The sequence below is a fragment of the Triticum aestivum genome, chromosome 3B, assembly GCF_018294505.1.
Source record: "Triticum aestivum cultivar Chinese Spring chromosome 3B, IWGSC CS RefSeq v2.1, whole genome shotgun sequence".
NCBI lineage: Eukaryota > Viridiplantae > Streptophyta > Magnoliopsida > Poales > Poaceae > Triticum > Triticum aestivum.
This window is the reverse complement of record NC_057801.1, coordinates 322,384,219-322,456,307: the sequence shown is the minus strand read 5'-3', so window position 1 is coordinate 322,456,307 and position 72,089 is coordinate 322,384,219.

Below are 72,089 nucleotides of genomic sequence, written 5' to 3'. Positions count from 1 at the left end.
GAATTAAGAGCAAACCTACTCTATACAATGAAGAAATTATGACATACTAACTTAGAATAAACATTACACTATACAATAAAGGATTTATGGTATATTACATACACTGGGCATCAAAGTTCGCCACCAGTGATCATAAAGCACAACGATGAAGTAGATTATAAAAACTGGGCACCATTGCAGCGTAACAAAATAATACTGAACCAAGACCACTTCCAAGACAGTTCAAGAAAGTTTAGCCTTGCGTGGGAGATGTTGTGCAACCAGCTGAGCAAGGCTGTGAGACCGGCCTAGCATGTCAGTCATAGCTTCTATCTGTAGCTGTTTAGCAATATGGTTCTTATTGGAGTTCGCCGCGATCTTCCTTAGATATTTGGAATTCAAGTCAAAGTTGAGTTGCAGGATGTCTTTCTACTTGAAGTTGAGATTGAAGAAGTCGAACTGATTCAGGCAGCGAATTCTTTGAGCTTGTGTTACTGCTAGTCTCGAGTAACTTGAACATTACATCAAGACATGACTTTGGGGTTGTCACACTATCTTAAAGATGTTTTGCCTTCTTTGCTGCAATATATGTTGGGTTTGTCTCACAGGCTTCAGCAGACTTGTGCATGCCATCAGGCGTATCACCCTAAAACAAGCAGAGAGATGACAAGTTTTGCACGTATATGAGCAAAGATGGTAACTGTGCTGTCAATTCCGTCCAATTTCAAATTAGAAAATAAAGAGACAGTTCAAAATGTCAAGAACATAATTTGGCACTGTTCATAATGTAGGGAGCTTCACCACACTACTGGATTACCATATCAACAAAACAAGCATAGATGAAGGGCAATGGACAACCATTGTATCTATTTTGGCTAATGTGCATGGTATTTTGTTCATATCATCAGCCGCATCAGTAAGATAAAGCAGGAAATGACAAGGTGCAAATGTGGGCCGCTTCACGATGCAATGGATTATAGATCAACAAAAAAAGCATACATGTAGGGCTAAAGAAAATCATTGTATCTATGTTGAGTAATGTGCATGGTATGAATAAGGAATTTAGATTTACAACTAAAACTTGGAACTTACAGTTGTCGCGAACATGCATTTTGATTGAAACAACAAACTAAATAGTAGTTGACGATAGGGAGTATGAGCAACTTAAACAGCAGTTGAGGATAAAGGATTTAGAAGGACTGACTTATGTTAACAGTTAACACTGGCTCTATAATGCCCGTCTCCATGTCAAGGGAAGGATAACTCAATAATTTTAGCAGAAAAACTTCTTCATAAGCATTGCCTATACTCTAAATTTTGTAGAGAGTAATTATAAATATGATAATACTAGAAGGGATAGAGGACAATGAATATAAGATGCAGATTGATGCTACAATATCAACTACCTATCTGTAACATCCCAATTTTTAAATTGGATGTTATACATAGATCATCATATGCATATCATATTTTATTTGCATTCTGCTTGTGATCCTATAAATTCTAAGCAACTCATGGACCCAAGGAGAGAGTTGGAGGTTTCAGAAAATTTTCATATTTGAATTTAGTTCAAATTTGAAAAGAGGATCAATTTGGTTTTAATAATTTCTCTCCAATTATTTCCCACAATAAAAATAAATGGGAGGGGATAAAATAACTTCCTCAAAACCTAAGACAAATATTGGAGAGGAGGTTTTAAAATCAAATTATTATTTTTATTTGTATTTTATTTGAATTAGAGAAAACTTGCATTTTTGAAAATTGCATTTTAGTCCAGAAAAATGTTCATATTGTCCTAAATATTAGGTTTGGACGGTGAAAATTGTTTCTGGAATTGTCTAGTTTTTTTATATTTTATTATGATTTTTCCATCGCGGCGAAATTATATAAAAAACGTTCCGGATTGAACTGGGTCGAAGGCCCAGCCGGCCCGCTAGCGCCGCCGCCTTCCCCGCGCCGGAGCTGTGCCTAAGCCGGACTCACCGGAGTCCGGGGCCGCCCCGCCTCGCCGACCCCTCTCCCAAGTCGGAGATCCCCCTCGGGACCCCCTTATAAGCCGCTGCCGCCCCTCGATTCCTCTCCTCGTCAAACGCGCCGCTGCCGCTCGCGTCCCGCACCGCCGCCGCACGCTGCTGCTGACGCCACCGCCGCCCCGTGTCGTCGCCCGTGACGCCGCCACCTCGTTTTGCCGCCGGAGCCGAGCCGCCTCGCCGGATCTCGCCGCCGCCGGTCTTTTCCGTTTAGCCGGTAAAAACCGCTAGTTCGTCGATTTTTATTACTTTTTTAGTTTCGGTTATTAGCTATTGGATCGGTTTTTTTAGTTAATCCGTTAGATTATGAACGTTCACCTGTTCGTTCGTTTTAATGAACGAATTCGTTCACTTAGTTCTGTTAACAAACGTTCGTTCCGTAGATTTTTCTTTTTAGTTTTATTTTCGGTCAGGGACCTATCCGCGAATAGTTTTCTCATAATTTAGCCCTTAATATTAAAACTAGCGTAATTTTTTGCTCGTTTGTCCAAATTTAATGAAACTAGCGCCTAAATCTTCGTAACAATCTCTTCTTTCCAGTAAACCAACTTGAACATGATTTTGACAATTTAAAAATTTGAGTTTAGTACAGATTAGTAAATGATCTTGTTTCGTTCGTTTCTTGAGTTTCGTAACTCCGTTTGAGTTGTTTCTTTTTGCAAATCATAGATAATCACATGTACCTACTGTTAAGATCTAATCCACATGAAAATAATGCTGTCAGGTTTTGTTTCTGTTTAGTTTATATGTTTGCTTGTTTCTAGTTTTACTTGTATCTTTTCTCCATTTCTATTTGTTTCGTTTGAGTGACTGCTTATGTTTGCTACTGTTTGTCTACGCTAGATTATCCGGAGTGCAAAGCTTGTTACTACGAATCTCTAGAGTTTGCAAATCATCAACAAGGCAAGTTTCACTTTGATCATACTTTTCAATACCCAATTTTTACTATGCATTAGTATTGCCCTCAAATATTTGCATGAGTAGGATTGGGAACATGTGGTTTGGTTGTAGTACTTCAGGTAGGAACCTAATACCTTTCGATCACCCCGGGAATATATGTTATGTTCAATTATTGCTTAGCCATGCTTGTAGACGGGGATTGGATCGTGATTCACATGGAAGTTATGAGAGTTATTAATCTTGGATAACATTAAGGTGGAAACTTTAATACACATCTGGGTGGATTGTTTGGGGCACCTGGAGAATCCATTGTTTGTCCATTTGGGAAATCCCGGAGTACCTGTGTGATTTTTCCTCTGTTCGCCGCCCAGGCTCAAAGGGATCATATGATATGCCAAGACTAGAAACTTTCGTGTGCAGCCACAAGCCATTATGGGTGCTGGCGTAGTTGAGCAAGTTGTATGAACTCTTGAAGAGGTGGACTAGCTGATGTAGGGGAAAGTAGGTGTACCGGTCTGCCCGGAGTAGAGAGTTAATGCTTCAGAAAGACTATGTCTCGATCTTCCGATCATGGATGCGGTCGAGTCTTGTGGGGAAAAGTGCGCAACCTCTGCAGAGTGTATAAACTAATCATGGTTAGCCATGTCCCCGGTTATGGACATCTTGAGTATCTGGAAATTGGATATTATAGTTGATACTCTTTAATTAATTGAATTGGGTTTAATGATGATACATGTTTAATTGGGATTTGAGTTGGAGGAACCTTCACAAATATTGATACAACGTGGGAGTAGTTTAAATAAAATTTATTCCTTTGTTGTAGGGAAAAACTAGCTTTCTGCAAAATCATAAACTTAGTGCCTCCACCAGCCAAATATTGCATGTAGATATAGCTCTTGCATTCATTGCTTTATGGTGTAACTCTGCCAACATATTCAATGTGCTGACTACATGGCTGCAACGTCTCATGTTGCAGACTACTCAGACGACGCATAAGGTGCGATAGGTCATTGTCTTGCACTCAGCTACGCCATTGGAGTTGATGGACTCATTTACCTTCGAAGCTTCCGCGGATATTTAGTTTAGATGGCCTTCAGCCATATTAGTTTTGTGTAATCATACTATTTTTAAGGACTTGATGTAATAAGTGTGTGATTGAACTCTGCTATAATTCCTCGAGTATTATGTGTGTCAGCATTACCGATCCAGGGATGACACTTAAGCACAGGGACTTTGGTCCATTGGGGTCGTGGTCGCTACAAGATGGTATCAGAGCACACGCTGACTGTAAGACGCGACTACTGGAATAAGCCACATGAATTCTCTTCTCTGCTCATTTCTAATTCTCCTCTATTTCTACTCTATTGATGGCGGACCCCAGGAACAAGTTCACCCAGCCGGATGAAGACACCCCTTTCGCACGACACTTGAAGGAAGTCACTAAGTACTTGAACATCGGACTACCAAGCTTCACTGGGACTTTCTCTGCAACCTTACCGGAAGAGGAGCGCTAGAAGATCAAAGTCTGGGTACCTGGGAGGACGTTTGCTCCAACAACAGATCCTACTGATTTCTACCTGGACGGACCAAGTTGGAGTTTGGGAAAGAGCATGGCAGCCCATATCACTTTTGGACGCATATGTGAGGTGTATCACAAGGAGCTTGAAAACACCATTTATCAAATATGTGGCCACCGAGACGATGAATGGGAGATGATTTGAACCAGGAAGGATGGATCAATTGCATCTTACATTCAGGAGATGGGGGATCACATTCACCGACAAGAGAATCAACTATGCTTCAACATGAAGAAGATCAAGAAGCTGATGAAGAAGAATGTCAAGCTAGAAGAGGAACTCAAGTTTACACACGATGGATATGAGGAAGAAATTGCCATACTACTGGAGAAGCATGAAGATTTGAAGAGGAAGCTAGGACTACCCATGGAGAACCATAAGCGAGAACCAACAAAGGAGATCTGTTCGGAGGACTACATCATCTTGGATGACACCGACACAGACAATGATTCAAATGATGACAGTGATGACGACTACATTGACGAAGCTGGAGCAGATATTATGGAGTCTTCCTCTGATCAAAATTTCTAGACGACCACCATGTTACTAGTAGTATTCTTCCAAGTAGTTAGCATCGATCGAGTTTGTAATCGTAGTTAGATCCTTTGTGTGAACCTTGTTTGAAATTGAATGAAATGAATTGATTGTGTTTGTCTCATGTGCATATGGGTAGTGAATCTCTCTTAGACCTTATAATATTCTGTTTTCTCACCCCTTCTAACCCATCAGATGCCTCCGAAACGTGAAAATGGATTCGTGTTCCCATCAGAGCTCACTCAATTGATCCAGCAGCAGAATGCCTTGATGCAGATGCTAGTTCAGAACTAGAACCAAGGCAACAACAAAACCACCCCGTGTTGACAACCTAGCCCGTTTTTTGAGGTTGAATCCGCCGGTGTTCTCTAGCAGCACTGAGACGATTTTTGCAGATGATGGCTCCGCAAGATTGGAAGGGAGATGACTACTATAGGATGCACAAATGCGGAGTGAGTGTGTTTCGCCGCACATCAGCTTGATGGACCAGCAGCATCTTGGTGGGAGAACTTCACCACCACTTACTTTATTGATACGGTTACATGGGATCATTTTCAGCAGGCTTTCCGTACAGCCCATGTTTCATCAGGAGCAATGAGCATAAAGAAGCATGAGTTTCGTAACTTGCGCCAAGGAGGTTTTACAGTGGGACAGTACGTGGATGAGTTCAGCAAATTAGCTCGTTATGCCCCAGATGATGTGGCCACAGATGCCGCGAAGCAGGAGATGTTTCTTGAGGGACTCAATGATGAGCTAAGCATGCAATTGATGGTGGCAACCTTCAACAACTACCAGGGGTTGGTAGACAGGGCCCTCATGATAGAAGGCAAGCAACTTCAGATTGACAATCACAAGAGGAAGTATGGACAGGGGAGGTACACTTCTGGAGCTCAGTAGAAGCCCCGCTATTCCCCGTACTCGAGAGGACATACTCACAACCATGGAGGCTATAACCATGGAGGACATACGCACAATGGATGAAGTTCGCACAACCACAGTGGCCCCAATAATGGCATTGGGAAGGGAGGAAGCTATAGTCAGAACCGTTCCAACCTCGCAACACCAGCCAAGAGGGATCTGAGCCACATTACTTGTTTCAAGTGCGGGAAGACCGGTCATTATGCCACTGAATGTCCTGAAGCCAAGAATGGAAATGGCAATGGAGGTTCTGCAAAGAAGCCCAACCCCTTCACCAAAGGTGTTGGAGTAATGGGCCACGGGTAGGCTCACCCGAGTCCCTGAATTTATCAAGACTTTGGGCCAGCCCCGCCTAGCTGGACCCCAAGCTGAAGCTCCGCCCTCTAGGCGCCGGCTGGCTCAACGGCCGGCTACCAGAGGGCGGCCAACCCAAGCCTACGGCACTACGAGTGGCCGACCCTAGCCGGCCGGCCTCCAGGGAGGGCGGCATCAGGCAGGCGGCCACCTCGCGGTCCCGGTGCAGCCGAGCCCCCATCGAGAGTTCAAGCTAGAGCATGGCAACAGTGAAGTACGTCGCCCTTGACATACCTGTCAGGCATGGCTACAGTGCACCGTACGGGCGGAGATCTCCACACGGCGGAGCACTGTGCCATGTCTCCCCTGACGTCGCTCCAAGCAGGCGAAACCCTGTTCCCCACGACGGCCTGTCGGTACGGCCTGCCAGCCGCAGGCCCTACCGGGCAGTGACACCACCGAAGACAGCAGACGCCCAATCAGTCGGACTTGGGATGGGCCGGCCTCCAACAGGCAGCCGTCCCATGCCCCGAGGCAAGCACGCCATTAACCTGATGAGACCAGGTGTGGCTACAGTAACCTCCCGCCAGCCGGCGGGACTGTAGCCACGATAAGAAGACCAAGCTCTCATCATAGACAGCACGGCTACAGTAAGAAGCCACCAACCAGCCGGCAGGGCCCACCAGGCGGCGGGCCCCAGTAGTCAGCGGAGAAGCCGGAATTTGGAGGCGCTGACAGACAGGCCCCAGTAGTCGGCCCGATTACCATTGTACCCCTGGGGGGCAGGCCTATATAAGCCCCCCAGGCCACCCATGCAAAGGGTTCCAACTCTGATAGAACTAGCCAGTTACCTAGGACAGGGAAGAGCTAGCCTGGCCTTCTCCTACCTCTAGACACAGCTCAAGGAGCACCTTGTATCACTAGTTCCTTAGTGATCATGCGGAGACCCCGCATCGCAGGAGTAGGGGTATTATCTCCACTGAGAGCCCCGAACCTGGGTAAAGTTCGTCGACGTACGTGTCTACGCCTTATCCCGCTTCCACGCACCAGCGATGTTCTACTCGCTCCCACCATGATAAGCTATCCTTTGGCATATCTTGCACCCAACCCCCGACATTTGGCGCCCACCGTGGGGCGAGGTGCACCATCTCCCGGAGACCTGCTCTGGACAGGAACCTTGTTCCTTCCTGGCGAGCGAAGCCAGCCCAGCACGCTCGACGGCGTCAGCCTTGACGCCCTGCACGATGCCAAGATCGCCTGCGCGGCAAGCTGCCTTGCCGACCTCATTGGCAAGATTCACCTCTCCGACGAGCCGGCCTCCGACGCAGGCACCAGCTGCCCCATGAGCCGCCTCGTCGGCCTCCTCGACCAGCTTCATGTCACCAGTGAGCCTGCTGTGGACCTGGAGTCTGTTGGCTCCACCGACCCGATGATCGTCGACTCCGATACAACATCGCTTGACGCATTCCCCACTAACGTGGTGATCTACGACGAGCCGCCTCCTCGCGAGCACAGCAGCGGGAGCACCGTCATGGAGGTGCTCGTCAGTAACAGTGGCGAATGCTCGAACGGAGAAGCTCGAGACCCACTCAAAGCGGCGCTGCGGGACTTGACATCACCCATCCCAGAAGACGCAGATGCCGAGATGCTGGAGGCACGCCGCATCCAGCTTCTCAAGAGTGCTGGCCGGCTTGCCAGCATGCGGCGCCTCTCGGACGCCTATCGGCGTGAGATGGACACAGCGGTCGGCGGTACGCCGGCTCCTGGGGGGCCTAGCCGCATTGGCCCTGTCCGGCAGCATGGCGGGACCGTCGCCAGCATGTTCGGGGCGGAGTGCCCCGTCTACGTCATGCCTGCAGAGAACATCCGGGCCGCCCAGGCGGTGACGGACGAGCTGGATAAATGCGAGGGCGACGAGCGTCACCACATGACGGAGCGAGTCCAGCAGCTCCTAGACGCGGCCGCTGCGTTGCACGAAGCCGGCTGCCGCGTCGAAGAGCCCGCCCTGCGGAATGAAGAGACGCCCCTTCGCCGAGAGAACGACGCGATATCCCGGACGCCGACTGGCGGCGCCAGTCGTAAACGGGGCAACGAGCCGGCGGCCAGCCGGAGCCGGACTCGCCTTTCCATCGAGCATGACGAAGATGGCCGCCCTCGAGCGGTGGAGCGCCGAGGCGATCATCCGCCTCCTCTGCCTCGCGGAGCAAGATATCCCACTCCGCCGCCTGTCACACATCCGACACTCGGTGACCGCCTTGGCCGCCGAGAGGGAGTCGGAGAGAATGACGCCCGCCATTGGATCGACCGCCTCAACCGATCCCTGGCACTAGAAGAAGAAGATGCGCTGGGTCCGCCTTGCTTCGGCCCACGAATTCGGGATGAGCCCTTTCCCAAAGGGTTCACTCTCCCTCGAGATACGCCCAAGTACACTGGATCCGTGAAGCCGGAGGACTGGCTGGTCGACTACTCGACAACCGTTAGCATAGCAAACGGCAACAAGCGTGTTGCCGTGAAGTACGTCCCACTCATGCTTCAAGGCACTGCCCGAACATGGCTCAACAGCCTGAAGCCCCGCAGCATCAACAGCTAGGTCTATTTCACCGAGGCCTTCATCCACAACTTCACCAGCACCTACAAGTGGGCTCCCAAGCCCCGACAACTCTCCTTGTGCGTCCAAGGGCCCACAGAGTCGACTCGCGACTACCTCACGCGCTGGACCGAGCTGCGCAATTCCTGCGAAGGCGTGCACGAGGTGCATGCAATCGAGTACACCGCTGGGTGCCGAGAGGGCACCCTCCTCAAGAATCGACTCCTCTGCGACGAGCCCGAGACGCTTGATGAGCTGCTGGTCATCGCCGACAAGCAAGCACGCCATGGCCGACTCCTCCATGAAGGCAGAAATCCTGGTTGATGCATCCGGCACGGTGGCACCCCAGGCCCCTCGGACTTTGGCTGGTGACACCAATCGGCGATAGCAACCAGGCGACAACAAACGGAAGGCCAGCCAGCCGGCTTCCACCAACCGACAGGTGGCAACGGTCGAGGATCATCAGCCAGAAGGGCAGTCGGCACCCAAGCGGCAGAAGGGCGGCAAGTCCAATTGGTTGCCCGCCTTCTCTTACGAGCAAACCTTAGATGCACCCTGCAAGTTCTATAGTGGCGCGAAGCCATCCCACCACATCACTCGGAAGTCTCACTGGCTCACCAGAATCGCCAAGGGAGATGCACTCCTGCCTCCTCCGCCTGTCGGACCGCCGCCTCCTCAGCCCCAACAGCTGGCGGTCCGACCAGTCGGCGCCATACAAGACGAGTACCCATAGGAACACGGAGCCTATGTTGTGTTCACCAGCGTGGCCTATGACAGACGCAGCAGACAGCAACAACAACAAGAGGTGCAAGCACTGGCCTCCAGCACTCCAGAATTCATGCATTGGTTCGAGAAGCCTATCAGTTGGAGCAGGGCCAACCACCCGGAAGTGATGCCTTCCCCTGGTTCATACGCCCTGGTCCTAGAAGCTACCCTTGCAACGGAGAGGTAGGCAGCACGTTTCTCCAGAATCTTGATAGATGGCGACAGCAGCATCAATATCATGTATCGTGACACAATGGAGAAGTTGGGAATCAAGCAGAAGAAGCTCATCCCCAGTCGGACTGTATTCAATGGCATAGTCCCTGGCCTTTCCTGCTCACCAATCGGCAAAACCCAGATTGATGTCCTCTTTGGAGACAAGAATAATTTCCGCCGTGAGCCAGTTTGGTTTGAGGTGGTGGACCTCGAAAGCCCCTACCATGCACTGCTTGGCCGGCCAGCTCTAGCCAAGTTCATGCCAGTCCCCCACTATGCCTACCTCAAGATGAAGATGCCGAGTACCAAGGGGATCCTGACAGTAGTCGGAGACTACAAGAAGTCGGCTGCTTGCACCGTAGATAGCAGCCGACTAGCCGAGTCCCTCGTGATCGCAGCCGAGAAGCGGCTCCTTGACCGGGTGGTGGAGTTGGCAGGCAAGAAGCCGGAAATGTCACCCATCCCCCAGGAGTCGGAGGTTGAGGGCTCGTTCAAGCCGGCCAAGGCAACAAAGAAGATACCCTTGGACCCGGAGCACCCAAAGAGGCATGCTGTCGTAGGTGCAAACCTTGATAGAAAATAGGAAAGCGAGCTCGTCGATTTCCTCCTGAGAATCGGGACATCTTCGCATGGTCTCCCAAAGACATGCTGGGTGTTCCGACGGATTTCGCCGAGCACAAGCTACATGTCTGACCTGACGCCAAGCCAGTCAGGCAGCCCTTGCACCGCCTTTCGGAAGAGAAGAGAAGAGTTGTTGGAGAAGAAATAGCCCGGCTTCTAGCAGCCGGATTCATCATGGAAGTGTTCTTTCCAGAGTGGCTTGCCAACCCAGTCCTAGTGTTGAAGAAAAACAAGCAGTGGCGCATGTGCATTGACTATACCAGCCTCAACAAAGCCTGCCCCACAGATCCCTTTGCTCTGCCAAGGATTGACCAAGTGATAGACTCCACAGCCGGATGCGAGCTGTTGAGTTTTTTGGACGCATACTCGGGGTATCACCAGATAAAGCTGAACTCGACCGACAGGCTGAAGACCGCCTTCATCACGCCATTCGGAGCCTTCTGCTACCTGACCATGACGTTCGGCTTGAGAAATGTCGGCGCCACATTTCAGCGTTGCATGCAGAAGTGTCTCCTCAAGCAACTCGGCAGGAATGCCCATGTCTATGTGGATGATGTGGTGGTGAAGACGGAGAAGCGTGGCACGCTGTTAGAAGACCTCAAGGAGACTTTTGAGAATTTACGCCGACTTCAGATCAATCTCAACCCGGAGAAATGTGTCTTTGGAGTACCAGCCGGCCAGCTTCTTGGCTTTCTGGTCTCAGAGCATGGCATAAAGTGCAACCCGGTGAAGATCAAGGCCATTGAGAAGATGGAGGTGCCCACCCGACTACTGGACGTGCAGAAGTTCACCGGTTGCCTGGCATCAATCAGCCGTTTCATCAGTCGGCTGGGCGAGAAGGCTCTCCCTCTGTACCAACTCATGAATAAGACCACTTTTTTCGAGTGGAACGACAAGGCGGACGAAGCCTTCTCCCAGCTCAAGAAGATGTTGGCAACCCCGCCTGTCCTGGCAGCTCCGACTGAGAAGGAGCCCATGCTCCTCTACATTGCTGCCACCAGTCGGGTCGTTAGCATAGTCATTGTGGTAGAGCGCAAGGAGGAAGGCAGAGCATTGCCGGTCCAGAGACCGGTATATTACTTAAGTGAAGTACTATCCGCCTCCAAGCAAAACTACCCGCATTATCAGAAGATGTGCTATGGCATGCATTTTGCCGCCAAGAAGCTGAAGCCCTACTTTCAAGAGCACCCAATAACCATCGTCTGCATGGCTCCGCTTGCTGAGATCCTGGGAATCCAGGATGCGTCTGGCCGAGTGGCCAAGTGGGCCATTGATCTGGCACCTTACACCATCTACTACCAGCCTCGCACCGCCATCAAGTCGCAAGTATTGGACGACTTCCTCGTCGACTGGGCCGAGACCCAGTACTTACCGCCAGCACCAGACTCCACCCATTGGTGGATGCATTTTGATGGATCGAAGATGCGCACCGGTCTGGGAGCCGGCATTGTCCTCACTTCTCCCAAATGCGACAAGCTCAAATATGTGTTGCAAGTCCATTTTGCCACCTCCAGCAACGTAGCAGAATATGAGGCACTCATACACGGACTCCGGCTTGCCAAGGAACTCGGCATTCGCCGGATCTTGTGCTATGGTGACTCCGACTTGGTGGTCCAGTAGTCGTCAGGCGACTGGGACGCCAAGGATGCAAATATGGCAAGCTACCGCTTCCTCATGCAGCAACTCAGTGGATACTTTGATGGATGCGAGTTTCTCCATGTGCCAAGAAATGACAATGATCAAGCAGATGCCTTGGCACGGATTGGCTCCACCCGACAAGCAATACTAGCCGGCGTCGCCCTACGCCGCCTTCTCAAGCCGTCCGTCAAGCCGTCCACAGAATCAGATTCCATCTTTGTGCCGGCCCCTCCCGAAGCAGTCGGATCCGACTTAAGGGTCCCAGAAGCCGGCACAGGGACTTCGGTAGTCGCCCCGGGGACTGCTGCAGTGGCACCCGGCTCAAAGACTCCAGAGCCCGGCCCGGGGACTTCAGTAGTTGGCCCGGGGACTCCGTCAACTGAGCAGGCGGAAGCAATTGCCAACCCACCACCACCCGGCCCAACCACCCTCATACAAGTTGCAGTTGTGGTAGTAGAAGAAATAGCAGCACCATCCTGGGCTCAGCCAATCCTCAAATTTCTGGTGAACAAAGAACTGCCGACTGATGAGATCTCAGCCAGGCAGGTGCAACGACGAGCAGCAACATACACCATAGTCAACAGAGAGCTGGTTTGGTGTAGTGTCACTAGTGTGTACCAGCGCTGTGTGGAGCCGAACCAGGGCCAAGCAATCCTCAGAGACATTCACCAGGGTGAATGTGGCTACCACGCGGCCTCAAGAGCCCTTGTTGCCAAAGCCTTTCACCATGTTTTTTCTGGCCGACTGCTCTTGAAGAGGCCAAAGAGTTGGTCCAGAAATGCCAAGGGTGCCAAAGATTCCGCTCCAAGCCGCATTTGCCAGCTTCTGCACTCAAGACTCTTCCGATTGCTTGGCCATTTGCTGTTTGGGGTTTGGATATGGTGGGGCCATTCAAGACAGCCTGCGGCGGCATGACTCACCTGCTTGTCGCTGTGGACAAGCTCACCAAGTGGATAGAGGCCACGCCAATCAAGAAACTGAATGGGCCGACTGTCGTGACCTTCATCGCCGACATCACCACTCGGTACGACATACCACATAGCATCATCACCGATAATGGCACAAACTTTGCCAAAGGAGCCTTGGCTCATTTCTGCACGACACAGGGCATCCGACTGGACTTAGCGTCCGTTGCCCACCCACAGTCAAACGGCCAGGTTGAGCGAGAAAACGGCCTTATCTTGTCCGACATCAAGCCCCGACTGGTCGAGCCTCTTGAGTGTTCGGCCGGCTGCTGGCTCGACGAGCTGTCGGCCGTCCTCTAGAGCCTGCGCACAACTCCGAACAAGTCGACCGGCTTCACGCCTTTCTTCCTCGTCTACGATGCTGAAGTCGTCATCCCGACGGACATAGAGTTCGACTCCCTGCGAGTCACCATGTACACCGAGACGGACGCCAAGGAGGCGCGAGAAGACGGCGTCGACCTTCTGGAAGAGGGCCGACTGTTGGCACTCAGCCGGTCCTCCATCTACCAGCAGAGTCTGCGCCGATACTACAACTGCAAGGTGAAGCCAAGATCCTTCCAAGTGGGAGACCTTGTGCTCCGGCTAATCCAGCAAATAGCCGGCCAGCACAAGCTCTCGGCGCCTTGGGAAGGCCCCTTCATCATCAGCAAGGTGCTGGGCAACGACTCCTACTATCTGATCGACGCTCAGAAGCCCAGAGCACACAAGAGAGATGATTCAGGCAAGGAGACGGAGAGGCCATGGAATGCAAACCTCCTCCGGAGATTTTACAGTTGAAAGCAGTATGTACCATGCTACCTTTTTGTATTGTGTACAAAGACTCCGGGTCCCTCGAGACGAACTTGGGGACTACCCTCCTTTATCTATGTGATAAGTATTATGCCATGAGTATGTATAGTTTTTCCGCCTGGCATCGGGTTCGACCAGTCGGCCCGGAGGCTCGCCGCCTTCTGCTATATGCCACCTCCTGCACCCGGACAAGTAGCGTGCTGGCGCCAGACACTTCCTTTGCTAGAAGTCGCAGCTTGTAGAGCGACTGTACGGCGTGCAGGGGTCCCGAACCGGCGCCCACACGAAAAATGACTAAGGATAAAACACATATAGCGAAGTCCGGCATCTCACCTATTTCGTCCGGCTGCCGAGCAGCCGGCCGACCGGCTCCTACTTTCATTGCCAACACCCCGAACGGCTAAGTACTAGCCCTCCTCCAAATGACTAAGTACTCAATCTAGCGGCAGTCCGCAGAGCAGCTACTTCGCTGGCAAGAGGATAGGCAAGGGATGGCGGCATAGGAAAACCAAGGAGTAAAAGGCAAGGAAAGGTAGAAGTCGGCAAAGCAAAGCATAAGCTGTGATAGAATATTTACATGGATAAAGGCCTTCGGGCCGGCATTCAAACAAAGTTTAAGATACACCCCACGGGTGGAATTGTGTGAATTTAACAAAGTGTTCAGATTAGCAAGCAGAAAACAGATAAAATCTTAAGGAGCAGCAGAAGACTCCGGATGGGTGGTGCTGGTTGGCGCAACAGAAGGCTCCGGCTGGGCGGTGCCGGTAGGCACGACAGAAGGCTCCGGCTGGATGCTGGGGTCGGGTGCACCGCCTGACGCGGCAGGTGGCTTCGTCTGGGCAGAAGAATCGCCAGTAGCAGTCGGGGCGGCGGAGGGCTGGAGGATGGAGTTGGTGGCATCCGTCGGAGGAACGGGTGGCTGGTTGATCCCCGCCTGGCTGTCCCCAGTAGAAGTCGGCACCTTGGTGCGCCGCTCATTGCTTGAGGCCCGGTCAGGTTGAGGTTGACCGTCCGCCCCGACCTCCGGCAGGTTGACATTGCTCTCCTTGTCCTCCTCCACCTCCTCCTCTTCCTCCTCTTCATCTTCCCCTTCATCGCTGGAGTCGATGACTTCAGCTGAATCTTCGCTGTCCTCCGGGTTTAGCCCGAGCCACTCTTGCGGAGCTTCGCCGCCTTCCTCGACCACCTCCGGAACGAAGATGCTGGTGGCAGTGAAGTCGGTGATCACCGCCGCCCTGTTGACAAGCTCGGCCTCCACCGCTGCCAGCTCCCCCTGCGCTTCCAGCCGGAACGTGGCCAACTGGGCTAAGTCCAGCCCAGGATACCACGCGTTGGAGAACTCCAAGGCCCAGCGCGCTCCTGCCCGGGCTGCGGAGCCCTTCCATGCTTCCAAGCGGCCGACCGCCACCTCCAGCCAGTCACCAGTCCGACTTGGGGTGCGCGGAGCCGGCAGACCTGGCCATAGGGCGGAAACCGCCTGAGCTCCAATGCGCTGTAGACGGTGCAACATGCGATGAGCAGGCCGAATGCGGGCCTGAATGCTGAGGAGCTATTCGCCAAGAGTCCGGGGAGAGTCAGCGGCGATCTGCACGCCCTCCGCCCTCCGCTCCTCACGCTGGGCCTCGATCATCTGGATTGCAACAACAGAGTGGCCTGGGAAGAAGTCTGTTCGGATGGAAGGAGAAAAAGACCAAGGTTATAAGCAAAGGACCAGCCTGAACAAGGGCCGACAGTTCGAAACAAGAAATCAAGAGAACAAAGCTTAGCATCGACCAAGTCCTTAATGCTGTTGAAGCAGGACGTCATATGGGCCTACTTGTCAGCCCAGGCGGAGCGCTCGACCTCAAACTTGGCGAGATGGTCGGCCTCCTTCGTCTTCACCTTCAGCTTGGCCGCCTTGACGGCCTCCGCCTGTTCGGCAAGATGAGCGACCAGGCGGTCTCGCTCCTCGGCCAGTTAGCCGCACTCCGCCTCCTTGCCGCGCAGAGTGGTGTTGGCTTCCCGCAGCTGCTGCTGCAAGACGGCGTTGGCCTCTAGAAAGAGAGAAAGAAGAAAAGAGCATCAGTCAAGCATACAAGACAAAAAAACTGAGGAGATTCGGCCCGACTGCTCAGCAGTTGGCCTGAACCTCGAGGACTACAGCCCGCGGGTGCGCCTTCGTACCCCCGCAAAGAAGAAGTAGTTAATGAAAAAGGAAATACTGAGGAGATTCGGCCCGACTGCTCAGAAGTCAGCCCGAACCTCGGGGACTACAACCCGCGGGTGCGCCAGCGCGCCCCCGCGAAGAAAGAAAGATAGAGCTTACTCTAGCTCTCGGTCAGATGGGCGGTCTGCGTCTCTAGCTCCTGGACCCTGGAGTTGTAGGCAGTCACGCGGGGATTGTGGTAGTCCTGCAAGGGGAACGCCAGACGAAGTCAGCAGTTGACTTTTGCAAGATAAAGTTCCGACCCGCCTACTCAGCAGCCGGCCCGGAACTTGGGGACTACATCCAGTGGGTGCGCTTGCGTGCCCCCACGAGAGAAGCAAGAAGATCATCCAAAGAAGAAAGCCGAAGATAACTTACTCGGATGGCGGTTCGCGACTCCAAAAAGGCCTCGTTGCAGCGCTTGAGGGCCTCGGCTTCTGCCCGGAGCTAGGCCTGGACGTCAAGGGACGCCTGGTTAAGGGCGCCCATCGCGCCCCCGTGTATCCAACCTACAGGCGCGGCGCTGGTCGCCTCGGTGTCGGGGACCGACGAGCTCGTGGCGCCGACCTCCTGCGGCCGCGGTGCTGAGGCCGCCTTCTTAAGACGGCGGCGTGTGGGTGTGCGAACCGTGGGAATCAGGTCCGTCACCACCGTGTCTTCGACCGGTGGCACCGGCGGTACAGCCGACTGCTCGTCCTGCGTCCCGCTGGCTGGTGGCAGCGGCGGAGGCAGTGGCGGTGGCACAAAGACGTAAAGCATAGCAATGTCGCCGCCCTCCCGCTCCCGGATCGGGTGATCGTCGCCGGCTCCTCCGGCCGTTGCCACGAACTCAGGCGGAGGCGGTGCGGTGTTTAGGGGCGCCACGAGCTGCAACTCTTGGCGATGTGTGGCCTCCGCTAGCCGCTCCCTCTCTGCGGCTTGGGCTTCCGCCTGCGCCAGCGCTCTCTCAGCAGACGCGCGGCCTTGTCCGCCTGCTCCTTGGCTAGACGGTCGGCCTCTTCCTCACACGCCTCCCGCGTGTTCTGCTGTGTCGCCTCCCGGAGGTCGGTGGCCGGGTCTATTCACCGGCTGGTCGAGGAGGTCACCGCCGACCTGAGGACCGAGATGGCGCTCGACTTCTCGAGGGTTAGCGGGGCCCTGAAATAAGAAGACAAGTCAGAAGGCTCTCACGCCAGATTGACAAGAAGACAAGAAACAAGGAAAATATACTTACGCCGACACCATGACGGGCACCTTCGGCTGCCCCTGATACTTGGCCACCTTGGCCGCGGCTTCTTTCTGCCTGGTCACCGCGGCCGGGTTCTTGGGCTTCTTCGGGGCGCTGCCAAACAGGACAGCACCCTGCTTCCGCTTGCGCTTGCTATCGTGGGCGGGCGGTCTAGAAGAGGGGCCGGCGTCGGTATTGGCAGAGCTCCAGGTGGGGCGTTGTTCATCATCGTCGTCGTCGTCGTCAAGCCAAGTCACCATGCCGCCGCCTTCCTCGGAGCCGCCTGCTCCGCCGCCGCCGTTTGCTCTGCCGCCGCCGCCTGTTGCATCCTCCAGGGCGGCCGCCCCCAAGTCGAGGTCGTCCAGGTCGCTCACCGCCCTGTCCGGCTGGAGGTCATTGCCTGGTCCCATGAGGGTGGCCGTCGCCGCGGACATGTAAATCTGCGACCAGAAAGGAGTTGCATCACGAAAAAAATGAGGCAGAAGAAAACGGACCAGAAGGACAAGATGAAGAAACTTACGGCAGGCGGCGGATTGTGGCGAGAGTACGGCCGCTTCCCGTACCGCCAGTCTTCCTCCGACACCTTGAGATCGGAGATCTCATTCACCAACCGCGCAACCTCGGCAGGCGGCATCCCTTTTGTGCACAGACGGCATGGGTCGCGGTGCCCGCCCATCCGGAAGATCGGATAAGGGCGGCTCTGGAGCGGGAGGATCCAGCGCTCAACAAAGGAAACAAGGAGGTTGGAGGCCACGAGGCCCTCCGACTCCTGGAGCACTCGGAGTCGGCCGATGGCTGTCGCCGCGTCCGCCGACACCGGCTTCGGTTTGTACCCCCAGGTGGGCTGAGTTCCGGTATGGGGGGCGGCCTCATAAGGCGGCAGGTTGAGGAAGTCGGCAGCCGGATCTACGTTCTCGACGTAGAAGTAGGACTGCTGCCACATCTTCACGACTGCGCCAGCTTGATGACATGGAAGGCGTTCTGCTTCGCCGGTCGGCGCACGGCGACGAAGCCGCCGCACTCGGCCGCCGTCTCCCTGGCTGAGGTGCCGAGCTTCCCATAGAAGAATGCTCCCCACAACTCGAGTGTGGGGAGGACGCCAATATAGCCCTCGCACACCGTGACGAAGGTAGAGAGTAGAGTCACAGCGTTGGGCGTGAGGTGATGAGGCTGAAGATTGTAGAAGTTGAGGAAAGAGCGGAAGAAGCCGCTCACCGGAAGGCCGAAGCCGCGGAGGAAGTGCGAGCGGAAGATGACCCGCTCGTCTCCCCACGGCGTCGGTGAGATCTCCTCCTCCGACGGCACCCGCACCTTGACGAAGGTCGCGCTGGGCATCCGGCGCGTGTCGCTGAGGAAGGAGATGTGGTCCTCGATCACTGTCGACCCGTCCCAGTTGCCACCCTTCTCGCGCGCCATGGCTTCCGGCTGGCGGCGTGAGGAGGAGAAGTGCGTCGGCGATGAATGACAGCGGCAGCTCCACGGCGGTGCTGAGCAACAGCAACGGCAGTGGAGGAGAGAGCAGAGGAAGAAGAAGAGTGGGAGGGGGTGCACAAGCTTTGCTTCACCCCTCCCATCGCCCTACTTATAGCCCTTGGTCTACGAAGCCGAGGGGGCTGGTCGTGGGTCGTGGGATTAACTGCGCCCACGACCCCACGACCCCCATTTATCGCACACATTCACCACGCCGCAAGTGGTCGTGGGAATGGCAACCGCCCCCTCGGCACAGCAGATCCGCCCGGTTGCCGAGGCGCGGTAGTGGCGGGCCTGGCCCATGGTCACGTCCCATCAGGGGCGTGGGGCGGCAGGCTGGCCGGGCTGGCATGCTCCGCATGGCACGTCTGTGGCGGGCGGTGGCCCGGGAAGCTTAGCAGGCACGCTACCTGTTTCCCGCCTCGAAGTTCAAAATTGACCACATAGCTCCGCCTGGGTGAGGCCGGCCTCAGCAGTCGGCTAGCCACAAGACAGATCGACGTTTTCCGGGAGCCCGGTGAGGGGGGAAGCCGCTGAGACTTCGTGGCCCCTCGACCACAATGCCTCACCGGCTTCGAGGACTACTATCGGAGTAATGGGCCACGGGTAGGCTCACCTGAGTCCCTGAATTTATCAAGACTTTGGGCCAGCCTCGCCTAGCTAGACCCCAAGCTGAAGCTCCGCCCTCTGGAGGCCGGCTGTCTCAACGGCCGGCTACCAAAGGGCGGCCAACCCAAGCCTACGGCACTACGAGTGGCTGGCCCCAGCCGGCCGGCCTCCAGAGAGGGCGGCATCAGGCAGGCAGCCACCTCGCGGCCTCGGTGCAGACGAGCCCCCATCAAGAGTACAAGCTAGAGCATGGCAACAGTGAAGTATGTCGCCCCCGACGTACGGGTCAGGTATGGCTACAGTGCACCATACGAGCGGAGATCTCCACACGGCGGAGCACTGTGCCATGTCTCCCCTGATGTCGCTCCAAGCAGGCGGAACCCTGTTCCCCACGACGGCCTATCAGTACGGCCTGCCAGCCACATGCCCTACCAGGCAGTGACACCGCCAAAGACAGCAGACGCCCAATCAGCCGGACTTGAGATGGGCCGGCCTCCAGCAGGCGGCCGTCCCATGCCCCGAGGAAGCGTGCCATTAACCTCATGAGACCAGGTGTGGCTACAGTAACCTCCCGCCAGCCGGTGGGACTGTAGCCACGATAAGATGACCAAGCCCTCGTCATAGACAGCATGGCTATAGTAAGCAGCCACCAACCAGCTGGCAGGGCCCACCAAGCGGCAGGCCCCAGTAGTCGGCAGAAAAGCCGGAGGCTGGAGACGCTGATAGACAGGCCCCACCAGTCGGCCCGATTACCATTGTACCCCTGGGGGGCAAGCCTATATAAGCCCCCCAGGCCACCCATGCAAAGGGTTCCAACTCTGATAGAACTAGCCAGTTACCTAGGGCAGGGAAGAGCTAGCATGGCCTTCTCCTACCTCTAAACACAGCTCAAGGAGCACCTTGTATCACTAGTGCGTTAGTGATCATGCAGAGACCCCGCAGAGCAGGAGTAGGGGCATTATCTCCACAGAGAGCCCCCAACCTGGGTAAAGTTCGTCGGCATACGTGTCTACGCCTTATCCCGCTTCCAGGCACCGACGACGTTCTACTCGCTCCCACCATGATAAGCCATCCTTTGGCATATGTCGCACCCAACCCCCGACAAAAGGTCAGGTGAATGACGTCGGTGTGGAGGAAATTGAGGATCAACCCGACGTAGTTGTCGGTAAGTTTTTGATTAATGCATTTACATCACTTGTTCTTTTTGATACTAGTGCATCTCATTCATTCATATCAAGGGGATTGGTGGATAAGTATAAGTTGCCAACAGTAGCCCTTAAGTCACCTATGTTAGTAAGTTCCCCACGAGCGGAGTATATGGCTAGTAGGGGATGCTATTAGTTGCCAGTAACCATAGGTAGACATGTTTTCCCCACCGTCCTGATCATCCTGGAGTCACAAGGATTGGATGTGATACTAAGCATGGATTGGCTATCCAAGTTTGTGGGAAACATCGATTGCGCCACTAAATCAATTCTTCTCACCACCCCAAAAGGGAAGAGGATCAAGTATGTATCTAGGCATGCGCCGAGGAGGGCTCATGTGAATTCCTTATCAGGAGTTGTTCAGGAGGAAGTACCATTGGTGAAGGATTATCCCGATGTATTTTCGGAAGAGTTACCAGGCATGCCACCAGATCGAGACATCGAATTTTTGGTTGAGTTATTGCCCGGCATCGGACCAATATCAAAGAGACTGTATCGGATGCCTGCAAAGGATCTGGAGGAAATTAAGAAACAAATAAAGGAGTTACTCGAGAAAGGTTATATTCGAACAAGCTCATCACCTTGGGGAGCCCCAATGCTTCTAGTGGAGAAGAAGGATGGATCTTTGAGGATGGTTGTTGATTAACGTGCGCTGAATGAGGTGACGATCAAGAACAAATGCCCTCTGCCGTTGAAAAATGATTTGTTTGACCAGTTGCAAGGAGCTAAAGTTTTCTCCAAGATCAATCTTCGATCAGGTTATCACCAGTTGAAGATCCGAGAGCAAGATATACCTAAGACAACTTTTACTACGAGGTATGGGCTACATGGGTATACAGTTATGTCATTTGGTTTAACTAATGCCCCTGCCTATTTCATGAGTATGATAAACAAGGTGTCCATTGAGTTTTTGGATAAGTTCATCGTGGTGTTCATTGATGACATTTTGGTCTACTCGAAGAATGAAGAGGAGCATAAGGAACATTTGCATTTGGTTCTCGAAAAGCTCAGGGAACATCAGTTGTATGCTAAGTTCAGCAAATGTGAGTTTTGGTTGAAGGAAGTTGGATTTCTCGGACATGTTATATCTGGAGAAGGAATAGCAGTAGACCCTACCAAGGTTGCTTCTGTCACTAAATAATTGGTACCCACCTCAGTGGGAGAGATCAGAAGTTTTCTTGGACTCGCAGGTTATTACCGGAGATTTATTGAGAATTTTTCCAAGATTGCAAAGCCCATGACGGAGTTATTGAAGAAGGACACCAAGTTTAAATGGACTGGGATTGTGAGGCCAGTTTTCAGGAATTGAAGAAGCGTTTGGTTACAGCCCCAGTACTGATTCTCCCAGACCAACGCAAGGATTTCCAAGTGTATTGCGACACTTCACGTCGAGGACTTGGAGGTGTGCTTATGCAGGATGGAAGAGTTGTTTCATATGCCTCACGATAGCTTCGACCTCATGAGTTGAATTATGCTACGCATGATTTGGAATTAGCAGCTGTAGTGCATGCGCTCAAGACATGGAGATACTTTCTCATCGGAAACCATTGTGATGTTTACACGGATCACAAGAGTTTGAAATAAATCTTCACGCAGAAGGAGTTGAACCTCAGGCAAAGGAGATGGTTGGAGCTCATAAAGGACTATGACATGAGATTGCATTATCATTCAGGAAAGGCCAATGTGATAGCAGATGCGTTGAGCCGCAAGAGTTATGTTAACACGCTCATAACCGGAGGATTGCCTAAGGAGTTAGCAGATGACCTTCAAGAGCTGTGCTTGGAGATAGTTCCGAGAGGTTATGTTGCAACATTGGAAATTCAGTCTACTTTGTTGGGTAATATCAGAGAAGCCCAGAAGACGGACAAGGATATTGCTGAGATAAAAGAAAGGATGAGTAAAGGAAAGCCTAAAGGATTTCGTGAGGATGAGCACGGCACTTTATGGTTTGAGGATCGTATATATGTGCCTAATGACCCTAAGATCAGGAAGTTAATTCTTTAGGAGGTTCATGATTCACCTTACTCGATTCACACAGGTGATAACCCACAAGTGTAGGGGATCACAAAAACTTTCGAGGGTAAAGTATTCAACCCAAATTTATTGATTCGACACAAGGGGAGCCAAAGAATATTATTGAGTACTAGCAGTTGAGTCGTCAATTCAACCACACCTGGATAACTTAGTATCTGCAGCAAAGTATTTAGTAGCAAACTGGTATGATAATAAAGGTAACGGTAGCAAAACTAATGTTTTTGGGTTTTGTAGTGATTGTAACAATAGCAACGGAAAAGTAAATAAGTGAAGAACAATATGTGAAAAGCTCGTAGGCAATGGATCAGTGATGGATAATTATGCCGGATGCGATTCCTCATGTAATAGCTATAACATAGGGTGACACAGAACTAGCTCCAGTTCATCAATGTAATGTAGGCATGTATTCCGTAAATAGTCATACATGCTTATGGAAAAGAACTTGCATGATATCTTTTGTCCTACCCTCCCGTGGCAGCGGGGTCCTAGTGGAAACTAAGGGATATTAGGGCCTCCTTTTAATAGAAAGCCGGAACAAAGCATTATCACATAGTGAATACATGAACTCCTCAAACTACGGTCATCATCGAGAAGTATCCCGATTATTATCACTTTGGCATTGTTGGATCATAACACATAATAGGTGACTATAGACTTGCAAGATAGGATCAAGAACACACATATATTCCTGAAAACATAATAGGTTCAGATCTGAAATCATGGCACTCGGGCCCTAGTGACAAGCATTAAGCATAGCAAAGTCATAGCAACATCAATCTCAGAACATAGTGGATACTAGGGATCAAACCCTAACAAAACTAACTTGATTTCATGGTAAATCTCATCCAACCCATCACCGTCCAGCAAGCCTATGATGGAATTACTTACGCACAATGGTGAGCATCATGAAATTGGTGATGGAGGATGGTTGATGATGACGACGGCGACGAATACCCCTCTCCGGAGCCCCGAGCGGACTCCAGATCAGCCTTCCCGAGAGAGATTAGGGCTTGGCGATGGCTCCGTATCGTAAAACGCGATGAACTTTCTCTCTGAATTTTTTCTCCCCGAACGTGAATATATGGAGTTGGAGTTGAGGCCGGTGGAGGTCCAGGGGCCCATGAGACAGGGGGCGTGCCCAGGGGGAGGGGGCGCCCCCCCCCCCCACCCTCATGGACAGGGTGTGGGCCCCTAGTCTTGATTCTTTTGCCAGTATTTTTTATATTTTCCAAAAAGTGCCTCCGTGGATTTTCAGGACATTCCAAGAACTTTTCTTTTCTACACATAAAACAACATCATGGCTGTTCCGCTGAAAATAGCGTCAGTCCGGGTTAGTTTCATTCAAATCATGCAAGTTAGAGTCCAAAACAAGGGCAAAAGTGTTTGTAAAAGTAACTACGTTGGAGACGTATCAACTCCCCCATGCTTAAACCTTTGCTTGTCCTCAAGCAATTCAGTTGATAAACTGAAAGTGATAAAGAAAAACTTTTACAAACTCTGTTTGATCTTGTTGTCGTAAACATGCAAAGCCATCATTCAGGTTTTAGCAAATATTATGAACTAACCATACTCACAATAACACTTAGGTCTCACAATTACTCATATCAATAGCACAATCAGCTAGAAAGCCATAATAATAAAACTCGGATGACAACACTTTCTCAAAACAATCATAACATGATATAACAAAATGGTATCTCGCTAGCCTTTCTGAGACCGCAAAACATAAATGCAGAGCACCTTTAAAGATCAAGGACTGACTAAACATTGTAATTCAGGGTAAAAGAGATCCAGTCAAGTCATACCCAATATAAATCAATAGTAATGAATGCAAATGACAGTGTGCTCTCCATCGGGTGCTTTTTAATAAGAAGGGTGATGACTCAACATAAAAGTAAATAGATAGGCCCTTCGCAGAGGGAAGCAGGGATTTGTAGAGGTGCTAGAGCTCGATTTTAAAATAGAGATTGAATAATATTTTGAGCGGCATATTTTTGCTGTCAACGCAATGACTATGAGATGGCTGTATCTTCCATACTACATGCATTATAGGCAGTTCCCAAACAGAATGGTAAAGGTTTATACTCCCCCAACCACCAACAAGCATCAATCCATGGCTTGCTCGAAATAACGAGTGCCTCCAACTAACAACAGCCCTGGGGGAGCTTTGTTTAATTATTTTGATTTGCTTTGATCTTTTTGGATCATGGGACTGGGCATCCCGGTTACCGGCCCTTTCTCGTGAATGAGGATCGCAGTCCACTCCTCTTGAGAATAACCCACCTAGCATGGAAGATATAGGCAGCCCTAGTTGAAACATGAGCTGCTCGAGCATACAAAACAGAATTTCATTTGAAGGTTTGGAGTTTGGCACATACAAATTTACTTGGAACGGCAGCTAAATACCGCATATAGGAAGGTGTAGTGGACTCATATGGAACAACTTTGCAGTTTAAGGAGTTTGGATGCACAAGCAATATTCCCGCTTAGTACAAGTGAAGGCTAGCAAAAGACTGGGAAGCGACCAACTAAGAGAGCGACAATAGTCATAAACATGCATTAAAATTAATTTACACCGAGTACAAGCATGAGTAGGCTATAATCTACCATGAACATAAATATCATGACGGTTATGTTGATTTGTTTCAACTACATGCGTGAACATGTGAAAAGTCGAGTCACTCAATTTATTCAAAGGAGGATACCATCCCATCATAATTATTCTAATAGCATGTTGGCACGCAAGGTAAACCATTAGAACTCATAGCTAATCAAGCATGGCACAAGCAACTATAATCTCTAAATGTCATTGCAAATATGTTTACCTCATAATAAGCTGAATCAGAAACGATGAACCCATCATATTTATAAAAACAAGAGAGGTCGAGTTCATACCAGCTTTTCTCATCTCAATAGGTCCATCATATATCGTCATTATTGCCTTTCACTTGCACGACCGAACGATGTGTATAATAATAAGAGTGCATGTGCATTGGACTAAGTTAGAATCTGCAAGCATTCAACTAAAAAGAGAAGACAACGTAATATGGGCTCTAAGTTAAATAAACAATCATGCATATGAGAGCCACTAAGCATTTTCAATATGGTCTTCTCGACCCCCAAAGGAAAGAAAAGAAAATAAAACTATTTACACGGGAAAGCTCCCAACAGGTAAACAGAAGAACAAGAAATCTTTTTGGGTTTTCATTTTAATTTCTACTACAGGCAAAGAAATTAAACTAACTAATTTTTTTGGTTTTTCTTAAGATTTATCAAACACACAAGAAGAAAGCGAAAAAGAAACTTAAACTAACATGGATAATACAATGAAAGAGTATGAGCACCGACGACTAGTGTGTGAACATGAATGTAAACTCGGTGAGAAATACGTACTCCCCCAAGCTTAGGCTTTTGGCCTAAGTTGGTCTAATACCAAGGACCGCTGCTACTCTCCCGGTGTACTGGAGGTGTAATCAGGATACCACTGGTTGGTCATCTCCGGATCCCAATGGAAAGATGATGCACGATAAGTGTCCAGTTCAGGTTCCGGCTCAGGTTCAGGTTCTGGAGTGAAAGCTTGGGCTCGATGAGTGTACACCGCTTCAGGTGTAACAAGAAAATTATCTGCAGTCAAATCAAACAACAGAGGCGCAGGCAAAATAATAGTCTCATTGTGTTTCTTATTAAATCTAAGGTTATACAAGAGCATCCTTTCTTCCTTGTCAATGATAAACTTGTGGGCTACCATGCTCTTGTAATCTAAAATGTGAGGAGGCAATTTTGTCTCCTCTTTCTCATGGTGCCTAATAGGTATCTAAAAATGTTTAGCAAGACGTGAAGCATAGATACCTCCAAATATGGGGCCTTTTGTACGATTTAGGCCTAGCCGTTTAGCAATGACGGCACCCATACTAAAACTATTATCTCCAAGCAAGGCATGTTGATGGATGATAATGTCGGGAACACTAAAGTTTCCACTATTTCCATGATCGATCAAGCATTTACTAGCAAATATGGCAAAGTAGCGTAAAACAGGAAAATGTATGCTAGAGATTTTTGCCTCGGAACCCTTCTTTGGCTCCTCTACACCTATAGTGTTAACAAAGCCATCCACATCTTTACAATGGGGTTCCTCTAATTCCCCCTCGTAGGGTATCCTACATACCAAGCAAAAATTACGTAAAGACATTTCTCTGAATTCATCATATAAGTGAAATGAAACTGAAGGCGGTGACTTCTTAGGATAATAATAAAAGTTTTGCACGAAAGTATTGGTGAGTAAGAGATACTGATCGATCCAGTCGTTGATGAAACCGGTGAGGCCTGCATTCTCGATCAAAGAATAAAAACTTCATGAATTCCAGCTTCTTTCAAGAAATCATCGCATCGCCATTCACACGACCGCACTTCCGCTAAGCGAGGAAGATTATACTTGGCTTTTTCCTTCTCTTTAGCTTGTTTTTCCTGAGAGCCTTGGCTAGAAGAGCCCCTCAAAAGTTTCCTTAACATTTTCTGAAAATTTCTGAAATTTTAGTAACTTCAAATAAAAGTGAATAAAACTAAACAAGATTGATAGCAACTACTCCGACAAGTGCCTAGAACCTATATCATGCATTAGAATTCTTGGGACCTCATAAATTTAACATGCAAGCTCAAGAACATGGTCACCTATGCAGCAAAAATTTGCAATGAATAAAGCACTAGAACAAAAGCTAATTGGACCAATGGAGGAGTCACATACCAAGCAACAATCTCCCATAGCAGTTTTGTGAATGGAGCTTTGAGCAAGGAGATAAAAAATCACAGCAAAATAAGCTAGAACTCGTGCTTGAGCTGGATGGGGATCTTTTTGGGTAGAAGATGAAGTGTGTGGGTGCTGGCATAAGTGGAGGGGTCCACCAGGGGCCCACGAGACAAGGGGCGTGCCGAGGTGGGGTGGGCGTGCCCTCCACTCTCGTGGCCTGGTGCTTGCCCCTCCTGCAGTGATTTCAGTGCCTAAAATCCTCAAATATTCCATAAAAAATCATACTAAATTTGCAGGGCTTGGAGCACTTTTATTTTCAGGACATTTTTTAATGCATGGATAATTCAGAAAACAAACATATAATACTATTTTTTCTTTAATTATTCTACAATAACAGAAAGTAAAAAGAGGGTACAGAAGTTTGTGCCTTCTAGTTTCATCCATCTTGTGATCAACAAAATGAATCCACTAACAAGGTTGATCAAGTCTCGTTAACAAACTCATCCTGAATAACACGGAACCAGAGAAATTTCGAATAACACTAAGTTACCTCAACGGGGATATGAAAATCCCCAACAATAACGATATCATACTTTTTCTTGATAGTAGGGAGAGGAAATTCAAAACCTCCAATAATGATAGTTGGAATTTTTCCAATAGAATTGATGCTATGAACTTGAGATTGTTTCCTCGAAAGTGTACCGTATGCTCATTACCATTAACATGAAAAGTGACATTGCCTTTGTTGCAATCAATAATAGCCCCTGCAGTATTCAAAAAGGGTCTACCAAGGATAATAGACATACTATCGTCCTCGGGAATATCAAGAATGACAAAGTCCTTTAAGATAGTGACATTTGCAACCACAACAAGCACATCCTCACAAATACCGATAGGTATAGCAGTTGATTTATCAGCCATTTGCAAAGATATTTCAGTAGGTGCCAACTTATTCAATTCAAGTCTACGATATAAAGAGAGAGGCATAACACTAACACCGGCTCCAAGATCACATAAAGCAGTTCTAACATAATTTCTTTTAATGGAGCATGGTATAGTTGGTACCCCCGAATCTCCAAGTTTCTTTGGTATTCCACCCTTAAAAGTATAATTAGCAAGCATGGTGGAAATTTTAGCTTCCGGTATCTTTCTTTTGTTTGTGATGATATCCTTCATATACTTAGCATAATGATTTACTTTAAGCATATCAGTTAAGCGCATACGTAAGATAATAGGTCTAATCATTTCAGCAAAGCGCTCAAAATCCTCATCATCCTTTGTCTTGTATGGTTTAGGAGGAAAGGGCATGGGTTTCTGAACCCAAGGTTCTCTTTCTCTACCGTGCTTCCTAGCAACAAAATATCTCTTATCATAACATTGATTCTTTGATTGTGGGTTATCAAGATCAACAGAAGGTTCAATCTCTACATTATTGTTTTTGCTAGGTTGAGCATCAACATGAACATTATTATTAACATTATCACTAGGTTCAGGTTCATCACCTGATTGTGTTTCAGCATCAGAGATAGAATTATCATTGGGATTCTCAGGTGTGTCTATAGTAGGTTCACTAGAAGCATGCAAAGTCCTATCGTTTTTATTTTTCTTCTTTTTAGAAGAACTAGGTGCCTCTAAATTATTTCTCTGAGAATCTTGCTCGATTCTCTTAGGGTGGCCTTCAGGATACAAAGGTTCCTGAGTCATTCTACCAGTTCTAGTAGCCACTCTAACAACAAAGTCATTTTTATTGTTTAATTCATCAAGCAAATCATTTTGAGCTTTAAGTACTTGTTCGGCTTGAGTAGCAACCATAGACGCATATTTGCTAACGAATTTGAGTTCACTTTTAACTCTAGCCATGTTATCGCTCACATGTCCTATCTCGAAAGCATTATTCTTTAACTCTCTACCAACATAAGCATTAAAACTTTCTTCTCTAGCCATAAAGTCATCAAATTCATCTAAGCAAGGGCTATGAAATTTAGTAGAGGGGATTTCAACTTTATCATATCTATAGAGAGAATTTACCTTTACTACATGTGTCGGGTTATCAAGACAATGTGGTTCTTCAACAGGCGGTATATTAAGACCATGTATTTCTTCAATAGGTGGTAAATTGTTAATATCTTCAGCTTTAATACCTTTTTCTTTCATTGATTTCTTTGCTTCTTGCATATCTTTAGGACTGAGAAATAAAACACCTCACTTCCTCGGAGTGGGCTTAGGAATAGGCTGAGGAGTTGGCTCAATTGGTTCAGGAATTGCCTCAGGAATTGGCTCAGGAAGAGTCCAATTATTTTCATTAGCCAACATATTATTAAATAGTAATTCATTTTCATCGACTGTTCTTTCCCTGAAAACACAACCAGCACAACTATCCAAGTAGTCCTTGGAAGCATCAGTTAGTCCATTATAAAAGATATCAAGTATTTCATTTTTCTTAAGAGGATGATCGGGCAAAGCATTAAGTAATCGGAGAAGCCTCCCCCAAGCTTGTGGGAGACTCTCTTCTTTGATTTGCACAAAATTATATATTTCCCGCAAGGCAGCTTATTTCTTATGAGCAGGGAGATATTTAGTAGAGAAGTAATAAATAATATCCTGGGGACTACCCACACAACCAGGAGCAAGAGAATTGTACCGAGTCTTAGCATCACCCTTTAGTGAGAACAGAAATATCTTAAGGATATAAAAATAGCGAGATTTATCATCCTGAGTAAATAGGGTAGCTATATCATTCAACTTGGTAAGATGTGCCACAACAATTTCAGATTCAAGGCAATAAAAATGATCAGATTCAACTAAAGTAATAATCTCAGGATCAACAGAGAATTCACAATCCTTATCTGTCATGGAATTGTCACGTCAGATGTCCTCGTGAAAGGACTTAGTTGTGGAGCCATCGCAACTAGGAAGCTTGAAGGGGTTAAATGGGACAGAGGACATGAGAGGGTTTATACTACTTCGGCCCCTTACGGTGAAGGTAAGGCCTACGTCTAGTTGGGTTGGTATTGATGTTTCGATGACCAGGGAGCGAGATATGCTATGCCCGGCTCTCAAGGAGTTGTTTCTTGCCCTAAGCCGCCAGTAGGTCATCCCCTTATATACACGGGTTGACGCCCTATGGCTTACAGAGTCCCGGTCGGCTTATAACAGTGTCCGGCTCGGTGACTAGTTAAATCTGCTTTATGATACAAGTCATACCATTACGACGGTTTACTACAACGGGCCTTAAGTCGCCTGTGGGCTTAAGCCCTTTATTGAACCGCCATCTTCATGCTTGGTCTTGGGCTTCTTTCTGGTGAATCTTCTTTGCGTAACCCGGCCCCTCCTAGGCGGCTTACACAAATAGTTATATCCCCAACATTAGCCCCCAGATTGATTTGAACCTGTTCATGTCAATCTTAAAATACCTTTAAAGAATAAATCTTCAGTCTTTTGACTGTGCAGAAGGTTTTCTTTAACCCGCCATGATGTCATCTTCTGGATCTATGTTAACCCGGCGTTGTCAGGACCCCGACTCAATGCCACATCGATCTAGCATGTAACACCTCATATCACTTTGCGGCCTCGCGCACGGTATTCCCACAGGTATCGCCTTACCTTTGCCCAGGACCGTTTGCGCCTTTTGGCACACGTATATGATAGTGTCGCTAGCATCCATATGATAAGGAGCCCAGGGTGACATGGCTAGTCGTAAACACAAAGTGGAACAAACTTACAGGGACAGGCATCCATGACCCAGCATCGAACGTGTCGGTCATCAGCGAGTGAATCCAGGCTGTAGCACTGGGCTAGCAGGACTCCAGTAAACCGGGCTGTAGCGGGCTAACAGGACTTCGGTACTCATCGCGTGACATTTCCCCGAAGGGACAGACACAGGAACGAAGAAGGACACATGCCGGCCAGCCTAAGTGTTCCGGAGCAGTAGCAAGCTACCATGGCTCGGTGGAAGCACTAGGAGACATTTCCCGGTAAGAGAGGCTACTAAGGATAAACAACTAGATAGTCAGATCCCACACATACCAAGCATTTCAATAACATACACACAATATGCTCGATATGTGCAAATACAACATGGCATCACAACATGACTCTCCAACTCAAGTATTTATTCGATAGGCTCCGAGGAGCGAGATATTACAAACATGGGTCTCACGACCCAACATTCAGAGCATACAAGTCAAAGCACAAGCGGAAGCTTAACATGTCTGGGTACAGACATCTATAAATGAAAAAGGCTGAGAAGCCTGACTATCTACCAGATCCTGCCGAGGGCACAAGATTGTAGCTGAGGTAACAAGCTAAATGTCGAAGACCACGTGGAACTACTAGTGAGACTGAAGTCTCTCTGCAAAAGCATAAAATAGGCAAGCGTGAGTACAAATGTACCCAGCAAGACTTACATCAGAACTAACTACATATGCATCATTATCAACAAAGGGGATGGTGGGGTTTAACTGCAGCAAGCCAGCTTTGACTCGGTGGCTATCCTGAACTTACGACTGCAAGTAACTCTTTTGAGGTGGCGCACACGGGTCCACATATTCACCAACCAATACACCACTATAGATCCGCTCCCGTCTCCCTACGAGAACGCCATCCATAGCACTCACGCTTATCTTGCGCATTTTAATGTATCCACTTTCACTTGTCTATGAACTGTTGTAGGCAACCCAGAAGTCCTTTACCGCGGACACGGCTATTCGAATAGATGATGTTAACCCTGCAGGGGTGTACTTCTTCATACATGTTTCCACCACTTAGCGTCTGCACACGACATGTGCTCGGCAGACTTCAAGCGAAAGCCGACGTGGGTGTAGACCACGACCTACCTAAACACTCAAGTCTCTAGTCCAGGTTTATCGCCTATTCAGGTTCCATCCGCAGGGAGTCCGTCCGAAGTTTCCACATACGGCCCCGAACGATGTGTGCAGGGTTCCCGAGACACCAAACGGGCGCCCGGTACACCGTGCCACGTGCCTACCGCATCACAGCCCACCCCTCGGGTCAGCGCTGCCCACGGCCTCCAGCATACTACAAACACCAGAAACTACTTGCAACTCCTGGACAGAGGACAAGGGTGATTAAGAAATCGAGCGGGGTCATATTTCAGGGCCCAATGCATGGTAGTAGCTGTTTCATGGATCACAAACACAGAACTCAGTTCCTAAGGACAGCTTCAATGAGACAACCCACCATGTACTCCTACATGGCCTCTCACCGCTACCTTTACCAAATCGTGTTCACACACTTAGCTCACACATAATAGGACATGTTCACACACCTCTGATTCATCCCCGATGAATCAGACCTGACTCAACTCTAAGCAGTAGCAGGCATGACAAACAAGCATGAATGAGTAGGCACAACATGGCTCAAACAACTCCTACTCATGCTAGTGGGTTTCATCTATTTACTATGGCAATGACAGGTCATGCAGAGGATAAAGGGTTCAGCTACCGCAGCAAGTAACAGATGAATCATTGTTGTCCTAATGCAATAAAAGATAGCAGGAGCGAGAGAGTAGGATTGTATCGGAATGAACAAGGGGGTTTTGCTTGCCTGGCACTTCTGAAGATAGCATTGAGTCTTCATCAGTGTCAACGATCACAACGTCGATACAACGTCTACCGAGGGGGAAAAACACCGACAAACAGAGAAGAAACATGATCAATGCAATGCACAATATGATGCATGCTATGACATGGCAATAAGATTGTGTTTTGGCTAATGCAAGCTAGAACAGATTGAGATGAGTCCATTTGAACTAAAGATTCAAATGCAAACCCATTTTAAGAGGTCATAATAGTGCATTAAATTGTTTCACCTAAACAGCAAGGTTAATATGTTCTAACATGCATGAAACTAGTGCAGATGGATAGATTGGATTTTTCTGATCATTTTTCATATATAAATTATTTAATTTGGAGCTACGGTTGATTTTCTATGAATTTTAGAAGTTTTGTGTATTTTCTGGAATTTATAAATCATTTTTGATTTATTTTAATACCAGAAAATGTTTACTGCGTCAGCATTAGGTCATGCCAACCTCAGCAGGTCAACAGCGCCAGCCAGGTCAAACCTGACGGCTGGGACCCACGGGTCAGTGTAACAGGGCTGGATTGGGTGGATGACAGGTGGGACCAGGTCAACCCTGACAGTCGGGGCCCACTTTACTTAATATAATCCTAAACAGAAATAATCTTATACTTAATTATTGTGGTGGGGTCCACTGTCAGTGTCTATGGGTGGTTTAGCTGGTGGTGATTAGCACTAAATACGCGGCCACGTCGGCACGCCGGAGTTTGGCCGGTGGCGACCTCAAGCCGTGGCGGAGGCGCACTGGAGTGGCTCGGGTTTTGCCCACAGTAGACCAAATCGACCGTGGTTTGGTCCTATGTGTAGCTGGGGCTCGCGCGCATCTAGTGGTTGTGGCGGCAGCAGCTGGGATGGCCGGAGTTGACGGCGGCGAGCATTTCCGCGGCGGCTGGAGTTCGGGCACCAACGGTGTGGGCGGTGCGAGGCACGGGAGGAGCCGTGGACGGTCTTGTTCGGCTCGCGGGAGTGCGGTGAGCTCAGTGGTAAGCTCGGACGCGTGCTTGCACGGTCGTAGCCACGGTGGCGACATGGCCGGCGGCGAGGAGCAATCGGCTCCGATGGCCATGGTGGATAGAAGGCGCGGACGAGCATGGGGAGAGAGGGGAAAGAGGCAGGGGCTCACGGTGAATCCGGTAGAGGCAACGGCGACGCCGGGGAGGGACTGGAGCTCACGAATCCCCAAAAGTTCGCCGGCGGCCAGAGGTTGAAGACGATGCCATGGACGACACTGTAGGGCTTCCGGCGGGGCGCGGCTCGGTGGAGAGGAAGGGGGCATCACGGCGGAGCTCGGGGGCGTGTCGGAGGGGCTCGGAGATGGCTATGGCCATGGGGGAGCTCGTCGGTGGCGACGGCTGTGTTCGGGTGAGTGAGAGAGAGACCCAGGGAAGAGGGTGAGGACCGGGGGAGAGTGAGAGGGGTCCGAGGGGGCCGCGTGGCATCTCCCGAAGAAGCCAGGGAGAAGCGGCAAGCAGGAGGCGCCGCGGCGAGCTCGTGGTCGCCGGCGTCACCTCTGTGCCTTCCTGGCAAGACGAAGCAGTTGGCTGGCATGGGCCAGCACAGTGCTGGGCCTGCCAAGTGGGCTGCGGCCAGTTAAGTGGCCCAAGTAAAAATCTCTCTCTCTCTCTCTCTTTTATCTATTGTTTCTGTTTTCTATTATTCTGTAGTCTTTAGGGCTTTATATAAAATACTTAAACAGATCCAAAAATCATGAAACTAATCATGGCTAGTGTTTAGAATATATCCAACAGTAAACATTTTAGTTTATGATTATTTGAGCATTTAAAATATTTTATAGTATTTAAATGCCCAAATGAAAATACCATATTATTTAATTCAGAGCCCAAATATGTCATGGAAAAATGTGCAACACCTCTGGTTACTGTTTCCAGCATTTTCCAGAAATGATGAACATTTGTGAAAGCCATTTGGAATCACTGAGAATATTTTAGTTGAACCTAGTGGATTCCTTAGATGCTAGGGTTTAGGCAATCACCATTTCAAATTTCATAAAATTTAAACATGATGCATGGATGCTAAAGGAAAGATAAGCAAGGCCTGAACTGGGGATGTGACAACTCACCCCCACTAAACAAGAATCTCGTCCCGATATTCAAGACGTGAGGTAAGAGGATAGGGGGTCACAAAACTATCACAATCTTCATGATCCATTTGCCCTTCTCGAAGATGTTGATTCATTGATTCAAATGGATCTTGACGTCTTTGCTTCGAGAACTCCAACCGACATGACAACGAGAGGAGAAAGAAAACTCTAGAAGGATCGATCTTCTCGAAGGTTGAACAACTTAGGATTAACTCACGGAATGAGACATAGCAACATCTCTCGAGCTGAGAGACGAAGCACACCTCTAGAGGAATGGAGTGGAACAGATGACGGAGGTTTACCAGGTAGACTACAATTCCACACTTAAGAAGGTGGTGATCGGTTGTCAACGTAGCGAGGAGTTGAATTGCCATGATATCATAACAAGACATCTTAGAGGAGGTGACTCGTAGAATATATCCCCCTTAAGTGGCAAAAGAATTATCTTTGATTCAGAGATCATTGAAACTCTTTATACCAGCCTAAGGCAAATCACAATTGATCATTTGAAAGAGTCCGAAAGAATGACATTCTCGGGCCAGAATGGATGATGTGGACTACCATGTTGAAGACAACGCAACGTATGATCTTGCTTATCATCGGAGATGGATGGAACCCATGGTAGAATGATGCAATGATGGTGCAAGTTGGGGATAAAATGCAAATGCTGGGAATGATTCTAGTAACTGGGGAGAAAACCCAACAGTAGAGAATGATTCCATTGTTTGAAAGGGTTATAGCATAACCGAGGGAACTGAGAGCAATCCCGGTTAGTGCCGGCGATGAAGCCTAGAGCTTGTGTGTGCTCTCAAGAACTTGAGCATTTCCATATTCATCAAGGTTTTACCAATATCCTTGTCAAGGATCCTGGCAACACAACGTACTACCATGATGAATAGTGATGGACGATGCAGATGCAAATGGAGATAACACTTTCTCAGATTTCACCTTAGCGAAGCCAAGTAAACAAAATCTGGATGATCGACCAAGAGACATTTAGCACTCCGCTTCTAATGTTCTCCTTGATGTGCTAGTGCAACCCATTAATTAAAATGGTTTGGTTCCCAGAACATCAAGTAAAAGGTCGGACTTCGGGAGCACGAGAATCCATAAGGAATAACTATGGAGGTAAATCCTATGAAATCCTCATGGGGAGGTGGCCAACTTCCTCAATCAAGATACTACAATAATGGGTCTTCCGGATGGGTGTGTTGGCCATGACATCCACTTACCGGGTTACAGAGAGACCAATATTATAATTCTTGGGAAACGTTCCAACCATCATATCTGCCTCAGATTCAGATCTGGTTGGTGTCAGAATAATCTAGACTCATCGAGTCTAGAAAGTAAAATGAAAGTTTGCTACACAAATCGACGAGATGATGTTGCGAGATTCTTGGGGAATGAACTACGATAGCAAGCTCCAAAACATGAGCGAGTTTTGCTACAACATGTGAACACGCTGTCCCAGACAAGCATGACCACATAGTAGTCTTATAATAAAAATACTACCGAGTTCTGGTTGGGAACCATCATCGAGGATAACGGAATCTTGTGCATGATCTAGAATTAGCACAACACGCTCCTTTTCCTTGAGCAAATCAATCAGTGGCTTGGTGTGCTAGAGACACATATAGAGTGAAGGTTGCAAGTCTCCAAACCACAGAGTACTTCGCACATGTGCATGACTGATTTGGGATGATTCCAAAGGAAGCAACATTGAATTTCTCGAATCCATGGCGACAACTTGCATCAAATGCACATGAATTAGAGGAAATCACTTCTTTCGTCCGGGCATATGCTCCATGCACGGGACATGAAGATAATGCTTATAAAAGTTTCCAACACTAGCTTAATGTTCAACAAAATTATGGAGAGGACAAGGATGTTGTCGATGAGCTCAGCAACAATTCATCCATGTTACCATAAAAATGGAGTTCCACAATTATGTGAACAAGTGATAGCATTGGTCAGACCCAAGAGATATAATGGTGTATGCTCGAGGGATCGACCACGAGTAAGACAACATTAAGAATATCGTTGGTTATGATTTGATTTGACGATAGCCCATAGGTCCAACAATTGTATAAGACAATAGGTCCAACAATTTACCACGAGGATTAATCAATGAAGATATCATCTTTCTTCAACACACACACACAAAGTTATCCCTTTGGAATGAACTGAGTCGGACAAGCTTTTACCTTCCAACTCTCCAAGTTGTTGTTCAGCTTAACCAACTAGCTTAGGGGTACCCAACACAAATTCTTGGAGAAGGGGTGATTTACAGGAATAAACCAACTTGATCACGAACTCAACATAGTGGTCAAGTGACGACCTGGTGATACTTCTAAGAAGATATTCAGAAAATCACGAACCACCAATATGTTACTAAGCTCGAGAACACTTGCTTTTAAGGGCAAGACGATATGAACAAATGAGCAAGGGGTTGACACAATCCTAACTCATTGATCGGAGAGTGCACCGAAAATAAGGACTAGGTAGCACGATCAACCTTAGGGTGATGATTCAATAACCAACACGCTAAGAATGAGGTTATTGTCCATTTAACTACCAAGCAACAGAGTTGCTAGGAGTATATATTTCACACATCACAATTCACTTGTCGGCGTTCCGTTTGCAACAACATGGGAGCCGAGAAATGAATAATGAGGGTGAGAAATATCACTGTATCAAGAGTTCATAGAATGGTGTGCAATTCCCATGACATTCTTGATATAAAGATGGTAATACTCCAAGGTAGAGCAGAACAAGAGCTAGATTAGCATTTTGATCTGCGGAACACAATGGCTTTGCCCCAATCCTAGAAATGGATGAGGTACTGGAGTTTGTTTCTCCTAGTCATTCTGAACTAGAATGGCTTAACGGCCCACAAGAGTAATAGGCATCGACGAATGAACGCACGCATACTCTTGACTATCAATTGATAGACAAGGGTCAGAAGACAACTAAAGAGAACAACTCAAGGAACATATAACTTTCTGAGTTGTGGATGCATAGGTTAGTATGTCGAATCAAGTTCAGCAGGTTTCTTCCGGATAACCCATGCAGAAAGGTAGAACTGGCAGAATCACAATTATGAATGGAGAACTCATAGAGAGCACTCTTGTTGTGATCTTTTGGTTCAAAGAACTTCTGTCATAAGAAGTTCATGGTATTTGAAAGAAGGAAATACCACAGACCTCGAGGACTATCGCAAGATTACTAATATCTTAAGGGAACTAGCAAATACTAACAACATGAAGTAGGGTGAATCTCGGGTTCAAAAACCCAGGAGTAGAATACCTACTAACTAGATTGCATCATGGGATGCTTTCGAGAATGGTGGCCAGAATCATCACACTGGGAACAAAAGCATGGCTAAATTACTAGGTGATACTCTAGACACCTAGGGTCATAATAATAGCTCCAACATAAATGCTGAGGCAATGAAATACTTCAACACACTAGTTAGTGTGGTTGATCTGGCACAAAGGATCTTCAGAACGGTAGAAAGGAATTTGCAAATGCATCAGACTATTTAGAAACCTGGGATGACTCGGATAGCATAACGGTTTTAAGTGCTCGAAAGATTGGAGACATGCTACATAAATGGTGGCATAGCCACTCAGGAGCACAATATCAAGGTTTCGAGATCAACAGATAACATACGGAAGTAGTAGAAACTGAACCGAGGCTTAAGTCCAACAATTCTATAAGTCTACAAATTAGTAACACGTGATCCTGATAGAAAGAGGAGATAGCCTAGTTCCTTAACCCCGTAGGAAGATAGGATGACTCAGATCAGAAGGTCATAAGGTAAAGGAATAAAAAGATCCTGACGTTCCCATCCCACAATCAATTCCCCTACATATAACTAAAGCATTTCTAGACTCAACTTCGACCAGTTTGGCTTGGTAATAGTACAGGCAGTCAAGCTCTGATACCAAAAATGTCAGGACCCCGACTCAATGCCACATCGATCTAGCATGTAATACCTCATATCACTTTGCGGCCTCACGCACGATATTCCCACTGGTGTCGCCTTACCTTTGCCTGGGACTGTTTGCGCCTTTTGGCACACGTATATGATAGTGTCGCTAGCATCCATATGATAAGGAGCCCGGGCTGACATGGCTAGTCGTAAACCCAAAGTGGAACAAACTTACAGGGACAGGCATCAATGACCCAGCATCGAACGTGTCAGTCATCAGCGAGTGAATCTAGGCTGTAGCACTGGGCTAGCAGGACTCCGGTAAACCGGGCTGTAGCAGGCTAACAGGACTCCGGTACTCATCGTGTGACATTTCCCTGAAGGGACAGACACAGGAACGAAGAAGGACACATGCCGGCCAGCCTAAGTGTTCTGGAGCAGTAGCAAGCTACCATGGCTTGGTGGAAGCACTAGGAGACATTTCCCGATAAGAGAGGCTAGTGAGGATAAACAACTAGATAGTCAGATCCCACACATACCAAGCATTTCAATAACATACACACAATATGCTCGATATGTGCAAATACAACATGGCATCACAACATGACTCTACAACTCAAGTATTTATTCGATAGGCTCCGAGGAGCAAGATATTACAAACATGGGTCTCACGACCCAACATTCAGAGCATACAAGTCAAAGCACAAGCGGAAGCTTAACATGTCTGGGTACAGACATCTATAAATGAAAAAGGCTGAGAAGCCTGACTATCTATCAGATCCTGCCGAGGCACAAGATCTTAGCTGAGGTAACAAGCTAAACGTCGAAGACCACGTGGAACTACTAGTGAGACTGAAGTCTCTCTGCAAAAACATAAAATAGGCAAACGTGAGTACAAATGTACCCAGCAAGACTTACATCAGAACTAACTACATATGCATCATTATCAACAAAGGGGATGGTGGGGTTTAACTGCAGCAAGCCAGCTTTGACTCGGTGGCTATCCTGAACTTACGACTGCAAGTAACTCTTTTGAGGTGGCGCACACGAGTCCACATATTCACCAACAGATACACCACTATGGATCCGCTCCCGTCTCCCTACGAGAACGCCATCCATAGCACTCACGCTTATCTTGCACATTTTAAAGTATCCACTTTCACTTGTCTATGAACTGTTGTAGGCAACCCAGAAGTCCTTTACCGCGGACACGGCTATTCGAATAGATGATGTTAACCCTGCAGGGGTGTACTTCTTCATACATGTTTCCACCACTTAGCGTCTGCACACGACATGTGCTCGGCAGACTTCAAGCGAAAGCCGACGTGGCTGTAGACCACAACCTACCTAAACACTCAAGTCTCTAGTCCAGGTTTATCGCCTATTCAGGTTCCATCCGCAGGGAGTCCGGCCGAAGTTTCCACATAAGGCCCCGAACGATGTGTGCGGGGTTCCCGAGACACCAAACCGGCGCCCGGTACACCGTGCCACGTGCCTACCGCATCACAGCCCACCCCTCAGGTCAGCGCTTCCCACGGCCTCCAGCATACTACAAACACCAGAAACTACTTGCAACTCCTGGACAGAGGACAAGGGTGATTAAGAAGTCGAGCGGGGTCATATTTCAGGGCCCAATGCATGGTAGTAGCTGTTTCATGGATCACAAACACAGAACTCAGTTCCTAAGGACAGCTTCAATGAGACAACCCACCATGTACTCCTACATGGCCTCTCACCGCTACCTTTACCAAATCATGTTCACACACTTAGCTCACACAAAGTAGGACATGTTCACACACCTCTGATTCATCCCCGATGAATCAGACCTGACTCAACTCTAAGAAGTAGCAGGCATGACAAACAAGCATGAATGAGTAGGCACAACATGGCTCAAACAACTCCTACTCATGCTAGTGGGTTTCATCTATTTACTGTGGCAATGACAGGTCATGCAGAGGATAAAGGGTTCAGCTACCGCAGCAAGTAACAGATGAATCGTTGTTGTCCTAATGCAATAAAAGAGAGCAGGAGCGAGAGAGTAGGATTGTATCGGAATGAACAAGGGGTTTTTGCTTGCCTGGCACTTCTAAAGATAGCATTGAGTCTTCATCAGTGTCAACGATCACAACGTCGATACAACGTCTACCGAGGGGGACCAACACCGACAAACAGAGAAGAAACACGATCAATGCAATGCACAATATGATGCATGCTATGACATGGCAATAAGAATGTGTTTTGGCTAATGCAAGCTAGAACAAATTGAGATGAGTCCATTTGAACTAAAGATTCAAATACAAACCCATTTTAAGAGGTCATAATAGTGTATTAACTTGTTTCACCTAAACAGCAAGGTTAATGTGTTCTAACATGCATGAAACTAGTGCAGATGGATAGATTGGATTTTTTTGATCATTTTTCATATATAAATTATTTAATTTGGAGCTACGGTTGATTTTCTATGAATTTTAGAAGTTTTGGGTATTTTCTGGAATTTATAAATCATTTCTGATTTATTTTAATACCAGAAAATGTTTACTGCGTCAGCATTAGGTCATGCTGACCTCAGCAGGTCAACAGCGCCAGCCAGGTCAAACCTGATGGCTGGGACCCACGGGTCAGTGTAACAGGGCTGGATTGGGTGGATGACAGGTGGGACCAGGTCAACGCTGACTGGGTAGGTCAACCCTAACAGTCGGGGCCCATTTTACTTAATCTAATCCTAAACAAAAATAATCTTATACTTAATTATTGTGGTGGGATCCACTGTTAGTTTCTGTGGGTGGTTTAGCTGGTGGTGATTAGCACTAAATACGCGGCCACGTCGGCACGCCGGAGTTTGGCCGGCGGCGACCTCAAGCCGCAGTGGAGGCGCACTGGAGTGGCTCGGTTTTTGCCCATGGTCGACCAAATCGACCGTGGTTTGGTCCTATGCGTAGCTGGGGCTCGCGCGCATCTAGTGGTGGTGGTGGCGGCAGGTGGGATGGCCGGAGTTGACGATGGCGAGCATTTCCGCGGTGGCCGGAGTTTGGGCACCAACGGTGTGGGCGGTGCGAGGCACGGGAGGAGCCATGGACGGTCGTGTTCGGCTCGCGGGAGTGCGGCGAGCTCAGTGGTAAGCTCGGACGCGTGCTTGCACGGTCGTAGCCGCGGTGGCGACATGGCCGGCGGTGAGGAGCAATCGACTCGAATGGCCATGGTGGCTAGAAGGCGCGGACGAGCATGGGGAGAGAGGGGAAAGAGGCAGGGGCTCACGGCGAATCCGGTAGAGGCAACGGCGAGGCCAGGGAGGGACTGGAGCTCGTGAATCCCCAAAAGTTCGCCGGCGGCCAGAGGTTGAAGACGATGCTGTGGACGACGCTGCAGGGCTTCCGGCGGGGCGCGGCTTGATGGAGAGGAAGGGGGCGTCACGGCGGAGCTCGGGGGCGCGTCGGAGGGGCTCGGAGATGGTTGTGGCCGTAGGTGAGCTCGTCGACGGCGACGGCTGCGTTCAGGTGAGTGAGAGAGAGATCCAGGGAAGAGGGTGAGGACGGGGGGAGAGTGAGAGGGGTCCGAGGGGGCCGCGTGGCATCTCCCGAAGAAGCCAGGGAGAAGCGGCAAGCAGGAGGCGCCGTGGCGAGCTCGTGGTCGCCGGCGTCACCTCTGTGCCTGCCTGGCAAGACGAAGCAGCTGACTGGCATGGGCCAGCACAGTGCTGGGCCTGCCAAGTGGGCTGCGGCCAGGTAAGTGGCCCAGGTAAAAATCTCTCTCTCTCTCTCTTTTATTTATTGTTTCTGTTTTCTATTATTCTGTAGTCTTTAGGGCTTTATATAAAATACTTAAACAGATCCAAAAATCATGAAACTAATCATGGCTACTGTTTAGAATATATCCAACAATAAACATTTTAGTTTTTGATTATTTGAGCATTTAAAATATTTTATAGTATTTAAATGCCCAAATGAAAATACCATATGATTTAATTCAGAGCCCAAATATGTCATGGAAAAATGTGCAACACCTCTGGTTACTGTTTCCAGTATTTTCCAGAAATGATGAACATTTTTGAAAGCCATTTGGATTCACTGAGAATATTTTAGTTGAACCTAGTGGATTCCTTAGATGCTAGGGTTTAGGCAATCCCCATTTCAATTTTCATAAAATTTAAAGATGACGCATGGATGCTAAAGCAAAGACAAGCAAGGCCTGAACTGGGGATGTGACAGGCGTGAAGTCATCTTTTCTTAAATTCCTTTTCTATTCCATCGTATCCTTCAATGGATCTCTGCTTTATTGACTGTTCCGAAAATCGAGGCGCCGGGGCCACTGGATAATAATTCTTATCTGCTTGTTTCCCGCGTCGTCTCAGTTAGTCTTCCTTTATAAATAGGGCGAACTAGGTCTTTCATTCTTCCCTCTTTCAGTCGTCTTCTTCCTCTTGCTTCCTCTCGAGCTCCGCCGCCGCCGCCGTCGAACCCCTCATCTTCACCGACTCAGGCCGCTGCATCAACCTGACTCTGACCAGAAATCGACGGCGAACCTTCGTAGGTCGTCCACATCTGTGAGTTCCTCTCCTTCCCATTCTTAGATCCGCATTGGAACTTTGTTGAGTTCGTCGGCGTTCATCACCGCCCGACGCAAACCCTTGCTAGTTTTCACCTCCAATGCCCTGTTTAGATCATAAAAACTACGTAGAACTGCAGCGGTAATTGTTTGTGTTTATCTTGCATAGAAACAGATCTCATTTCCCTTGTTTGGAAACCCTCTTCGAGTGTATGAACTTCTCTGCCCTGTTTTTAGGTCTAGAAAATTTTCTTATCAGAACAGACCTTTGATCTCAAATATTAGCAGAAGATTATGAAACCTGTTTTTATCACCCGAAAAACTTCTTCTGGTAGATGCCCTTAAACACAACTGTCCAGGTATCCGGCTTAAATAAATGACACTGATCTGTGAGCCTTGCTTGCTTCTCATGACCTTAAAAATTTTGAACTGCTCTTGATACTTGTAGCGGCTTAAATTTTGTTGCATAGTCATCCTTATATCATTAGGCCCCTTTTTAAGCCGCCACCTTGAATAATTAAAATATTTCTCCCGGCTTAAAATTGAACCGGATCTTCTTATTTTGTCATAGGCCAACTGCTGTCATGGCTCCTAAGGCAGCCAAGGCCCCTGTGACCTGCAATTGGGTCCCATCCATGGTTACCAATAGTAAACTGGCTGAGTACGTGAAGTCTGGCCAGCTGCCAAAAAAGGAGGTCATGTCTTATCATGCCCCTGGCCCGTCTGAAGAGAGGCCTCAACCCAAAGAAGGGGAAGTGATAGTTTTCACGGATCACATGAACCGGGGATTTGCCCCTCCGGGTTCAAAATTCTTCAGGGAAGTTTTGAATTTCTTTGATCTTAGACCTCAAGACATTGGACCCAATTCCGTGTCAAACCTTTGCAATTTTCAAGTCTTTTGTGAGGTGTATCTGGGAGAGGAGCCAAGTGTGCTTTTGTTCAGAGAACTTTTTTACTTGAACCGGCAGAATGAACGTGCCAACGGGCCTAGTTTTGAGTGGCGGCATCTCGATCCAGCGATGGAGAGACTACCTTTTTCCTTATGCTGAGCTACCGAGTCACCCAAAAGATTGGAACCAGACATGGTTCTACTGTCAGGACACTTCTCCGGCTGATGAGAAGCCTCTGCCCGGCTTTCGCGCCTTGCGCCTTGAGTCCAACCATCCGCTGGCGGATAAATTGACCACTGTTGAACGTTTGCCTCTTAATCCCACCATCAAGAAGATTAAAGCTCTTTTGGGAAATGGTTTGAATGGCATCGATCTGGTCCGAGTCTGGGTCACTTGGCGAATACTCCCATTAAGCCGCCGCTCCGGCTTAATGTGTACTTACATAGGCGAAAAGGACGATCCAATGCGTCATAGTCCTGACGACTTACTAGATGATGTGGTAGATGCTACAACCCAGTCACTGCTGAAGGAGGGCACTGTTACTAGCAATGCCTTCGGCTTACTTCCCTTCTGCAAGAAGAACCCAGCCCCTGCAGTGAGTTATCAATCTTAATAAATACTCTCTGTTACATTATACCTTATGTGTGCTCATAATTCTTTATCCCTTTCCACAGGCCGATGATAACTTTTGGAAGGTCAAATATGACCATGACGCTGCCAAACAAGCCAGGGCAGCCAAGAAAACCGAAAGGAAAGACGCCAAGATGGGAACCTCAAAGAAGAAGAAACCCAGCACCTCCGAGTTATTCAAATTGGATGATACTTCTTCAGATGATGAAGAGGTAATCCTTTAACTTTCTTAACTCCCTTGTCTCTATTTTACTGACATTCTTTCTTTTCAGGAGGATACAGGGAACAATCAAGCAGTTGAAGAAGAGGTAACTATAATCTCCTCCGACTCAGAGCCTTTGCCAAAACAAAAAATCCGAAGGGTGACCCGGAAAGTAAGATTTTCACATCCTCTAGCTTATCAAGATCCTCAATTTCTTTTGAAGCAACAACAGCTTGAGAACCGGAGGCAAACTCGGGCCAATCAAGACGTAGAATTCTCCTCCGGCTTACCGGATCTAACCAGGAAGCGCCGGACCGAGGTTATCACCGATTTACATTCTGTTTTACCTTTGGCGGGTTTGATTCGTCAACCTCTCAATTCATCTGACTCCAATTATCAGGATACCTCTCCTTCTTCCAACGAGTCTATGCAATCAAACATGCCTACTTTCAAAACAGCTCTTGGGTAATGTAACCTTTCTTACTTTAAGTTTTACCGTACTTTATGCTTTAATACTCATCCTTCTTCCTTTATTGACAGCCTGCAAGTGAAGCCCAACAAGAAGGCGTGGAAAAATAAGCCGTCCCAAGATCCGGTTGTCATTAAACCGGCACTTGACTCGTCCGCTCCTGCTAGCTCCACCCATCAGCCACCGCCTGAACCGTCTTCTGATATTCTGGTGCCAACCTCTGACCCACCTGCAGAAGATGTTATCCACAACTATGATAACCCAGAAGTTCCTAGCCCGGCCAAGACGACTGACCCGGAAGTTGTCTATCTGAAAAGTCAATTTGTTGAACCGGGGCGGCCTACTGTTCTTGCCCAATGTACTGCCAAGGAAGAATTTGCCGAGCATCGAAGAGCCAAACAGGACATCACTGACTATACTCACTTAAGCATTGGTGACATAGTCTCGGGCTAACTGAACCAAGTGCATAATAGTCGTGACCTGGAAATTGACATGGTGAAACAAATACCGCAGAAATCTGAGGTATAACTTATGCTATTTTCCTGAATCTTACCTTCTGTACCAGCCCCCAAGTCTATTGCTTATAAAATAATATGATGTAGACTTAGAAATCTGCTTACTGTTTATTTGTCCGGTTCAAAGAGAATATATTTAACCCGGCTATAACATGATAGTTTTAAATTTGCGATACACATTAGCCCCCAAGGGTCAAGTAACTTTACTTGTAAAGTGCTTGAGACTTAATATGTGTGACCCGGTATGGTAGGCTTAAAATTCTTCAGCATGCATTAGCCCCCAAGTGCCAAGTATCTTTACTTGTAAAATGCTTGGGACTTTGAATGCTACCTTACCGTGATCCTTACCATAACCTGGTGTCAATGCAGGACACCATAAGTCAATTTGAATCCGAGCTTGCTATTCTGAAGAGTCTTCTGGAAACTCAAGAACTTGAAACTCAGAAGGCCAATTCCAAATTTGAATTTAGTGTCTCTGAAAATGAGAAGTTGAAGAAAAAATTTGAGTCAGAGAAGAAAGCTTGGGTTGATGAGAAGGCTTCACTGGTGACTCGGGCCGAGACAACAGAAGCATCTCTTGTAGAGGCAACAACCGAACTGTCCGACTTAAAACGACAGATATCTCAAATGGTCTCAGCCATCTTCGGTAAGTTACTGTGCAAAACCTCAAACATTGTAATCTTCCAATGACTATTGTAATAGTTACCTCCGGCTGACTGTTATGTTTGTGCACACACAGGCCCCAGGAGTACCAACCTTAAGCAAAACATGTTGATCAAACTTAAAGCAGTGTACACCTTAGTGGAACAGCTGTACTCCGGGTCACAACGTGCCTTGGCCGTTGTAGCCTTATCAAACACCCCCTCCCTGCCTTTTACAAGACGTGCTGAAGCATCTCGCTGTGCTACCTCAGCGAATTCTGGATTTAAGGCGGGCATCTGCAAGAGCCGGAGCCTTAGTTGCGTTGAACCGGGCAAAGGCATGGATGCCAGAGCTTGACTTAGCTGATCTCTCTCTTGGATATCCGAGCCTTAAGGAGGACGGTACTGCATTTGATGATCAAGATTTCACTGCCTGTGTCAAAGTCGTATGTCCCTTGGCTACCTTATTGGGAATGATACTGATCTTACTAAGTATTTGCCGGGCTATGATAGTGAGAACCGGAGAATTACAAACATTCCATATGACCAAGTCAGCCTGATCCCTCCAACGCGTAAGCACACCTTTGCCGCTGAAGTGGACCCGACCGGTTTAATAGATGCTGAGGCTGAGTTTGAAGCCTTGAGTGGCATTGACTGGGCCTCGTCCACCTTCCAGGACAAAGCAACCGACGGAGAGGCGGAGAAGGATAACCCGGAGTCTTCAAGCCCGCCGAAGGAGTAAGCCGCCCGGTGTTGTGTAAAAAACAATGCTTCATTTGTTCAGACTCGGGGAGTCTTGTAATAGGGTCGGACAAAATTCTCAATGTTTGCCATGCCTTCACGCATGTTCCGAGCGCTTAATACTTTCGTAAGCCGCTATTGCTATAGATTGCGGGTTTACGTTTACCATTTATTCCTTTGGCGTTTAAATTTTACTCGCCTTATCCTGCACATGAAACAAACAAAAGCTCCCTTGGCGGTTTATCGCGCCGGGGGTCACATAACATATTGATAACCCGGAACACGGACCAAAGGCACCATATACAGGCCAGTTTATGACTATATAATAGCACATCTGCAATCCCTTTGATAGTCTTTCCTGCTTACATGATGTTCATCTGGCACTTAACAACCTGGGAGGACCAAAATTTAAACCGGAAGAGACGAAAACCATCTCATAACGCTTTCCAGAAGGTCTCAAGATAAAAAATAGTTATGTTTATGACATATATTAAACAATGTTCAGAGGCTTCTGATTCGAATACGATCAGTAAACCGTTCCAAAGGGGTTAAGCTAAGATTCGGATACGATCATATAGCCCCCAGTGGCTTTGGCGATGCCGATCAAGTGGGTATCGACAGCTATGTTCTCTTTGGTTCGAATACGACCCATGTTTGAACAGGAAGCCCCCAAGTGACCATAAGAGTTGTTTAATGATGCTGATTCGAATATGATCCACGTCAGACCCAAGTGGGTTTGGCAGTATGCCGATCAAACGGGTATCGAAAGCTATGTTCTCTTTGGTTCGAATACGACCTATGTTTGAACAGGAAGCCCCCAAGTGATCATGGCTAGATTCAGATATGATCATAAGCCGGGCCAAAGGGAAAGCCTGATTCAGATATGATCCGCTCCCTGTTGGTAGTTTCCGCCACCTGACAAAGAACACATAAAAACATTCTTTTAGGGAAAAAAGGACAGAGGTCCTACTTTATTGCTTTATGTAATATGTACATCGTCAAAAATATATACATCTTAAGAGCCGGTGGCTCAAGTACAGTAAGGCCGAAGATGGGCAATATTCCACGGCCGGCGGGTCTCCTCCTCCGACTTACGTGAGTCTTTGTGCTCTCGAACATCAATGAGGTAATATGACCCGTTGTTAAGATTCTTGCTGACCACAAAGGGTCCTTCCCAAGGCGGAGATAGCTTGTGCATGTCAGATTGATCTTGGATGAGCCGGAGTACCAGGTCGCCTTCCTGAAAGGTTCTGCTCTTAACCCGGCGGCTATGATAGCGGCGCAGGTCTTGCTGGTAAATCGCTGAGCGGGCTATTGCCAAGTCTCGCTCCTCATCCAACAAGTCAAGTGCATCCTGACGAGCCTTTTCCTTATCCGCCTCAACGTAAGCCACCACGCGGGGTGAGTCGTGTCGGATGTCACTTGGCAGAACTGCCTCTGCTCCATAGACCATGAAGAAAGGTGTGTATCCCATAGATCTGTTAGGCGTAGTGTTGATGCTCCATAGCATAGAGGGTAACTCCTCTACCCAACAACCCGGAGTCCGTTTTAAGGGGACAAAGAGCCGGGGCTTGATACCCTTCAGGATCTCTTGATTAGCTATTTCCGCTTGACCATTGGATTGAGGATGAGCAACAGCTGAAACATCAAGCCGGATATGTTCTCGTTGACAGAACTCTTCCATGGCTCCCTTGGAGAGATTTGTGCCGTTATCAGTTATAATGCTGTGCGGGAAACCAAAACGAAAGATCACCTTCTTCATGAACTGAACCGCTGTGGCTGCATCACACTTACTGACTGGCTCCGCCTCAACCCACTTTGTAAATTTATGCACTACCACGAGGAGATGTGTCTTTTTATCCTTAGACCTTTTGAAAGGTCCAACCATGTCAAGCCCCCAGACTCAAACGGCCAAGTAATTGGGATCATCCTTAACTCTTGAGCCGGCACATGAGCGCGTCGTGAGAATTTCTGACAATCGTCACATTTACTGACCAGATCCCCCGCATCAGCATGAGCCGTGAGCCAATAGAAACCATGACGAAAAGCCTTGGCCACAAGAGATTTTGAGCCGGCATGATGACCACAATCTCCTTCATGAATCTCATGAAGTATATCTTGTCCCTCTGCAGGCGACACACAGTGTTGAAACGCCCCTGTTAAACTACAATGATGCAACTCACCATTGACAATCGTCATGGATTTGGATCGTCTGACAATTTGTCTTGCCAAAGTTTCATCCACTGGTAACTCTCCCCGGGTCATGTAGGCCAAATATGGCACTGTCCAATCCGGGATAACATGAAGAGCTGCCACCAGTTGGGCCTCCGGGTCTGGCACCGCTAGGTCTTCCTCGGTAGGCACCTTGACAGAAGGGTTATGCAAAACATCAAGAAAGGTGTTAGGTGGCACCGGCTTACGTTGAGATCCCAGCCGTCTTAAAGCATCAGCCTCCTCATTCTTCCTGCGATAATTGTGCTCCACTTGATAACCCTTGAAATGTCCAGCCACAACATCTACTTCACGTCGATAAGCCGCCATGAGAGGATCTTTGGAATCCCACTTGCCTGACACCTGTTGAGCCACGAGATCTGAGTCGCCCAGACACCTTACCCGGCTTAAGTTCATCTCCTTGGCCATCCGGAGACCATGGAGTAAGGCCTCATACTCAGCTGCATTGTTAGTACATGGGAACATAAACCGGAGTACATAACGAAATTTGTCACCTCGAGGGGAAGTTAAAACAGTTCCAGCCCCCGAGCCTTCTAGCTGCCTGGACCCGTCAAAGTGAATAGTCCAATATGTGTTATCTGGCTTTTCCTCAGGTGCCTGCAACTCTGTCCAATCATTGATAAAGTCCACCAAGGCCTGAGACTTAATAGCAGTACATGGCATGTACTTCAAACCATGAGGCCCAAGCTCGATAGCCCACTCGGCGACTCGTCCTGTGGCCTCCCTATTCTGGATGATGTCTCCCAATGGGGCAGAACTTACCACAGTTATACGATGACTTTGAAAGTACTGCTTCAACTTCTGGTTGGCCATAAACACTCCGTAAACGAGTTTCTTCCAATGCAGATACCTTTGTTTGGACTCAATGAGCACCTCACTGATATAGTAAACCGGCCGTTGAATCGGATGCTCCTTGCCAGCTTCCTTACGCTCCACCATGATGGCAACACTGACCGCTCGTGAATTAGCGGCCACATATAACAGCAACGGCTCTCTGTCGATGGGAGCCGCAAGAACCGGTGGTTCAAACAATTGCCTCTTCAAGTCTTCAAAGGCAGCATCTGCAACATCACTCCAAACAAAAGTGTCAGTTTTCTTCATCATCTGATACAATGGAAGGGCCTTCTCACCTAACCGGCTTAAAGCCGCAACACGACCCGCCAGTCGCTGAACATCATTGATGCACGCCGGCTTAGCCAGAGAGGTAATCGCCTTAATCTTCTCCGGATTAGCTTCAATGCCTCTGTTTGACACCAGAAAACCTAAGAGCTTGCCCGCAGGTACACCAAACACACACTTGGCCGGGTTAAGCGTCATCTTGTAAACCTGGAGATTATCAAAGGTCTCTTTCAAGTCAGATATCAAGGTTTCCTTTTCTTTGGACTTCACCACAATGTCATCTATGTAAGCATGAACATTACACCCAATTTGATCGTGTAAACAGTTCTGCACACACCGCTGATAAGTCGCCTGGGCACTTTTGAGTCCAAACGGCATAGATACATAATAGAAGGCTCCAAACGGAGTGATGAAAGTTGTCTTCTCTTGGTCCTTAACTGCGATCTTGATCTGATCATAACCAGAGTAAGCATCCAAGAAACTCAAACATTCACAACCCGCCGTAGCATCAATGATTTGATCAATACGGGGGAGAGCAAAGGGATCAGCCGGACAAGCCTTGTTTAAGTCCGTGTAATCCACGCACATCCTCCAAGTGCCGTTCTTCTTGAGCACTAACACCGGGTTAGCCAACCACTCCGGGTGAAAAACTTCAACAATAAACCCGGCCGCTAAGAGCCGGGTGACCTCTTTGCCAATAGCTTTCCGTCTCTCTTCATTGAACCATCGGAGAAACTGCCTGACCGGCTTATACTTTGGATCAATATTGAGAGTGTGCTCAGCGAGTTCCCTCGGTACACCCGGCATGTCAGAAGGTTTCCATGCAAAGATGTCCCGGTTCTCACGGATGAACTCGATGAGCGCGCTTTCCTATTTAGGATCCAAATTGGCACTGATACTAAACTGCTTAGAAGCATCTCCTGGGGTAAAGTCAACAAGCTTTGTCTCAGCGGCCGATTTAAACTTCAACGCTGGGTCATGCTCAGTAGTTGGTTTCTTGAGGGAGGTCATATCCGCCGGGTCAACATTGTCTTGATAAAATTTGAGCTCCTCCATGGCACAGGCAGATTCAGCGTAAGTCACGTCGCCTTCTTCACATTCCAAGGCCACCTTTCGACTCCCACGCACAGTGATGGTGCCCTTGTAACCCGACATCTTGAGCTTTAAGTAAAGGTAACATGGCCGTGCCATGAATTTAGCATAAGCCGGTCGCCCAAATAGAGCGTGATATGGACTCCTGATTTTAACCACTTTAAACGTCAATTTCTCAGCCCTGGAGTCGTACTCATCACCAAGGTCCACCTCCAACTCAATCTTACCAACTGGGTAAGCCAACTTACCTGGGACCACCCCATGGAAAATAGTGTTGGATGTTCTCAAATTCTTCTCAGTCAACCCCATGCGCTGAAAGGTCTCGTAGTAGAGGATATTGATGCTGCTACCACCGTCCATGAGTACCTTAGTGAACTTATATCCACCAACTTGGGGTGCTACCACCAAGGCTAACTGACCCGGATTGTTGACCCGTGGAGGGTGATCCTCTCTGCTCCATATAATGGGCTGTTCTGACCATCTCAAATAACGAGGAATTGCCGGCTCAATAGAATTCACGGCCCTCTTATGAACCTTCTGGTCACGTTTGCATAAACTAGTGGTAAACACGTGATACTGCCCACCACTCAACTGTTTCGGATGTCTTTGGTAACCCGACTGCTGCTGCTGTTGCCCTCCTTGACTAGACTGCTGCTGACTATTACCGCCTGGATGCCCCTGAAAGCCGGAATTTGAACCACCGCCCGGGCCATGAAAACCGCCAGCCCCTGAGCCGGTGCCAGATCCATGACTACCATCAAAGGTGTTGGAATTTTTAAACGCCTTCATGATCGCGCAATCCTTCCATAGGTGTGTGGCGGGGTGCTCCCGGGTGCCGTGTTTCGTGCAGGGCTCATTGAGTAGCTGCTCAAGAGATGGGCCTGACCCGCCGGATCGAGGCGGCTTACCCTTATGTCTATTATTGTTACCTTGCGCATTGGCCACAAACTCCGGGTTACCGTCCTCCTTACGCTTATTGCCGCTTTGGTTCCCCGGGTTATGTTGTTGACCCTTTCCATTGCCGTTCCTTTTTCCCTTCCCTGCCTTCTCATCGTCAGACGCGGGATCCTTGGTACTATCAGAATCGGCATATTTGACTAAAGCCGCCATCAGCGTACCCATATTCTTGCAGTCACTTTTAAGGCGCCCCAGTTTCCGCCTCGACGGCTCAAAGCTGCAATTCTGTCAGGACCCAATGCATGGTAGTAACTGTATCTTAAATCACACATACAGATCTCAGTGCTTAAGGTCGGCTTCAATGAAACAACCCACCATGTACTCCTACATGGCCTCTCATCGATACCTTTACCAAATCGTGTTCACCACACCACTCTCATTACCGACATAATCATTTCACTCTAGCCCATCACCCAGATGAACCAGACCTGACACGACTCTAGTCATAGCAGGCATAGCAAGGTAGGAACAACACATACATATGGCTCAATCAACTCCTACACATGCTAGTGGGTTTCATCTAGTTACTGTGGCAATGACAGGTCATGCAGAGGAAATGGGTTCAACTACCGTAGCACACAGCAGTTTGAAACGCGTTGTCTTAATGCAGTAAAAGAGAGCAGGAGCGAGAACATGGGATTGTATCGATATGATCAACTGGTTGGTTGCTTGCCTGATGGTTCGATGCACTGATACGGTTCTTCGTTAGGGTAATCACGGTACTCCTCGGAGGCAGAACCTGTCGCAAAGGACACCGATACACAACCATCACCAAACAATGTGCAACAATATGATGCATGCATGAAACATGGCAATATGAGTGTGTTGGGCTAATGCAACTAAGACCAGAAGGGTTTGAACAAATTTGAATCAAAGATTCAAATTTCAAACTCAAACATGGCCTTTTAAAGTGCTTTTCCTTGTTCTGCTTAAAACATCAATTTAACTTGTTTGATCATGCATGAAAATAGTACAGATGGATAGATTGGATTTTTCTGATCATTTTTCATATATAATTTGTCTAATTTGGAGTTACAGAATAAAAGTTATGAATTTTTGAAGTTTAAATAATATTCTGGAATTTCCTGATTTAAATTAAATCCAGAAATATATATATTGCGCCAGCATGACATCAGCATGACGTCAGTGGTCAACTGCGGCTGGCTGGGGTCAAACCTGACGTGTGGGGTCCACACGTCAGTGACAGGGGGGGTTTAACAGGGTTAATTTATTCCTAATTAGGGGTTAGTGGCGCTGGGGCCCATTGTCAGTGTCAGGGGGTTAATTAAGCGGTGATTAGCACTAATCCGACCACCTGGCCGACGGGCCCACGCGTCAGTGACCCTGGGGGGTCAAACCCCAGGTCAAACAGGTCAAATCCACCGGCGACATGACGCCGGCGGGGCCCGAGACGGCGGCGCAATGTGGAAACGCGCTACAGGGCACGGGCGAGGCCGTGCTTGGGCTCGTTGGAGAGCCCTTGCTCCCGCGCGTCGAACGATGGTGGTGGCCGTGCCTGAGGTGGCCGGTACCGACGACGACGACGACCGTGGCGGCTGCCGGAGCTCGGTTGAGCTCGGGGTCAAGGCTACAACGGCTGCGGAGATGCGGGGTTGGCACCTACGGCTTCTACACGGTGCGGTGAGGACGTGGGTGTGCTCGGTTGGGCGCTACGGTGACTGTGGCCACGACGGCGACGAGGCACGGCGGCGGCGAGCTTCGGAGCTCAAGGGGGCGGCAGCTACGGGATGCTAGGGACGACGGGGCAAGGGGGAATCGGGTCAGTGGCTCACCGCGGAGCTGCAGGGATGGTTAGCGGGCTCGGGGACGTCCGGTAGCTCCCGATTCGACGGCGACGATCTCCGGTGGCCGAGGAGGGGAACGGCGACGTGGGCGGCGATGCAGGGCTTCCCGAGGGGCTTGGCTTGGTGGGGAGGAAGAGGGGGTCGAGGCGGAGCTCCTGAGCTCAGCGGAGGGGCGAGGGGTGGCCGGTGACGGCTGCTATGGCGAACGGCGGCGATGGTGGTGTTCGGCCGTGAGAGAGGGAGCGAGGGAGAGGAGGGAGGAACCGAGGGAGAGTGAGAGAGAGCAGGGGGGAGGGCGTGGCGTCGTCTGGGGCATCGAGGCGAGGAGGGGAGGGCAGGCAGGCAGGCGAGCAGGTGGCGTGGCGCGGTGGCGCGCGCGCGCGCCGGCCACACTCCCCTCCCTCTGTCGAGGACGAAGACGACAGAGGAGGGAGGCGGGCTGGGCCGCCTGCTGGCTGGGCCGGCCAGCTGGCTGGGCTGCACAGGGAGGAGCCCAGGTAAGCTCCTCCTTTTATTTATTTTTGTTTTTCTAATTTCTGACATTTGTTTTGATTTAAATAAAATATTAAATCATTTATTAACCTTATGCCAATTTTTGCAGGAGCTAGATATATTATTCCAGAGCTCCTTTATAATTGGCATAATATTTGGACATATATTAATATATATAACTAATATATATTTCCAATGCAAATATTTATGCATTAATTCCAAATGCCCAAAATAAATACCTATGAGCTCTTGAAAATATTGGTTTGATTTTTATCTCTGTCCAATATTTTCAGAGAGCAACATGAGCATTTTCTTGGACCTTTTTGGAGAAATTTTTATTTGGATCATTTTAAAAAAATGATTCTGAGGGTTTCACAAATCCCCATTTCAAATTAAATGGAATTTTAAACATGATGCACACACTCTGATGCATGACTAGCTAGGGTGTGACAACTCACCCCCACTCAAAAGAATCTCGTCCCGAGATTTGGGTTCCTCCGGGAAGAAGGCGGGATACTCAAGTCGAAGACGATCCTCCCTTTCCCAGGTTGCTTCATCCTCAGAATGGTGCGACCATTGAACTTTGAGAAACTTGATATTATGACGTCGGGTGGTACATTCGGCCTGATCGAGGATACGAATGGGGTACTCTCGATATGTAAGATTATCTTGGAGATCAAGCGTTTCGTGGTCCACTCCACGGATAGGATCCGAGAAGCAACGCCTGAGTTGAGAAACGTGGAAGATATCGTGGACTCTGGAGAGATGCGGAGGTAGTTCCAACGGGTAGGCAACTTCTCCTCGTTTGGCGAGAATACGAAAAGGTCCAATGTAACGAGGAGCCAATTTGCCTTTGATACCGAAACGATGGGTTCCCTTCAGAGGGGTGACCCGAAGATAAGCCTTCTCGTCAACCTCGAAAGTCATAGCCTTATGTTTTCGGTCATATTGACTCTTTTGACGAGATTGGGCTGTTTTCAACTTTTCACGAACGATACGAACTTGTTCTTCTGCTTCCTGAATCATATCCGGGCCAAAGAATTGTCTTTCCCCGGTCTCTGACCAGTTAAGGGGTGTTCGACACCGTCGTCCATAGAGAACTTCAAAAGGGGCTTTACCCAAGCTAGATTGATAGCTGTTGTTGTAAGCGAATTCGGCAAATGGAAGGCACTTTTCCCAGTCCATTCCGAATGAGATAACAGAGGCTCGAAGCATGTCTTCTAGAATCTGGTTGACGCGTTCCACTTGACCACTCGACTGAGGGTGGAAAGCGGTGCTAAAGGAGAGATGAGTTCCCATAGCATTTTGGAAACTTTCCCAAAATCGAGAGGTGAAAAGACTTCCTCGATCCGAGTTAATTTCCAAAGGAACACCATGGAGAGACACTATACGGGAGATGTATAAGTCTGCCAGCTGACTAGCGGTTATACTCTCACGAACAGGTAAGAAATGGGCTACTTTGGAAAGACGATCGACAACGACGAAAATAGCATTATTCCCTCTCTTGGTCCTGGGAAAACCGGTAATGAAATCCATACCAATTTTATCCCATTTCCATTCAGGAATAGCTAAGGGTTGAAGGGTGCCAGCGGGCCGTTGATGCTCTGCTTTTACATGACGACAGACGTCGCAATTAGCAATATACTGAGCAATTTCTCTCTTCATCCTAGTCCACCAGAACCTCTGGCGTAGGTCCTGATACATCTTAGTACTACCGGGATGAATAGTGAGAGGAGATTCATGAGCCTCCTTAAGGATCAACTGCCGTAGATGCTGGTTCTTGGGAACCACTAGACGGTTCTCAAAGTACACAACACCATGATCATTTGTGGAGAAACAATTCGCAACTCCTTTCTGGATGTTTCTCTTGATGCGGGAAATTCCCGGATCTATCTTCTGTGCTTTGATAATCTGATCCGTAAGGGTAGGTTTTGCTACCAAGGTGGAAAGAAAACCTTGAGGAACAATGTGAAGGTTAAGCTTCCGAAATTCCTCATGGAGAAGCGGTTGACTTTGTTGTAACATCAGGTTGTTACAATAGGATTTACGACTTAGCGCATCAGCCATGACGTTGGCTTTCCCTGGGGTGTAGGTTATCCCTAAGTCGAAGTCTGTGATCAACTCAACCCAACGTCTTTGCCTGAGATTCAGATCCGGTTGGGTGAAAATGTACTTCAGACTTTGGTGATCAGTGAATATTTCGTAACGGTTACCGAGGAGGTAATGCCGCCAGGTCTTAAGTGCATAGACTACGGCTGCAAGCTCTAGATCATGAGTAGGATAATTCTCCTCATGTGGGTGCAATTGCCGTGAAGCGTAGGCAATTACGTGTCGATCTTGCATGAGAATGCAACCTAGTCCTTGTCGCGAGGCGTCGCAGTAGATAACAAAGTCCTTGGAGAAGTCGGGCGGTACCAGTACGGGAGCAGAGGTCAGGCGTCTTTTCAGTTCCTGAAGGCTGTGCTCACATTGTGGAGTCCACTCGAACTTCTTATCTTTCTTGAGGAGTTCGGTTAGAGGTTTGGCAACCTTGGAGAAGTTCTCGACAAAACGACGACAATAGCTCGCTAAGCCCAGAAAACTCCGAACTTGCTTGACCGATTCAGGTGGAGTCCAATTAAGGACGGCTTGAACTCGCTCAGGGTTAACAGCAATACATTTACCAGATATTACATGACCCAGATAGGTCACTTCTGACAACCAGAATTCACATTTAGAAAATTTGGCATAAAGGCGATGCTCTCGAAGTTTCTTCAACACTAGCCTTAGATGTTCGGCATGTTCTTCCTCGTTCTTGGAGTAGATGAGTATATCATCGAGGTAAACCACGACGAATTTATCCAAATACTCCATGAAGATTGAGTTCATTAACCGAGAAAAGGTGGCTGGAGCGTTGGTTAAACCGAAGGACATGACGGTGTACTCGTATTGGCCATAACGAGTAACAAAGGCCGTCTTAGGAATGTCCCCGTTTCTGATTTTGATTTGATGGTAGCCCAACCTCAAATCCATCTTGGAGAAGACTGAGGATCCAGCGAACTGATCGTACAGGTCGTTGATCCTGGGAAGCGGATATTTGTTCTTGATTGTGACCAAATTGACAGGTCGGTAATGTACAACCATCCGGTCCGTACCATCCTTCTTCTTGACGAATAGGACGGGGCAAGCCCACGGGGATGAGCTAGGGCGGATGAAACCCTTTTTCAAGGACTCATCGAGTTGTTTCTTAAGCTCGGCTAGTTCTAGTGGTGCCATCTTATATGGTCTTCTAGCAATCGGAACGGTTCCTGGGATGAGGTCTATTACGAACTCAACATCCCTGTCAGGTGGAACACCTGGCAATTCTTCTGGAAAGACATCCGGGAAGTCACGGACTATCGGAATGTCCTCAAGGTCTGGTAAAGGGCTAGCGTTAAGAGAATATAATTGTCGCTTGGCTATTCGGGTCAAGACATTGACTATCTTCCCCGAAGGATGGGTGAGTTGAACAGTCCTAGAGAAGCAATCAATTTTGGCTTGATGAGCTGACATCCAGTCCATACCCAGAATGATATTAATATCTGAAGATTTAAGGGCTATCAAGGACGCGAGGAAAACAAGTCTGTCGACTTGGATTTCATTTCCATAACTTACCCTAGAGGTCTGCCATCTAGAACCAGGAGTAGAAATTTCCATAGTGGATGGCATGTCACAGAATGCAGCGTTATGCAAACGAGCATAATTTTCGGATATAAAAGAATGAGAGGCTCCTGTATCGAAAAGAACAGATGCCGGGTGGCAATTAACAAGAAGCGTACCGAGAACGACGTTGGGATCCTCTTGAGCTTCTTCGGCAGAGATACAGTTGACATGGCCATGTGAAGCGGTGATCGGCTTGGCGTGGAGTACTTTTCCTGTCGGCTTGCCACGGCCAACAGCTTTAGCAGACTGGTTGGGGTTGGTCTGGGGACACTCACGCATATAGTGGCCAGATTCCCCACACTTGAAACAAGTCATAGAACTGGTACGTGGAGGAGCATTGTTAGTTGGACCCCCATAGGGCTTGGCTGGAGCAGATTGTTGAACAGGGCGAGGCGCCTGGAAAGATGGCCTCGGTGTGAACCTGGGTGGCAGGGCGGTGTTGGGTACCCACACGCGGCGCTTCTGAGGACCAGCACCGGATGAGGAACCCATATCACGGCCATGCTTGCGTGTTGCGTCATAGTCAGTCTGACCAGTTTCAGCACTGATGGCTTTGTTGACAAGTTTCTGAAAAGATGTGCACTCATGCAGACGGAGGTCACGGCGAAGCTCAGGACTAAGGCCCTTATGGAACCTTGCTTGCTTCTTGGCATCAGAGCCGGACTGCCTGTAGGTTCTCCAAGCCAAACTGGTCGATGTCGAGTCTAGAAATTCTTTAGTTATATGTAGGGGAATTGTTTGTGGGTTGGAACGTAAGGCTCTTTTTACTCCTCTATCTTGTGACATTCTGATCTGAGTCAGTCCATTCTTCCACCGGGGGTTAAGGAATTAGGACCTATTCTCTCTATCAGGATCACGTGTTACTAATCAGTAGTACCTATAGGTATGATGGATACAAGCCTAGTTCAGTTCTTTTACCACATTATGTTGCTAGGATGGTCTCAGAACTTTGATATGATGATGTTGAGTGTGTATGAAATCCTTTGTCAAATGTCTCAAAATCCTTCTTGAGCATTTACAGCTGTTATGCTGGGTGTCGCCTTACCTTTGCCCGGGACCGTTTGCGCCTTTTGGCTCACGTATATGATAGTGTCGCTAGCATCCATATGTTTGGAGCCCGGGCTGACATGACTAGTCGTAAACCCAAAGTGGCACAGACTTACAGGGACAGGCATCCATGACCCAGCTTCGAACGTGTCGGTCATCAGCAAGTGGGTCCGGGCTGTAGCACTGGGCTAGCAGGACTCCGGTAAACCGGGCTGTAGCGGGCTAACAGGACTCCGGTACTCAAAGCGTGACATTTCCCCGAAGGGACAGACACAGGAACGAAGAAGGACACATGCCGGCCAGCCTAAGTGTTCCAGAGCAGTAGCAAGCTACCATGGCTCAGCGGTAACACTAGGAGACATTTCCCGGTAAGAGAGGCTACTAAAGATAAACAACTAGATAGTCAGATCCCACACATACCAAGCATTTCAATCATACACACAATATGCTCGATATGTGCAAATACAACGAAGCATCACAACATGACTCTACGACACAAGTACTTTATTTAAGGCTCAGGGAGCCATACATAACATACACAAAGGTACGGGTCTCACGACCCAACATTCAAGTCATACAGTCATACAAACCAGCAGCGGAAGTAACTTGTCTGAGTACAGACAACTAGTAAAATAAAAGAGGCTTGGAAAGCCTAGCTATACTACATGGTCCTTCACAAGCTCAGGGTCACCACCTGGGTCTTTAGCCTACTCGTTGATGTCAACGTCTACATAGAACCCATCAGAAGGGGTTGCAGCGTCTTCTGTAAAAATGTAGATTATAGCAACATGAGTACGAAGGTACTCAGCAAGACTTACATCAGATCCTACATACATGCATATTATCAAGAAGGGTTGGTGGAGTTATTGCAGCAAGCCAGCTTTGACTCTTGGCTAGACTATCCTACGATACTTCAACTTGAAATGGTTTTGCGCACATGAGTCCACTACTCACCACTTCAATACACTACCGAGGATCCACCTTCGTCTTCCTACGGAAAAGCCATCCTCGGCACTCACACTTATCTTGAGGCTTTTAGTAGTTTTCATTTACTTGTCTATGAACTGTATAGGCAACCAAGTAGTCCTTTACCGCGGACGCGGCTATTCGAATAGATTATGATAACCCTGCAGGGGTGTACTTCTTCATACATGTTTCCACCACTTAGCGTCTGCACACGACATGTGCTCGGCAGACTTCAAGCGAAAGCCGACGTGGGTGTAGACCACGACCTACCTAAACACTTAAGCCTCTAGTCCAGGTTTCGCCTATCCAGGTTCCATCCGCAGGGAGTCCGGCCGAGGTTTCCCATACGGCCCCGAACGATGTGAACAGGGTTCCCGAGATACCTAACGGGTATTCGGTACACCCGGCCACGTACCTACCGCATCACAGCCCACCCCTATGGTCAGCGCTGTCCACGGCCTCCAGTAGGCTACAAACACCAGAAACTACTTGCAACTCCTGGACAGAGAGCTAGGGTGAATAAGAAGTAGAGCGGGGTCATATTTCAGGGCCCAATGCATGGTAGTAACTGTATCTTAAATCACACATACAGATCTCAGTGCTTAAGGTCGGCTTCAATGAAACAACCCACCATGTACTCCTACATGGCCTCTCGTCGATACCTTTACCAAATCGTGTTCACCACACCACTCTCATTACCGACATAATCATTTCACTCTAGCCCATCACCCAGATGAACCAGACCTGACACGACTCTAGGCATAGCAGGCATAGCAAGGTAGGAACAACACATACATATGGCTCAATCAACTCCTACACATGCTAGTGGGTTTCATCTAGTTACTGTGGCAATGACAGGTCATGCAGAGGAAATGGGTTCAACTACCGTAGCACACAGCAGTTTGAAACGCGTTGTCTTAATGCAGTAAAAGAGAGCAGGAGCGAGAACATGGGATTGTATCAATATGATCAACTGGTTGGTTGCTTGCCTGATGGTTCGATGCACTGATACGGTTCTTCGTTAGGGTAATCACGGTACTCCTCGGAGGCAGAACCTGTCGCAAAGGACACCGATACACAACCATCACCAAACAATGTGCAACAATATGATGCCTGCATGAAACATGGCAATATGAGTGTGTTGGGCTAATGCAACTAAGACCAGAAGGGTTTGAACAAATTTGAATCAACGATTCAAATTTCAAACTCAAACATGGCCTTTTAAAGTGCTTTTCCTTGTTCTGCTTAAAACATCAATTTAACTTGTTTGATCATGCATGAAAATAGTACAGATGGATAGATTGGATTTTTCTGATCATTTTTTATATATAATTTGTCTAATTTGGAGTTACAGAATAAAAGTTATGAATTTTTGAAGTTTAAATAATATTCTGGAATTTCCTGATTTAAATTAAATCCAGAAATATATATATTGCGCCAGCATGACGTCAGCATGACGTCAGTGGTCAACTGCGGCTGGCTGGGGTCAAACCTGACGTGTGGGGTCCACACGTCAGTGACAGGGGGGGTTTAACAGGGTTAATTTATTCCTAATTAGGGGTTAGTGGCGTTGGGGCCCACTGTCAGTGTCAGGGGGGTTAATTAAGCGGTGATTAGCACTAATCCGACCACCTGGCCGACGGGCCCACGCGTCAGTGACCCTGGGGGGGTCAAACCCCAGGTCAAACAGGTCAAACCCACCGGCGACATGACGCCGGCGGGGCCCGAGACGGCGGCGCGATGCGGAAACGCGCTACAGGGCACGGGCGAGGCCGTGCTTGGGCTCGTTGGAGAGCCCTTGCTCCCGCGCGTCGAACGGTGGTGGTGGCCGTGCCTGAGGTGGCCGGTACCGACGACGGCGACGACCGTGGCGGCTGCCGGAGCTCGGTTGAGCTCGGGGTCGAGGCTACAACGGCTGCAGAGATGCGGGGTTGGCACCTACGGCTTCTACGCGGTGCGGTGAGGACGTGGGTGTGCTCGGTTGGGCGCTACGGTGACTGTGGCCACGACGGCGACGAGGCACGGCGGCGGCGAGCTTCGGAGCTCAAGGGGGCGGCAGCTACGGGATGCTAGGGACGACGGGGCAAGGGGGAATCGGGTCAGTGGCTCACCGCGGAGCTGCAGGGATGGTTAGCGGGCTCGGGGACGTCCGGTAGCTCCCGATTCGACGGCGACGATCTCCGGTGGCCGAGGAGGGGAACGGCGACGTGGGCGGCGATGCAGGGCTTCCCGAGGGGCTTGGCTTGGTGGGGAGGAAGAGGGGGTCGAGGCGGAGCTCCTGAGCTCAGCGGAGGGGCGAGGGGTGGCCGGTGACGGCTGCTATGGCGAACGGCGGCGATGGTGGTGTTCGGCCGTGAGAGAGGGAGCGAGGGAGAGGAGGGAGGAACCGAGGGAGAGTGAGAGAGAGCAGGGGGAGGGCGTGGCGTCGTCCGGGGCATCGAGGCGAGGAGGGGAGGGCAGGCAGGCAGGCGAGCAGGTGGCGTGGCGCGGTGGCGCGCGCGCGCGCCGGCCACACTCCCCTCCCTCTGTCGAGGATGAAGACGACAGAGGAGGGAGGCGGGCTGGGCCGCCTGCTGGCTGGGCCGGCCAGCTGGCTGGGCTGCACAGGGAGGAGCCCAGGTAAGCTCCTCCTTTTATTTATTTTTGTTTTTCTAATTTCTGACATTTGTTTTGATTTAAATAAAATATTAAATCATTTATTAACCTTATGCCAATTTTTGCAGGAGCTAGATATATTATTCCAGAGCTCCTTTATAATTGGCATAATATTTGGACATATATTAATATATATAACTAATATATATTTCCAATGCAAATATTTATGCATTAATTCCAAATGCCCAAAATAAATACCTATGAGCTCTTGAAAATATTGGTTTGATTTTTATCTCTGTCCAATATTTTCAGAGAGCAACATGAGCATTTTCTTGGACCTTTTTGGAGAAATTTTTATTTGGATCATTTTAAAAAAAATGATTCTGAGGGTTTCACAGATCCCCATTTCAAATTAAATGGAATTTTAAACATGATGCACACACTCTGATGCATGACTAGCTAGGGTGTGACAAATTCTTCTCCAACATAAGGACTGCAGAACCGGCATCCATCTTGTCAGATGAATGAATTATCTCCTTGACCCGGCGCACCCAATGGGTGGTGGATTCACCCTCCTGCTGCTTACAATTCGTCAAGTCCACGATCGACATAGATTGCTTACACGTGTCCTTGAAGTTCTGGATGAAACGGGCTTTTAACTCTTCCCATGAACCAATGGAATTGGGTGGCAAACCTTTTAACCAAGACCGGGACGTTCCATCTAGCATCATGGTGAAATATTTAGCCATTGCCGCGTCACTGACTTCCAACAGCTCCATGGCCATCTCATAACTCTCGATCCATGCTCCGGGCTGTAAGTCGGCCGTGTAATTCGGCACCTTTCGAGGTCCCTTGAAGTCCTTGGGCAGGCGCACGTTGCGCAAAGCCGGTACCAAACAAGGAACACCACCGGTACTAGTGGCTACTCCCGCCTCAACAGAAGTCGTTGGATACTCTGGGATATCCTGATGAGCCGCCTGTTGAGCCGCCAGCTGAGCCGCCCCCTCGTTCTCCTGACGTATTCGGTCTTGCACCGGCTTATAGCCACCATGTTGGTTACGGCATTGGGCGTTGCTTGACAAAGCTTCGGACTCCATGTGCCTGCTATAACTCGGGCTCCGGTTCTGGCGAGGCGGTGCCAACCAAGGCGGAGGAGTTGAATGAATCCTGTCCCTGCTGTAAGAATAGGTCTCTTGCTGAGCCAGGGCCGTCTGGAGAAGCTCTCTGACCCTCCGGGTCTCCACCGCTGTCGGGTCATCACCGTCCATGGGCAGAGTCGCCAAGCGCGCCGAAGCCGCGATTAAGTTCTCCATGGGGTTGGAAAAGTGACCCTCCGGTATCGACACATAACGCGGTGGTGCCATGCTCACATGAGGAGGTGGCATCTCTCGAGGCTGAGCCGGTCCTCCTGCTCCGGCTGTCATAAACTGATTGGTATCTGGCGGGTTACTTGGGTCGGCTCCGGGTGTAGCGAAAAGAACCCGTGGGTCGTAATTCGGAGGTAAACGGGTCTAGGTTTTCTGGTGTCTCCTCCTCATTACCTCATTAGATGTGTTTAAGCTCATCGTGATCTGGTAAGCTTCTGACTGCAATTGATGTGCCCGGTCGTCGAGAGCCGCCCGCTCTGTAGCTAGTCTAGTATCCTCAGCTGCCAAGGCCTCCTTGGCCTGAGCTATCTCCTCATGCACCCGTGCCACCTCCGCGTCATGCTCATCTTTGTTCGCAGGGATAACCGTGGCAGTTAACAGGGCCGTAAGCTTGTCCATCAGGTCTATCAGCACCTGAGCCGGCGGGCGCACAGGGCCACCTGCCCCGGCTGTCCCTATTCCGGATGTTATTGCTGCAGCAGCCGTAGAGTTAGAGCCGGGCTGAGTCCCAGCCATGAAGATTCCTGCCCATCTTGGCGGCTCATAGGGGTCCGAAATACTGATGCCATCAGAACAACCCCCGAGCACACTGTCTTGCACCTGATACAACGAATCTGTTGAACCGGCGGACGACTCACCGTCTAAGAGGACGGCCGCCTCACCATCATCCTCAGATCCATTGGAAAGTTCCTCTTCGTGGATGCAGCCCACGAAAGCATGCTTCATGACGGGTTGAGCTCGGGTCTTCCTCGCACGCTGAGCCGTCTCGATGAGGTCGGTGCCGCTGTCCGGCTCAGGTCCCGGCTCTCCGATCCGGCCGATAAAGACGTGGATTCCGCCGAAGGGGACCCGGTACCCGTACTCAATTGAGCCGGCGTCGGGGCCCTAGCCTTCATCGTCGATGTAGATCTTGCCGCGATGACTCTTGGTCATCCGGCCCGTTACGTATCCCTTGAGCCCTTCGAAGTTGCCCTTCAAGAACTCAAATCCACCATGCGCTGGCCCCACGATGGGCGCCAACTGTCGTGGAATTGTCACATCAGATGTCCTCGTGAAAGGACTTAGTTGTGGAGCCATCGCAACTAGGAAGCTTGAAAGGGTTAAACGGGACAAAGGACACGAGAGGGTTTATACTAGTTCGGCCCCTTACGGTGAAGGTAAGGCCTACGTCTAGATGGGTTGGTATTGATGTTTCGATGACCAGGGAGCGAGATACGCTATGCCCGGCTCTCGAGGAGTTGTTTCTTGCCCTAAGCCGCCAGCAGGATGTCCCCTTATATACACGGGTTGACGCCCTGTGGCTTACAGAGTCCCGTCCGGCTTATAACAGTGTCCCGCTCGGTGACTAGTTAAATCTACATTATGATACAAGTCGTACCATTACGGCGGTTTACTACAACGGGCCTTAAGTCTCCTGTGGGCTTAAGCCCTTTATTGAACCGCCATCTTCATGCTTGGTCTTGGGCTTCTTTCTGGTGAGTCTTCTTTGCATAACCCAGCCCCTCCTGGGCGGCTTACACAAATAGTTATATCCCCAACATTATCAGTAACACAGATAGGTGAAGTAGCAAAAGCAGGGTTAGGGTTCATTCTAGCATTAAGAGACTATTGCTTCCATTTAGCTAATAATTTCTTAAGATCATATCTATCATTGCAAACAAACATAGCTCTAGCAGCTTCTTCATTCATAACATAACCCTCAGGAACAACAGGCAATTCATAATCAATGGGAGAATTTTCATCATCACTATCATCAATAATAGCATCTTCAATAATTTCATTCCCCCTAACTCTAGCAAGTTGTTCATCAAGAAATTCACCTAATGGCAAAGTAGTATCACACACAGAAGTAGTTTCATCATAAGTATCATGCATAGCAGAAGTGGCATCATCAATAACATGCGACATATCAGAATTCATAGCAGTAGCAGGTTTAGGTGTCGCAAGCTTACTCAAAACAGAAGGAGAATCTAGTGCAGAGCTAGATGGCAGTTCCTTACCTTCCCTCGTAGTTGAGGGATAGATCGTAGTTTTCGCGTCTTTCAAGTTCTTTATAGTGATCAACAGATATAAATTCCAAGTGACTCAGAAAATAGAGTTATGCTCCCTAGCAACGGCACCAGAAATTAGTCTTGATAACCCAGAAGTGTAGGGGATCACAACAGCTTTCAAGGGTAAAGTATTCAACCCAAATTTATTGATTCGACACAAGGGGAGCCAAAGAATATTATTGAGTATTAGCAGTTGAGTTGTCAATTCAACCACACCTGGATAACTTAGTATCTGCATCAAAGTATTTAGTAGCAAAGTGGTATGATAATAAAGGTAACGGTAGCAAAAGTAATGTTTTTGGGTTTTGTAGTGATTGTAACAATAGCAATGGAAAAGTAAATAAGCGAAGAACAATATGACAAAAGCTCGTAGGCAATGGATCAGTGATGGATAATTATGCCAGATGCGATTCCTCATGTAATAGCTATAACATAGGGTGACACAGAACTAGCTCCAGTTCATCAATGTAATGTAGGCATGTATTCCGTAAATAGTCATACGTGCTTATGGAAAAGAACTTGCATGACATCTTTTGTCCTACCCTCCCGTGGCAGCGGGGTCCTAGTGGAAACTAAGGGATATTAAGGCCTCCTTTTAATAGAGAGCCGGAACAATGCATTAGCACATAGTGAATACATGAACTCCTCAAACTACGGTCATCGCCGAGAAGTATCTCGATTATTGTCACTTCGGGGTTGTCGGATCATAACACATAATAGGTGACTATAGACTTGCAAGACATGATCAAGAACACACATATATTCATGAAAACATAATAGGTTCAGATCTGAAATCATGGCACTCGGGCCCTAGTGACAAGCATTAAGCATAGCAAAGTCATAGCAACATCAATCTCAGAACATAGTGGATACTAGGGATCAAATCCTAACAAAACTAACTTGATTACATGGTAAATCTCATTCAACCCATCACCGCCCAGCAAGCCTACGATGGAATTACGCACGCATGGCGGTGAGCATCATGAAATTGGTGATGGAGGGTGGTTGATGATGACGACGGCGACGAATCCCCCTCTCCAGAGCCCTGAACGGACTCCAGATCAGCCCTCCCGACAGAGATTAGGGCTTGGAGGTGGCTCTGTATCGTAAAACGCGATGAAACTTTCTCTCTGATTTTTTTCTCCCCGAACGTGAATATATGGAGTTGGAGTTGAGGTCGGTGGAGGTCCAGGGGGCCCACGAGATAGGGGGGCGCGCCCAGGGGGAGGGGGCGCGCCCCCCACCCTCGTGGACAGGGTGTGGGCCCCCTGGTCTTGATTCTTTCGCCAGTATTTTTTATATTTTCCAAAAAGTGCCTCCGTGGATTTTCAGAACATTCCGAGAACTTTTATTTTCTACAGATAAAACAACATCATGGCAGTTCTGCTGAAAACATTGTCAGTCCGGGTTAGTTTCATTCAAATCATGCAAGTTAGAGTCCAAAACAAGGGCAAAAGTGTTTGGAGAAGTAGATACGTTGGAGACGTATCACCAGGCAACACCAAGTTGTATCTGGATTTGAAGGAAAGTTTCTGGTATACAGGAATGAAGAAGGATATTGCCGAGTATGTAGAAGTATGTGATGTATGTTAGAGAGTAAAGGAAGAACATCAGAAACCAGCAGGATTGCTACAGCCATGTCGATACCCGAATGGAAGTGGGATAAACTTGGCATGGATTTTATCACTGGATTACCCATGACTCGTTCAGGCTATGACTCTATCTGGGTTGTAGTTGATCATTTGACGAAAGTAGCCCATTTCATCCCGGTGAAGACAACTTATACGAGTGCTAAGTTGGCGAAGATATACATGACCGGGATCGTATGTATGCATGGAGTTCCGAGGACCATTGTATCAGACAGAGGTACACAATTTACTTCTAAGTTTTTGAATCAGTTGCATGAAACTTTGGGTACCAGGCTAGAGTTCAGCATAGCCTTTCATCCATAGACAGATTGACAAACTGAGAGAGTCAATCAGATTCTGGAGGACATGTTGAGAGCTTGTGCACTAGATTATGGATCTAGTTGGGATGACAATTTGCCCTATGTACAGTTCTCCTACAATAACAGTTATCAAGCCAGTTTGAAGATGGCCCCTTTCGAAGCTTTGTATGGAAGGAGGTGCAGGACACCGTTATCGTGGGATGAAGTTGGAGATCGACAGTTGTTCGAACCAGACTTAATCAGAGAGTCTGAGGAGAAGGTTAGGTTGATTTGAGACAGACACAAAGTAGCCCATTCAAGTAAGAAGAGTTATGCAGATACTAAACGTAAGGAGGTAGCCTACAAAGTCGGAGACAGAGCATATCTTCATGTGTCCCCACTTCAAGGAGTTAAACGTTTTGGAGTCAAAGGAAAGCTAGCACCACGTTTCGTGGGACCACACAGAGTTTTTGAACGCATGGGAGAAGTTGCGGATAAGTTGGAATTGCCCGAAGGATTGTCAGGAGTTCATGATGTGTTTCAAGTTTCCCAGTTGAAGAAGTGCCACACAGAGATGGCCGACATTCCTTTGAGAGATACAGTGCCACCGGAAGCAATTCAGTTGGATAGTGATCTGACCTATGAAGAGAAGCCAGTCAAGATTCTCGAGTTTTCTAGCTGTGTTACTCGCAGCAAGGTTATCAAGTTTTGCAAAGTTCAGTGGAGCCACCATATCAAAGAGGAAGCCACCTGGGAGCGAGAAGAAGATCTTCGCAAGGACCACCCTAACCTTTTTGCTGGCCAACATGAATCTCGAGGGCGAGATTCATCTTAAGGGGGTAGGTTTGTAACATCCCAATTTTCAATTTGGATGTTATACATAGATCATCATATGCATATCATATTTTATTTGCATTCTGGTTGTGATCCTAGAAATCTTAAGCCACTGAAGGACCCAAAGGAGAGAGTTGGAGGTTTCACAAAATTTTCATATTTGAATTTAGTTCAAATTTGAAAAGAGGATCAATTTGCTTTTAATGATTTCTCTCCAATTATTTCCCACAATAAAAATAAATGAGAGGGGATAAAATGACTTCCTCAAAACCTAAGAGAAATATTGGAGAAGAGATTTTAAAATCAAATTATTATTTTTGTTTGTATTTTATTTGAATTACAGAAAACTTACATTTTTTAAAATTGCATTTGAGTCCAGAAAAATGTTCATCTTGTCCTAAATATTAGGTATGGACGATGAAAATTGTTTCTGGACTTTTTAGAATTTTTTATATTTAATTAGGATTTTTCCTTCACTGCGAAATTATATATATAGAAAACGTTCCGGACAGAACTCGGCCGAAGGCCCAGCCGGCCCGCTAGCGCCGCCGCCTTCCCCTTGTCGGAGCCGTGCCTGAGCCAGACTCGCGGGAGTTCGAGGCCACCCCGCCTCGCTGTCCCCTCTCCCAAGTCGTAGATCCCCCTCGGGACCCCCTATAAGCCGCCGCCGTCCCTCGCCTCCTCTCCTTGTCAACCGCGCCGCGGCCGCTCGCGTCCCCTGCCGTCGCCGCTGCTGCCGCCAATGCCACCTTGTTCTGCCGCCGGAGCCGAGCCGCCTCGCCGGATCTTGCTGCCACCGGTCTTTTCCGTTTAGCCGGTAAAAACCACCGGTTCGCCGGTTTTTATTACGGTTTTTTTAGTTTTGGTTATTAGCTATTAGATCGGTTTTTTAGTTAGTCCATTAGATTATGAACGTTCACCCGTTCGTTTCATTTTAATGAACGAATTCGTTCGTTTAGGTCTGTTAGCGAACGTTCTTCCGTAGATTTTTCCTTTTAGTTTTATTTTCGGCCAGGGACCTATCCGTGAATAGTTTTATCGCGATTTAACCCTTGATCTTAAAACTAGCGTAACTTTTTGCTCGTTTGTCCAAATTAGATGAAACCAACGCCTAAATCTTTGTAACAATCTCTTCTTTCCAGTAAACCAACTTGAACATGATTTTCACAATTAAAAATTTGAGTTTAGTACAGATTAGTAAACGATCTTGTTTCATTCGTTTCTTGAGTTTCGTAACTCCGTTTGAGTTGTTTCTTTTTGCAAATCGTAGCTAATCACGTGTACCTACTGTTAAGATCTAATACAGATGAAAATAATGCTATTAGGTTTTGTTTCTATTTAGTTTATACGTTTGCTTGTTTCGAATTTTATTTGGATCTTTGCTCGATTTCTCTTTGTTTTGTCTGAGTGATTGCTTATGTATGCTATTGTTTGTCTATGCTAGATTATCCGGAGTGCGAAGGTTGTTACTACGAATCTCTAGAGTTTGTAGATCGTCAGCAAGGCAAGTTACACTTTGATCATACTTTTCAATACCTTACTATGCATTAGTATTGCCCTCAAATATTTGCATGAGTCGGATTAGGAACATGTGGTTTGGTTGTAGTACTTGAGGTAGGAACCTAATACCTTTCGATCACCCTGGGAATATACATTATGCTCAATTATTTCTTAGCCATGCTTGTAGACAGGGATTGGATCGTGATTCACATGGAAGTTATGAGAGTTATTAATCTTGGATAACATTAAGCTGGAAACTTTAATACACATGTGGGTGGATTGGTTGGGGCACCTGGAGAATCCAGTGTTTGTCCATTTGGGAAATCCCGGAGTACCCGTGTGATTTTTCCTTGGTTCGCCACCCAGGATCAAAGGGGTCCTATGATATTTCAAGCCTAGAAACTTCCGTGTGCAGCCAAAAGCCATTATGGGCTCTGGCATAGTTGAGTAAGTTGTATGAGCTCTCGAAGAGGTGGACTAGCAGATGTAGGGGAAAGTAGGTGTACCGGTTCGCCCGGAGTAGAGAGTTAATGTTTCAGAAAGACTATGTCTCGATCTTCCGATCATGGATGCGGTCGAGTCTTGTGGGGAAAAGTGTGCAACCTTTGCAGAGTGTATGAACTAATCATGGTTAGCCGTGTCCCCGGTTATGGACATCTTGAGTATCTAGAAATTGGATATTATTGTTGATCTCATCACTCTTTAATTAATTGAATTGGGTTTAATGATGATACTTGTTTAATTGGGATTTGAGTTGGAGGAACCTTCTCAAATATTGGTACAACGTGGGAGTAGTTTAAATAAAATTTATTCCTTTGTTGTAGGAAAGAACTAGCTTTATGCAAAATCATAAACTTAGAGCCTCCACCAGCCAAATATTACATGTAGATATAG